Genomic DNA, 72,089 nt, shown 5'->3' on the forward strand with positions numbered 1-72,089 from the left:
CATTGCCAGCTTGTCCATTTCCGAGAAAAGGCAACTACTCTAGCAAAACAAAAGGTCACTCCATCGTAGCTAAATGTCCTGTTTGTTGTATAATCGTTGTAAAATTTTTATATTCGTAGTTCATACCATGTATCACTAATTTCCAGAATTTGTAAAGATATATATGATACATGTAATGAATGGTAAACAACTTTGTACATATAATATATGTTTTCTTTTTTTTTAAGAAATCGTACATATTAGGGAAGCAACCTAGAAGGAAAGTGTGCACATGTGTAAAAATAATGTACAACTATGTGTAAAAACACATAGCCGGAGAACTAATTCGAAATAGTTCTCGCAAATTGTATTGATAAATTTTAAAGAAAAATTAATTTTTATTTGATTAAGTTTTAGAATTGATAATTATTTATTTATTGTCAGCATTACGTACACAACTTTATTAGCACTATTTAAAATTCATACCTTTGATTTTTCACACAAAATATCACTGAAAAAACAATATTACCGAAACGTATGTTTTTATTTCTACCTTACGCAGGTTAATGGGAAAATTCTGCCGTAAAATAGACCAATGTTATGGCAAGGCTATGTTACGCTCGTTTTTCATATAAAATTGTACTGAAAACTCTCAAAGTGCTATGTTGCTGTGCAGCCAGGCGTTTCATATGTAAAACATAATCTAGAAAACGCACAAACTTCAAAAAAGTCTTTTTATAAGTGCATTTTGCATCTGATGTCATAATAACATATGAGGAAAGTTATATTTTATGTGTAGAACGCTCATAATACAGCAAATTTATAGAATTTTGAAAGTTTTTAGTATCATTTTATATGAAAAACGCAGTGTAAAATAGCCTTTCCATAACAGTGGTCTATTTTACAGCAGAATTGGCCCCCAAATAAGTGTAGTATATTTACGCTATTTTTTTTAAGTATTGTCATTACAAAGTTTTTTGTCCAATTAATAAGTCATAGCTGATTTGTATTATCCAAAAATTAATCAGAGCATTAGAACGCGGAAGTGAAAAAAATAAACTGAAGTTATATGGTGGGAAATAAAACATTCATATACATTATTTAAATAATGTGATATGTATGTTTATGATTTTATACAACAGTGCTGATACTGAAATGCTTGTTTTCACGGATCTTTATTTCGGTATCAGGTATCCTTAAAATAAGATAATGCTTATATATATATATATATATATATATATATATATATATATATATATATATAAAGCCATTTGCGATTGAAATTACGTGATAAACATTTTGCAGTGATTGCAATTTATAAGAATGACGATTTTATGTTGATCTTTCGCGTATAAAACAAAAAAAAAATACTACCGTGTTATAAGACATACGTTTCTGTAGTCAAATATAAAATTAACACGAAAATATTTCGGATTTGACTATTTGCTATCGTTAGTTAAAAATACTATATGCCGGATAATATTTTATAACGATTACGACCAATAATCATCAATGCAATTGATAATATTGAAAATTAAGTTTAGTCTAATGATATACAAAAATATTATTAAACAATTTTGTTATATTTCTATTTCATCATCCGGGTAGCAATATAATTCAACAAACATTTAATTATTAATTAAATTCATTATTTTGAAGTGTAGCAATATTAATTTACAAAAAATATAGTATAAATTTTACAAAATTTATATAATAATATTTTTTATTTATTACGCTTTTTTACATTATTTACAATCTTTTATACTGCACAATTTTCCTTTTTGACTGACTTTCTTCATTCTCTTCTTCTGATCGTTCTTTTTTATCTTCGATCTTCGAAGTTTAGTTTGTTCTTCATTTTTCTTTCCATCTTTATCGTGTTCTAACATTTTCTTATTACTACCAACAATTCAACTCAATTATTTGAATTCTGTAGTTTTTTATTTCGACACGAAATTTTTACGCCAATGGTGGGGCTTGAACCAAGTACCCCTAGCGTTTGGGGCGAACATGCTACCCATTGAGCCACGTCCGCCCCGTTAAAAAACAAATATTTTGTAAAATATATACTACATGTGTAATTCAATATGATTGTTTTTTTTGTCAAAATATATTATTTGAAGCTGATTTGACGTAAATATGTCTATAAAACGGGCCGATTTGACATAAATACTCTGTTAGAATTTATCTGTCAAAATTAGCAGATTCGCTAATAGAATCATGTTTATTTATTGTTATACAAACGGCACGAATAAAGGTAGAGCTCAGTAAAACAAGTTAAACTATATAAACTTTTTAAAAATGCTTAAAAGACAAGGGTGTGTATTTTAATACTTGGATTGATTATTATATGCATTTGAATTTAAATATGTCTAATTTGCTCATGACTATTATTGAAGGCATGTTGCTGTGCAATTGCGAAATGCAGAGAAGATCAACAATATTTATGCTATTTTGCCCACAACAGACCTTTTTCTTAAATAAATAAATGAAAATAAATAAATAATAATGCTTATGAAACGCTGGGTTCAATGAATAAAAAAAAATCGAGCCAATAAAAAAATAGAAGCATTGGGATAAACGTAAGATACTTCTAATAGTGATTTTGCGATAGTACAGATAGATCTTTGGGCGAAATGGATATTTACTGATATTATATATAATTAAAATTTATATATACATATATATATATATATATATATATATAAATTTGAATTAAAGATACCATTTCATAAATGGTCATTAATTCAAAGCCTTAATAATTTTCTTCTGCGCCCACCGCTTTTAATGAATAGTTCGCATCCGATTTGCGGTAGTGCGCTTTCTACGTAGTCGGATTAATGTTAATTATAAATCAAATTGTAAATCTAATCACAATTGACACAATTAACGATAATCTTATTTTCTAGTGTCTGTAACCCGATTCTTCGGCCATGGTGAAAGGACAGACCGCCCACTCGCTCACGGAAGCAGTTGCCGCCGCAAGAAGACGTAAAGGTTTCTCGTTTATCACATTCGAATTGATGACAGGACTGGCAAATAAATTACATCTTCCTGATATTTGCAGTTAATATACGTCAATGTTATTGATGTCGAAATAAAGGATTGATGGGCGTAAGTATTTTTTAAGTTTCCCACCATCCCATATATTTCTAGCGGGCATCGCGTTCATATATGCTTGAAGTTGAAGATATACATTTGAAATAAACGTTTCTTTATTTTATTGAAAATGCAAAATTAAGTTTTTATTTGGTGTTCTTTAAATTTTAAATATACTAACCAAATAGCTAGAAACTTAGGTTGCATCATAAATGTTTATAACCACAGTTTTCCAATGGAAAAGGTCCACAGCTGTTCAGAATTTTAAAGTAAAGTCAAAAGTTGAACAAGTATCGAAAGAATCGATTGAGAAAGCCACAAATTGAAAAATTGTAAACTTCGGCTCTTGTCAATATTTCTCTAAAGAAACCTTATACATATTTAAATCTATAAAAGCATTCACTTTATAAATTAAATTGATTTAAAAATCATCTATTTTGACTTTGAAGCCATAAGAAATTTTCACTTATCACAAAAATTTCTTCAAAGAAAAACATGATTTATGATGATAATTTTCAAATTATTTATATTCTGCACTTTTAATTTTTAATTTATATTGCAATTATCTAATGCCAATGATTTATAAATATCAATATTCATACTATAATTTAATACGGACCGGCTGGAATGTTATTTTTTAAATATACGAAAAACATTAAAGAGTTGAAAAAATAAACACCACTAGTTAAATGATGTGTATTATAGTTTTATTTATTTGGGAATGAGTCATGAAATAGTAAAATTTATGTAAACATTCGATTAATAAAGGAGTGTCTAGCAAGATTTAAATGTCGCGATTAAACGAGTTTATATATTGGCCTTGATAATATTAAATCAAAATGAAAATGTTAAATATTTATTAGTTAACTTGATTATTCATAGCAAATATAGATTTATATCAAGAAATGAAATAATGGCAAATTAAGAATCTAATAGCACGCTAATCTTTTCACATGCTTTTCACATTAATAAATTGTTAAAACTGAAGAGATTTTTAATATATTTTCGCTTTTGCTTCAAGATTTACTATTCTGAGTTTAATGACTGAAAAATCGACTTTGTTATCTTGGTTTTAATTAGAAGTGAATTTTTTTCATTTCAAATATATTTTTAAAATCGTAAAATATTTTGTGTGGGAAATACATGAGCGGTTTCTTTTTTCGTATAGTAGTGTTATTTCTGCTGAAAACATAGGGGCCAGAGGGTTAAAACTGTGTGTGGAACGTCAAAGATATATAAAACAATAGGACAAACAATCTACCAATTATTTTTCATCTGGGTTATCAGCTCGTACAGCAGTGTCGTTTTTGCAGAAAACATTGGGGAGAAAGGGTTAAAAATTTGTGCGGAACGTCAATTATTTTCCAAGTGGTTTACCAGCATTATATATGACTGGTAAATTTTAAATACCGTTATGAATTGTATATTTGTATAAAAATAGCACGATCACATCGAAAAGATTATTTCGCATCTCAAGTCGTTTACATCCACGTATATTGCATTTATTCATAAACATTCCCTCGTATCGTCCGTTAAATGGTTGGCGGCACACGAACAAGATTTATTCATTACCTTAACACGATAAGAAGTATAAAGTGTTGTTTTAAAGCTTCGTAATTAAGTGTTTATGAATTCAAAAGTGCCGGCGAACGGAATGGGCCCTTCGCGGCCGTTTTCTGCTCGGCCGAGCGCATCATTATCGGCGAGCGTGCGTGAACAACGGGTTGAGCCCTTAGTCATCAAATCAATTTGAATATATATACATAATTACTTATAATTAGATGATAAATCCTATATCATCACATTCGAAAATTTTATATTAACACTTTCCACCTGTCTGTCACCCTGAGGTGACAAGGTAGTCTGTCTAGCATACCGCTCGGTCGTCTCCTCTTATTATTAGGCACATGACATTTTGTATACACAATGATTCAGTCCATATTGCGTCGAATACAATAGATCAATGATGAGAAACCCTCGGCCCTTAGGCTTCTTGGGGACCTTTAAATATTTTTATTTTTTTTATTTTTTTCACCACCTTTCTTTCATCGGAAAATTAATTATAATGTATTCGTTTCTTGTTGCAATCACTTACAAAATATTCACTTTTTTCAATATTGTATTTTTATATTATAATGATTGCTAGTATATATCCAGCGTTGTAAATTAGGACTCGCCACAATATTTAAAAATTTAAATACTGCCTGTGAACAAATACGTTGCTCATTATTAGATTCGATTTATGCAGTGATGAGGCAGTGTATTTTTTACTCTTTATTATATAATTTCTTTCTAAATATGGCAAAACGATCAAACAATTCGTAAGTTCATAAAAAAATCGAGGAAAATATAAAAATTGGAATTACATTTTAGTGGGACGTAAAAAAGAACTGTTATGCAGCTAATTGTAAGTAATTATATAAGTGACTGTGGAATCAGCCCTCTATTACTTATAAACCTACGGGATCGAATTTTGTATTGTAATATTATTAGAAATTATATAACCTAAATCAAATTGATAACATCATGGATAAATTAGAGGTTGATAAAAAAAAATCTATAAACTACGTTTGATATAATTAGATTCTTAAAAACACAAAAAAAAATATTTTATTTTTTAAATTTCAGAATATGATTTCGCATGAATAATATTCAAATGATTTTGTATGCGTATTTTATAATCATTATTAAGTCCACAACATTGCAAGTCGCATTTAAGTTAGATTTTAATTTGAAAAAATGTAAATTAAATTGCTTGTCTAAAAAAATGTATTTTTAGAATCAACAAAACAAGAACGATCGCTTTAATTAAAACACAATTATCAGAATTTGCTAGAATAATGTAAAAATTAAGTAAAATTTGGAATAAACTTACATAATTCCTCTACTACGTAAACCGAAACATCAAGTACTATGCACTCAACACAAACACAACACTTACTGAATTTTCAGCCCAAATCGAACTGAAACATTAGAAAAAACTAACGGTATTTAATATTATATAACTTTTTACTAACAACTGAAGATGTCGACACGTTTTTGTCAAAGTTATGTACATATTAGAAATTAAATATTCTATAATTTTAATGTTAATTAGAATTATAAAACTTAAGTTAATTTTCAATATAATCTGGAGGCTTTGTTAATTATAAGTTATATCAATTATGCGAAACAGACAAACTTAAATAATATTACCTTAATCTTATGCGACTAAATGTGTCAGATTTCACCCTTTGAGGTGTGATTTTCGAAATTACTATTTTTGTTTATTTCTTGTTCTTCTTCAAAGAATATATATATATATATATATATATATATATATATTATTTCATAGTATAAATTATATAAAATTAAAATAAATTCGCAGGTCCTGCTTCGAAGAGAAAACTTCCGAAGAAGAAAGTGACGTCTAAAGTGAAGTGAAGTCTAAAGATGTTGTAAAGAGAATGTATGTGGTTTTCTTTGGTTATCTAGCTGTATGAGTTTTATTAACGTCATAAAGCTAGTTTACCGGAGTTAATAACAACATTAATTCATCGCAATTCTAAAATTTATGCTTCCACAGCAGACCACAATTGTACTGTTCGAGAAGTGAATAGTTTAATAATTAAATAAACAATACTCATATTTTTAACTACATCTTTTCAGAAGACGCCCAATGGTTGACCTGTCAATATGATGTATTTGTATATTAAGAAATCACTGGTTTTGTAATTGTAAACAAATTAATTTCACTTAAAAACATAATATTATTTATATATTATTAGTTTTAGTTTTATTAAAAAAAATGGTTTGTTGCAATGTAATACCATTTAATTTATTTAGTATTAATAATGATAGTCTCAGCATGAAAAATTATATAATAAATATTCTTGTGTTAAAATGATGATTTAAAAATAAATTGTATACGATTTCAAATTAAATTAACAAAAAGTTATTAAATTTTTAAACATACTTAAAAAAAGTTTTTGGTTTTGTTTTGTTTGTCAAATAATACAACTTGTACAAGAAATATAATTCAATATAATTAAAATATTGTATTAGCTCAATGTAGTATCAAATTATTTTTTTCGATAATATAAAGAACCTTCTGTCAATAAAATATATTACGGGCCAATTCTCAAATGGCAGCAAAACTGTCAAAATGCTATGCTTTTCACTTCATTATCTCAAAAAGAAACAAATAGAATTTTTTAATTACACTATTTTAGAGTAGAATGCAAAAGATGTGTAACCAGCTATCACCTGAACTCTTACCACGTTACTATCAGAAAATGAAGCAACTTGTATCAATATTCATACCAAAAGTATTTTCTTTCGTTTGTGGCTTTTTGGTCTTAAGCTCTTGAATTTAGTTTATGATATCTGAATATTTGTAAGATGCATTGTTATTTTAGGTTAGATTCAAGAATTTTTTTATATAACCTCTATAAAATTTTACATATGGGTGGAATAAAAAGGGCCAATTAAATCTTCATATTGACAAAGATGTAATCAATAAAAAATAGTAGATTAAAAAAGCAATTTCACAAGTGATAAATAAAATTAATAGTTTTTTGACTTCAGCTGATGGATATTTATTTCGAAGTCAAGATCAAGGTTATATACCATGGAATCTTTGTGAAAAAAATTCTCATAAAATTTGTATTTTACGTTGGTTAAATAATATAGCTATGGGGCAAGAAGAAACATATTTCTATAAGTTGAAGTTAACTGGGAATTTTACTGAACATAGTTCGATAGTTGTTTGTTTGATACATGCTATGTGTTATCATGAAGTACAATCAGTTTACTATAAGTGTTTACTATTACTAATTACTGAAATTCAAATTGAAATATTGTGCCCAGCCGTACACTATTATAAAAGAATAAGAAGTGATTATTAACAAAACTAACTGATTTACTGAATAAAATATTTATTATGCACAAATTAACTTTATTGATTTAGTTTTTTTACACAGACAGTTCAAATACCATAAATATTGGAAATATTGAAACCACAGTGCAACCATTAACTAAACTTAAACAAATATTTCAAACAAAACTGTACAATAATCATATTTCATTCTGTTATGAATATAATCAAATGTTTATCTTTTTTTTATAAGACCGTATGAATTTGTTTATTTAAAACTCTCAATTATAATGTATATTATTCTTATTTATCAACAAATGAAAAATTTCATCTAAGTTATATAAAACATTAAACAAATTTGGGATTGCATGTCTCTTTGTAAGGGTTTTTGATTGTTTATTTTAATTACAATTTTATTACTCAGACTTATCGTATTCTTTATTTATATTAAAATCTATAAATTATAGTATATTCGTTTCAACAAGTATGTTATATCAAAACTAATACTACTACTAATTTCACTATTTCCTATAGATTTTCAACCGTAGAATAGTAATTTCACTTCGGTGGTTTACATATGCAAATTTCACTAATCAGACACTCAAATCAACTTTTTGCACTTTTTAGAAAACAATCTGCTAATTGATTTCATAACATTATAATGCGACTCACAGTTATACAAATTGTACATTCAATAGCTTTATACTTTGTAAAGCCATTGATTCAAAATATATAAATTGTAAAGGCTGATATGTGGAATTCATTTATTCCGAATATAATAACAGAGAAACTAGTCAATTTGCAAAAAAATGTCCAAAACTAAAATAATTTTATATTCTACCTATGGAAGAGGGCCAAATAAATAAATCATTACATAGATATCCTAATTAATTAATAAATTATTAAATAAATAACAGAAAAGATGAATAATATTTTTAATTTCCTACGACGATTAATATAAATGTTGTGTAGGTTATATCAACTGAAGAAAGAATCACGCGTCAAGATTAAATTTTAATGTTCAATAATAATTTAGAAAAAAACATACTAAGTTGTAATAAGATTTCATATTAATCATAATCAAATATATATATATATATATATATATATATATATATATTATAATGTATAATATCATATACATAATATTATCAAATGATTTAGGATCTTAAAAATAAATGCATTGTGAATTTGTATATCCAAATGCTGTTTTGAACTATAACAAAATATTGCAGGTTATTGTAAAGCTATAAAATTATTCAATTGCGTATAAATTTTCAAATACTTCATATATTTCTCTCCTTGACTGAACACTTACAATTAGATATTATTTCCTGTAACACAATTGTCCGCGTCAACAACAATGTTGCCAGCGGTTTTCTTACATTAACAGGATAATAAAAATTAATTACATGGCGTTTATTTACGACTAGCTTCTCTGTAATAACTTAATTAAATCGCATTATTCTCCAAATAGTATCCATTATAATGTAAATGTATAAAATTCTATGAATCGTCGGCGATCTAAAAAGAATAATCGTCAATGGCTACAATTTATTAATAATTTTTCTCAACAGTTTAATAATCTGTTGGAAGAAACTGAATGGTTTTGCGAGATGCAATTATTGCCAAGTCGATTTCTTTTCCTTAATTTATTTTTCTTGGAAACGAAATGTGCGCACAAATGACATTATTTGTATTCCGAAGAAACTGTACATTTAACGGCCTCTTCTTTGCGACACGGAAGTCACCGGCGTTCGAGAAGAATTCTGGAACGGAATTAAAAATATGTTTTAACATCAAATAATAATGTATTTTTACGCATAATATTATTCTTTCAATTTTTGCTATAAATTAAGAATTTCTAAATAGGAAATACTAGGTACGATAGTGACAATCGTTATAACAGCTAAACTATACTGATTTTGAGAAAAAAATCCAAGGGGAGAAAGATCAAGTATGTTTGAACAAGTTCTCAGCTTTAAAAGAGTCAAAAGTAAGTTTTTCTGTTTGATTTTATTTGATAATAACTGTTACTTGTATACTTATAGATTACTTTGTTATTTTGCTATAAGTTGAACGTTAGTAGTTAATTGCCAGCAATTAGTTTTTATGTGACTAATTTAGCTCAATCATAACGATGAATGGTCTCCAAAAGTGTGCGTTGGGTACGATTGTGACAAATTTTGTGTCTAAGATTATGACACGTATTTTTTATCCTTTTCGGGTAATTAAACAGATAAAAAAATTTACTTACTTAAAACAAAATGCAAAAGAGAAAGGTAAAGAAAAATTCAATATAAGAAAAAAAAGATATTACAAAGATTTCTTATTAAATTTGAATAATTCAAAAAACATTTTATTTGTATTGACTAAATGAAGAACTGTTTAAATTTTTGGAAAGAAAGGTGCAACGACTTCGCAGATATGGAGGAAAAAGTAAAAAAATGAGCCATTTGGCGGTTAAAAATGAACATTAGACATATGCACATCAAATTATCAGATATTTTATAGAGATTTTAACAATAAGTATAAATTTTGTTTACATTCCTATGGGTTCCGTACCAATGTTTATCCGTTAAACGGCGACGCGGCGCTTACGCGCTTCGATATTTTGTCTCTATGCAGTTAAAGCAGTACGATTGCTTTGAAAAAAAGTTCAGAATTTCCAAAATATTTCAAAATAAATTTTTCTTCAAAAAGATTTTTTTCTCAAAAAAAGTAAATTTTTGTCAAAAATTTATGTTTTCTCAAAAATCTATTTTTTTTTCAGAGTAAATTTATTTCAAAAATGTAAATCTTTTTTTTTAAAAAAAAAAAAATGGTACGGGAAGTTCAAGCAATTTGCCTTAAGGCACGATGCCGTGCGCCCCACTAGTTTAAATGATTATGTTGTGTTGTGTTACATATTTCTGGCACTAAAAATCGTTTCTGATAAAAATTGTTAATTTAGTGTTTATATCTATTGTTTCTTAACCTATTTTTATGCCTGTCACAATGATGGCTGGGGGTGTTGACGGTTGTGAAACCTGCCCTTTTATTGTGTGATTTAATATTATGACTAATTCATCGTATTTAAAAACAATATTTTAGTAATTCCATGTAGACAAATACTGTGTTAATTGGTTAAAATCATATGATAAATAAATGAATCAATAAAATCATCATTAGCTACAAGTTGGCATTTGTACTCATTGATGAAATTGAATTTTATTTATATTTATTATTTATTAAGTATTAATATTCTCTTACCGTAGTGGAAATTTGTGGATTCGTCCCAGGCGTATTATTAAGTGCACCGTTGCTAGAGTTGCGGGTGAGGGGCCTCTGGGTGGAGTCGTGGCGGTCCGGTTGGGGCGTCGGTGCCTTCGCCGGCCGCTCTTTACTCGTGCTCCGAGCGCGCTCCTTGCTCGCGCTGCGGGATGAAGACTTCTCTTTTTTGTGGAACATTCCTGTAAGACGATTCTTCAGGTCGCGCTTGCTCGACCGATGGTCACCACCGACGCTCATATCAGAATCCGAGCCCTGATGCTGAAAATGGTAGAATGTAATTATAATTTGATACGATTTTTTTAAATAAACTTTGCCAATACATTTTTCATTAGTTTTGCCGTATACATATCCCCATATCGAAACTTGTTCCTCTACTTAAATAGACATATATGTTTATTGTATCATTTAGTATATTTAACTATGCGTTGGGATTAGTAGAGGATTCCATACTATGGACCGATATGACAAAGCTATGCAACGTTCCAGTTTTTATACAAAATATTTCTAAATACTGTCAAAATGGTATGTATTTGCTGTGCGATCAGGCGTTTTACGCATAAAATGCAACTTAACTCATATGTTATCAAGCCATATTTCAAAGATGCAGTTATGAAAACATTATTTTTTGACGTTTGTGCGGTTTTTAGGGTAGGTTTTCTATTATAGGTGTGAATCAAACCCGACCCCAGCGCGGTTCCGGTTCTTGGAATTTCGGGGTACCGGCAACATCTCCATAGTTGTAAGAAGCATTTCAAAGTCAAATTTTGTTCAATAATTAATTAACTTATTCGAATTAGAAAGTTAAAGCTCATTATAAAATCATTCTGAATTGTTACAGACCAAACTTGGCGTAAGTGGCATTTTGCCTTATGTAGGACTTTAGGTACTAAAATCTGAATACTGGTATTCGATATTTCAAATTTGGAACGCCGAGATACTGGTATTAATATTTAATATTTAAGAAAAATGAAAATAAAGTTAACAACTAATGTTTTATTTATTGAAATATTCTAATGAAATAAACAATCTATTGTTTCATCATCAAGCGATGACCGAATTTCAGAACAAATATAACCAGACGCTAAAAAAGCTCTTTCTCATTCTACACTTGTCGGCATAATTGTCGTTAAGAAATAATTACTCGATATGAATTAGTAATTGGTATAGTGAATTTTGGTTATAAGCAAATCATCATTAGATATGAATAATTCCGGGGAAGGATCTAGAAATATACGCATATGAAAAATATGTTCAATTAAATCAAAAACATGTATTCATAAAAATATATAATAAAAAAAATTGATTAAGAAAGTTAGTTCTTTAAAAAGAAAAGTTTGTTAATTGCAATTGAAGATTTAGTACTTAAAAAAGCGATAAATTTCAGCACAGTACACCATCTGTTGAATGCGTGAAACACTAAAACAGAGTAAAGCGTATTCGTTTTAAGTTTACCCCATTTGAGGTAATCTCTGGGTAATAAATTATGTTTATTGATCTATGTGTAGTAGTCTATATAATGCATAAAAAAAATTATTAATTATAATTATATTAAAAATCAAAGGGTTACAAAAAAAAAATTAAGAACAAAAGCAAAACACGTAGCTTGAAACGAATGTTTGTGACTGAATAAGAAAATAATAAAATGTGGGGACATAATAAAATACTGCTGCATCATTCACTATGTAAAAGGAATCCGGTGCCGGATTTTTTCCGGAAGCTATCCGGACTTTTCCAACCACGGTTTTCCCGGAGTCGGGTCTTTTTTTGAACCTCGTCCCCAGGTCTTGAAAATGACGGTTTTTGACATTTCTACTTTCTATCTAGAACGCCTGAACCACGTAGAATTTTGACAGTTTTTAGTAGCACTTTATATGAAAACTACTGCATAACATAGACTTACTCTAGTTTCCCTTCAGAGCGAATAAATCTTTCGCATTTTACTAAAGAATTCTATGGAGGGGAGCACTCAAATGAGTATATAACTCAATTTTATATAAGTCATTTAGTTTCTGTCTCAATTACAAAGCTTGCTTGATTCCCCATATACTCCCTGCATAAGATTGGTCTATTTTACGGCAGAATGGGTCCCTCATTTGTTTAAAAACTTTACAGCCAAAATTGTAAAATTTTAATTAATAAAGACAAAGTTTATTTATCTTCATTAGTTACATAACTTAATTACGTGTCAAAATAAGTAAATATACACATAAATTCATGGTTATTTGTTAATAAATTAAACATATATGTTTTCATCATACCTGAGAATTCATTGCTGATGACATACTATAATCTGATCCACCGTGGTCATCAATACTTCTAGATTTTGTCAATTGCTTCAATTTACCCATCAGACCTTTCTTCTTCTTTTTAGTTGTGGAAAGAACTTCACTTTGTGTTGAACCTCCAGATAACCTAGAATATAAATTAATAATTACCATATTCATTGCATCATAGTATCATGCATAATTGTATAAATAATTATATTTGTTTATTATTAAAATTAATATACTTTAGAGTAATAGAATATATTCGATGTTTGATGTTTTAACATTTATTGTATGATAAAGTTATCCTACCTGCTATCTAAACTATTATCGCGTCCATATCTATCATTGTCCAAACTTTGTAAGCTGGACATACTATCGCCATCTCCTCTCCAGATCGGAGCAGCTCCGCCTCCTTGATCTAGGGATAAGGATAACGATTTTCTATGCAAGCCACCATTGTGACCTCTTGAGGAACGGCCAGATCCTGCTGTCCGACTACTTGGTGCATCACTATCATGTTCCGTCGACGCAGCTCTAAAAACCAAGAAAAGTTGAAAACAGAACAATATGCAATAACGATAGTTTAAAAACTTTTACCTTCTATTTCCTAAAGTCCGCCTAGCCCTATCTCTCTCGCGCTCTTCTTCGCTCATTTTTTGGAATCGACGAAGTTGCTCTGATGCTTCTGCCAAACGTGCGAGGATACTGGTTAATTGATCGGTATCGTTACGTGGTGGCGATTCGTCTCGAGACTAAAGAAAAAATACATTGTCAGCTCTTGTATCGTTGTACCGCATATTTCAGTTTGATAATAAGTAACAAGAGATAATTCACAAACTTATCCTGGTGGTATTTATATACTCCCTCTTACCTGGTATACTTTTGATGCAGGTGCATTGTTCACCTGCGCCGGTTGTTTTAATTTACTAGGAGCAATGCGGACTAGTTGGTCGACCTGCTCCAGAAGAGCACCAACTCTCCTTTCTCCATCTTGCTCCTGTCTTCGTCTTGAACCAGCTGCTGCGCGCAATTCCTCGCGTTCCCTTTCGTGTCGCTCTTTTTCGCGTCGTAATTTCTCGTTTGCCGTCCGCAATTTCGCATGAGCGTCCCGCAATTCCAATAGATCACATTGTAATTCAGTCACCTAAAGTAAGAATCAATATTAAAAAAATCTTAACATTTTAACTATGGATATTAACATTTGTATATACCTTTACGTTTAAAAACCATTTGAATATTTTAGCATACCTTAGAAAATATGGATGTATGTGTGTGTGTATGCAGTATGTATGTGTGTATGCAGTATGTATGTGTGTATGTTTGAATACAATTTTTTGTTCACGATTTCGAGAGCACAGATCAACCGATTCCAATGATTTGAAAAAAATCGATTACTATTGATGGGTGGACGTGATGATTAATTTTTGGCAAAGGCGGTCTATTTATTTTGAGATTACGGAGCATCCGATTTGAATGATTCAAAAAACATATCACTTCTATTGACCTAATACAAAATTGATTAAATTTTTGGAAAAACAATAATAATAATAAAATCTATATGAATTGCTTCAAACCAATTCCAGAATTATAAAAAATAATGTAACTAGTTGGTATTGGTATTTAGCCTTGAGGCAAGTTACATGAACTTCCCAATATGTGTAAATAATCGACTTAATCAATAATAAACAAATTAATTTATGAGTGATTAAAAGTATTCTGAGTGGATTTATTACACATCATTGAGAACGAACAGAAACGTTAACTAGGAGTATTTTCTGAAAGCAAATGTTCACAAATCAATAATTTTTATAATTGAACCAGTTTTCGTAGGACGGTAATGGTTTAGTATGTTCATTAAGACCAAGTAATCTATCGTTATACCAAGTAAATCATCTAATTTTAGTTTTAACAAACGTCAAAAAAACTACTCATTTTCTCAAACTTTGATGAATTTTTAAAATTAAATTACTTGTTGTAAGGTCGTAATATTTCAGTAAGTTCTATAAGACCATGATATATTTCGCCAAAAAAAAGTTCCATGAAAATCGGCTTAATTTTTTTTTCAACAGTTAATTACAAGAAAACGGTTAGGTAGATTTTCACCTAAAACTAGTCAGTATTATTCCCAACTAATATCTTTCGAACAGTTTTTGATTTTTTAAAATCGATTCGGTAGAATGAGCTTAAATGTGGACGAAAAGTTTAACATTCTTTTCTAAAATACAAAGAAACGGCTCAGGAGATCGTCTCACAAAACTGACAAATAATAGTCCTCACCGAGATACATCGAATGGCTTTTAAATTTTTGAAATCGGTCCAGCCGTTTTTGAGAAAACGTCGGTTTACGGCAAAAAATCTGTTCACATACACGCACACACATACACACATACATTTTCCAAATTTGGTCTCATTCGATTCAGAATGGCTTGAAACGTCGAGAAAACATAAAATTAGCGAATCGGATTTTTTGATGAAAACATAAACTTCTCCTTCGGGAAGTTAATAAAACAGTAATAAAAAATATAGATAGTCACATGATTTTTTGTGAAAATAATTTGCGAAATATGTCTATAAAAATATCAGAGATTATTGAAATCAATAACGTGAAAATAATATTAAAATTCAATAAAAAAAACAGATTTAAAAAAAATGAATTGATATCAAAAATAAATAATTGCTTATCATATAATAATGTTAACTATTCACATTTATTTAGTTAGAAATTACTTGTTGCCAAACTAAATATTTTTAATTAAATATTTAATAGCAATAAAGAACATTACCTTTCTCTTATTTTCTTCCTGCTCTTCTTCAGTACCACGCTGCAATTGTTCCTGACGTCTCTTAGCTTCCAAACGTTCTTTATCTCTTTCTCGTTCAACCTAAAATAATAATAATTTTAATCTTTTTTTGATAAATATATTTATAAAAGAAAATTAAGCATACTTCAAAAAGTGTTTGTCTCAAATCTCTAGCTAATTTTGAAGTTTCTTGTAATAATCGCTGTTGCTCCTCACGTTCCTTATGCCAAGCTAATTCCATACGGGTTCGAGTTCCCGTGAGTCTGGTACGGCCACTTGCCAGCAGACGTTCTTCTTCCAACTACAAAAAATATTTAAAATATAAAAAATCACATGCACATATATTTAAGTAGTTTCTTTTTATTAATTATTTAGGATGTTCAAATTTGTATAATAAAATTATACCTTACGTTCGAAAAATATAATTAGAAAATAGTATAATTAGAATCTAAGAAACCGATTCTGCCGCATAATAGAAAAATGTTTTGGCAAGACCATGTTACGCTCCAACTTCCATACACTATGCTACTGAATCATACTGAATACTGTCCAAATGTCAAGTATTTGCTGTGCATTCAGGAGTTTTGCACATAAACGTCACTCGTTTGTTATGGAGCTGTGTCAGAAACACCCTGTTATCTGAGATCGGTTTTTTGACATTTGTGCGGTTTCTATGTTAGGTTCTCTATCGGACAACCTGAGAAATACGCCTGACTGCACACCAACCACATAGCTTTGCCAATATTTAGTATGAAAAGTTCTTCACAACATGGCATTGCCATAACATTGTTCTGTTATGCGGCAGAATCGGTCTCTAAATCTTTTTTTCGTTTTAAAGTTGTACACTGTTTTGATATGGATTTCAAAATTCAATTTGTTAACTTCTATGGGCCGATTTTTTGTTTCAAATAAAAAAAAATAATGACACAAAAAATCAGTAATTATAAACCTATAAATCCAAAAAAAAGGTGTAAACGATTTTATTGTATTATATTAAGTATGTAACCTTCAAGTTACACCGACCTATAGTGTTCGCCCTGTAAAGCGCGGAACATCGCAAAACAGTTTGCAATTGACGTCAAACATAAACATACATTAAATTTAGACTTCAGAGCATTGCAATTTCAAAACATCTTTGCATCCGGGCTTTTTGCAGCGTCTTTTCGCACAACTTTTACAGGTGACGTTGTATTTAGCTATTTTCGATTATAAAATTGTTTATATACCTTACATGAACACCCTTGTTCCTTTTAATCTCTATCAATATTATTTATTTCTCTTTGGAGATATACTATTAAGGGGTTACATGGGTTTCCTCGGGCAAAAAACGGCATTTTTTCAATAATGTTTTTACATATAAAAAATGAAATATTTTAATGATTTTTTTTTTATTTAAAAGATACATATCTAATAAGCATTTTGTAAAATTTTCAAAAAAATATCAAATTGGCGGTCATCACGACGCCATTTCCGCCAAAAAAGGTGCCTCCGCGTTGTCAGCAGAACTTCTTTCAGGATCATCCGAAATAAAAATAAAAAATACGTGTTTTAGTAAAGACAATAAACTAGGCATTGGACAAAGGAAAAAACAAAATAATAATAATTGGATTTTTGGCAAACGCTTTTATAAAAAAATGCAAATTTCGATAAAAATTTCTCGACATTTCTTTTTTTAAATAGTTGCAATTAAAAAAAAGAATATCTTTCGTTCAAGACCTTGTAAATGATATCTTGAAGGCCTGTGTAATATTTCATCAAGATCGGTTGAGTAGTTCGCGAAAAATCTTGACAACCCTCTTTGAATATAATTTAAAAAAAACGCGTTTAAAGTTTTAAGAGACAATAAAAGTAGACCTCGAGCGTCCATCTTTTCAAGGCGGTATCCCCAAAACTATTAGTCAAATCAACTTCAAAATTTAGAACAATATTCTAAAGATGTTATAAAATTTAATAGGACAAAATAATTCAATCATTATTTTTTTCGATTTTTTGAAACCGTGAAAACCATGTAACGTATAAAATTGATAACAATAAAAAGCAGAAGCTTTATTGTAAATGAACAGAAATCTGCCATGATGGGCCGCTGTGACCTCCATGACTATAACATCTATAATAAAGAGAATAGTACCAAACCAGAAATTCAAATGCAAAGAAATAAGTCGATATTTATTTAGGATCCTGGAGCTATTATGTGCAATATTTTCAGTTTCTTAATTACTATCAGAAATACAAGTAGTATCACTTCGAACTGATTGATTCAATTATCTGTATCAGTTTGCGCAGCAATTACTTTGTTGTAATTTTAAGTTGAAGAGCCGAGCATATATCATAAATATTGATATTGGTCTTAACAATGTTATGAATTTAGGATTTATTCATTATCTTTCAAAAAGAATCATAATTATTTGAGAAAATATCGATAAATTGGAATGTGACCTGCAAGTTGCATGGGCCTATAAAAGGTAAATTAAGTTCTAGTAATTTATTATATGACACAATGTCGTAAACTACTAGTTAATTATACACTTATAATAATCTTACTTCATTGACTTTAGATTGCATTTCAGCAAGCTTAATCTCCCAAGTGCTGCGTTCAGACACAAGTTCAGTATTTACTCGAGAGGCTTCCAGTCGGGCTTCGCAAAGTTCATCCTCTAAGCTATTTACTTGCTGTTCTAGCATTGCCACACGCAATTTACCATCTTCCTGTAATAAAAATAAGCTAAAATGTAAATACAATTATTTCTATGCATTGTTCCGTAAATTTTTGCCATTTGGAAGGCTTTCATATATAAGCAAGCTTTTGGACCAAGCACTAACAAATCTACTATGTCATTGAATTTGATTCCACACTTGACTACTAGTAGAGTTTCAATTCTATTATTCTGCAAATGTAATTGGGTTTTGCTTATTTCAGCACTCACATCATCACTGGTAGCAGAGTTTCGACTTTGTCTGCCGCTTTGTCCTCCACTTTTTAGTTCAGCAATAGTTCCTTGGGCAGTGTCCAACATTTGTTTGTAAGTATCGCGTTCTCTTCTAAAACGAGCAACTTGCTGCTGAACAGATTGCATTTCTTCATTTAGTGTTGTGATTTGACCATCATATCGAAGCTTGCAAGCTGCTACATCGGTTTTCCGAGCACGCTCTGCTTGATCCAATCTAAGTAAAAGATGGTTAATACTTGGTATAGAATACTGTTATATTTTATTATATTTTACTATTTTTCGTAAATGAAACTAGTAAATAAAAATATATATGCTCACTTTAATCTTAGAGATTTCAATTCCAGTTCCATGGCTGATGAATCGGCGTTCATGTTCCTCTGAATTTTGTTTACTTTTTCATAATCTTCCATTTTTGTCTTAAGATCATCATTCTGTATTAAAGTAAATATTTTATTATCGAAGTTATAATGATCACAGTAAAATTGGGTATTAATGCATTAACTACAGATGATGCAACGTTGAATTTCAAACTACATATAGACATATATTTTGTCTGCATGTTGTTATGTACCATATTTCAAGATTGATATAAAGAAAAACAGATGTAATGAAATCAATGCACTTGAATATCAAAATATACACCATCATTCCGAATACAGTATATTTTATTTTAATCTTATTATAATGCATATTCATATTAAAACATTAAAATGTAGTTCTACAACTTTTAAGGATCGAGCGTATTTTCTGAAACAAAAAATAATAGAGCGATCTAAATAGTAGAGCAACGGATTTTAGAAAATTATGATTGAACTGGAATAAAAAGTTCCATCATATTAATTTTAAGATACCGTTCTCATACTAAAATTTATAAAATGTGTCAAAACGTTTTTTAATATTTTTTCATTCATTTGTGCAAATTGTCTACTTTGTCCATTTTTGTCCACTAGCTTGTCTAGTTTACATAATATTTAGCTTTTTTATCATAATATAAACTAAGTTGTCTACAAAATGTAGCTAAGATATAAATTTATTTAATATTTAGTGTCCCAGCAACTTTTGGCAATATTTTGCAGCATTTATAAGTAAGTTATATATTATGCAGATTATAATTAATATAAAATATTTATATTAGTCTATAGTAGTTAAATTAAAATGATTACCTCTTTTCTCATATATTCCAGTTGGTCCCGTTGCATATCGCATTCTTTGCGAGCCTGCACTAATTCTTCTGTCTTATCTTGTAACGATGCCTTTAAACGCGCCCTCTCAAGTTCTATAGAGGTTCCTTTAGCTAATTTTTCAGTTTGATCCTTAACTCGTGCTGTCAATTCTGCAATATTTTTTTCCAGGGATTGTTTTTCCCTATTCCACGATGCTTGCTTATCACGTAACGATGACAATTCTGCAAATGACGAGGAATTGCTGTTCTTTTGACTGAAAAAAGATAGATCATAATTTTTTTCTGATAATACACTTATGTTGCATTGTTCAATTTTTTTGGTAAATAAATAATAGCTAATAAAAATATAAGTTATTACAGTCTACCTTTTTAATGCTTCTTTCTCCATGGTCAACTCAGCTTTAGTTACTACATGTTCTTCTTCCAAGACTTCATATTTAGCAGTTAAATTTTCATATTCTTTCATTTTCTCATTGAGTTCTGCTTGTAGTTCTATAAATATAAAAAAAATTATTAAATTTTGTCAATATAAGTTTTGAACATATGATTAATTAAAGCGTTTAACATACTGTTAGCTTTCTCTTCAAGTTCTTGAACTTTTCTGGACGTTCCAGCAGTGCTTGCTTTAGCGGCTGCTGCCGCTACTTCCTTTTCGTGACTTATTTTTAACTGGTCCATTTGCTTCTTCGCGGCCTAAAAATAGGATAGATATACATAAAAATGTATAATTTAAAGCACGAATATATTTGTAAATGGTAATTGTAACCCACCTGTAATTCACTTTCTAAGGAACTGACTTTACTTTCTAATTTTTCTTTATCTTTACGCGTTTGAATAAGCTCCGACGACGGTGTAGTTGTCGCTTTAGTAGCTTTCTCTTTTTCTTGTTTGAGGTTCATTTCCAAAGTTTTAATTTTAGACTCCAACAATGATTTCTGACTGGTTATGTCTTTTTCGGATGCCTGCAACTTTTTATTTTGTTCCGTTTGTTCCGCTAGTTTTCGTTCCAATTTTGCCAAAGATTCTGCATTCGTAGTGAGCAATTTTTCTTTAAGATGCAATGTCTCTTCCACGGACTTAATTTTCTTTTCTAAATCTTGTATTTTTGAGTTTTGTTTAGTAGATTGCGTTGATGCTTCATCACGTTTACGTTCTGTTTGTTCTAAAAAAACAATAGAGATAAAATAATTATTATTAAAATGTCATGATTAGTTTCTGTTTGTTCTAAATAAATATAATCTTTATTATAAAATTTTAAATGTTTATTATGTAAAATTGTAAAATAACTTATAAAAAAATATTGTGCATGCACCTAGGGATGTTTGAGCTTTTTTCAGTTCTTCCTTAAGATTTTTCACTTCCGCAGCTAATTTACTTTTATCAGATTCTAAAGAAGTAACTTTACTAGCTCCACTGTTTTTCAGCTTCACCATCAACTCGGCAATTTCTGACTCGAGTTCATCGACCATTTTGCGCATTTGTAGTTTTGTAGTTGTGTCCGTTGGCCTTTTAGGAGTTCTTTTGGGAAATGCTTTGACAGCTTCATCTTTCAACTCAGTCAGCTTGGCTTCAAGAGAATCTCTCTCTGTTTCTACTTTAGACAACGTTTGCTTCAATTTTAGTAGTTCTTCTTCTTTTTGCTTCACTAGCTCCCGCTCAGCTTTTAACTTATCATCATTCTAAAAAATGTCGCATTATATAATTGATTTATAAGAATGGTAATTTAAAATCAAAATAAGCGTTAAATATTATTATAAAATTGCAATTAAAATTACCTTATCGGAAGCAAGAGATGAATTCGACGAATTTGATTCACGTCGGGCATTTCTTAATGCTTGCATTTCTAATTTCTTATTTTCTGCTCCAATTCGCTCGTTTTCAGCTTCCAAAGCCTGAGTGCGTTGTCGGAGTACTGTGGCTTCCTGCTCCACTACTTGAAGTTGTCTTCGTAGATCCAACGCTTGCTGCTCTGATCCACTATCAACCGACCTAATAAATTAATTTTTTTTATTATTTTCAAAAAATAATAATAGAAATAAATCTATTTTACAATTATAAAAAAAATAATCAATTCACTCACTTTGCTTTTGACAATGGTCCTTTAGGTTTTCGCTGTGCTAGAGTTAACTCTGCATGGAGTCGCTCATAGTCCCGCTCTTTTTCAATTAATTTTTTCCTAAGTTCTTTTGCTTCATCTTCTAGAACCTAAATAAAATAATTCTTATAATCTGAGCTCTAAATATTTAATATATTTTTGTGTGGAATTAAAATAGAAATATATGAGCCAAAAATATTTTAAATGTAAATTGTTTGTAAAAAGTGAAAAAAAAAAATCTCTACTGAGCATAATTTGAAAAAAAAAAACAAAATTAAACTACTGTATGAAGAAGATTGAATGAATCTACTGAAGGAAACAAGCATATTGCGCATAGTAGGTGGGTTGGTAAAAAAAATATGAATAAAAGAAGTGTTTGAAAAGTGAATTTTGCAAATACACCATTAATCAATATGCTTGTCTCAATAAAATGATTTATTCAAAAATAAAATAAGTACCTTAATTTTTTGTTCCGATAGCGTCGTAGCCTTTCCGGTGCTCGGTAATATTTTTTTGGGTGCACTTTTCAATGCCAACCTTTCTGTTAACTCCTTAACTTGTCTTTTAGCAGTTTCACTTTCAGTCATTAATTCTTCAACTTTTCTTCTTAAAACAGAAGCTTCCTAAAAATCAACAACAATTAGAATAATACCAGATATAAAATAAATCATTTTATTACCTGTTCATTTAGTTCTAACTGTAAGCGCAATTCCGCAGGATCTTCTTCCTCAGAAATCCCTTCATCTTTTTCAAGAGGTGGCTCGGGTGTCAATCGAGACGGTGGAGTTGGACTTAACTTTCTACCTGTAATACAAAAAAAAATATTTTTCAATATAAAATATTTATTTAGTGCTAACTATTTAAAAAACATTTCAATTGTTAGTAATTTTTAACTAACCAAACAAAAATAAAAATGCTTGCATAGATCTAATGCTAATATATTAACATATCGTTAAAGCCAAATCACATGAAATCCAAACTTGCAAACCTAGCCATAAGTATATCAAACTGTTATATACACATGTTAGTAAAAAACACTATCAACGTATGAAGGCATCAAGCACACAAAACACAGTCGAAACGGTAGAAAATGGCACAAGACCAGCTGTTAAAAAAAACAAATTAATCAAGAATATCAAATCGATGATGAGACAATCACTTCATCGATAATCATAATTATTAACACCCAATAAGTAAGATAAATATTTTTGGACGTACTCCTGGCCTTTGTAGCCATTTTCTTCAACTGCATGACCAATGATTCGTTGTCGTCTTCTACCCGTGATGCCTTCTTACGCAAACTCTGTGCCTGAAAATATAATTACTTGGTTCCTTAATAGTTATTTTGGTGAAACATGTATTTGAAGCTTTCAACAACGAACATATTAAAATTATGTTAATCTACATCATGTTATCGCATTTGTGTTTCAAAAAGAGTAATTGTGAATGCCAAAGTATGGCCAAAATACTTAGGTTCTTGTCGGGTTATTTTATTCTCATAATGTATAATGCGTGTTCCATTATACCTAAAATATTAAATTATTCGGCTAAATATAATAAATTGTTTGATAAAATAACTGTTTGTGAAACAAAATTGTTCACTGTCGAAGCACCTTAATACTTTGTCAGTGGAATATTGAAACCAGGATTAATTACATATATAAATTTTAATTTTGTACAACAAATGCGATCACACGATTTTCACATCAACATCACGAGAAACTCTGATACAGTGTAGCACATTCCTGTGGCAATCTATCACCTGATTGAATAAGAAAGTCACTAGTTGACGATAACAAACTGCTTGTCACAAATATCGTGGATAATACAAATTGATCTATTCTGAAAAACGGAAACAAGGAAAGGAAAAGTGTTAAAAAATAATTTTTCAATGAACTACCAAATAAATCTATTATGATTAATATTTAAAATCTCATCTCGTAGTGCAGTTCATACTCATATGTGGCGAATTGATCGATCAATTTGGGTTTCGAAATTTATCAAAATTCGAAATATTATCAGTTTGGAGTTCGACTTCGGTCATTTCGTTGCATATTTATATACCATTTTAAAAAAATTTATATTATAATTTTAATGTACAAACAACTTGTAAATAAGACTGATTAGAATAATTATAAATTAAAAAGATTATACCTCTTCTTCGGCAAATCTAAGCTGTTCTCGTAAGTCAGCTTCGCGTTCTAAAGAATCCTGTAAGTCTCGAAGTAATTGAACTGGATCTTCTTGTGAACCACCACGTGTCAACGATTCTCTGGACACTTTCTAAAAATTTTATAAAAATTTGAGTTAAAATAAATTATTCAACAAAGTAAAAAAATATGGATTAGGATAAATAAAATATTTGACTTCAAGTACAATATATCTGCTAATAAATTATTAGCAAAAATTCTTAACTTAATGATACATGAGTAATATTAAATTTATAATATATATTTATCCTAAGTAAACTTACACCTTCAGCTGATGCTGACTTTCCAATATTGCCAAGCATAGGTGGTTTCTTTTTAGTTTTACCCACATCTGCTTCTTCTTGCAACCGCCTTGCAACTTCGTTTGCAACATTTAATTCTTGTTCCAGTTGTCGAACTCTTTGAGCAAGATCCACACCTTAATTGACAATAGTTTTATTGCATTTTATTTGTTTTATATTGTTATTAATTAAATTACAAATATTTATAAATTTCATGTGATAAAATAATTTTACCATCCGTCGTGTTTCCTTGTCTTTCGGCCTCCAGCTGCTCTGTTCTACGTTCTGCTTTTCTAAGTTTGAAGGAAAGTATGCGGCAATTTTTTGTGGTCTGCTCAAGCTCCTTTTTAAGAGATGTGTATTCATCTGCTTGCTCTTCTCTAAACAATTCATAAAAAAATATTGTTAAAAATTGTATTTTCATAAATCCAAAAAGAATAAAAGAAATTTAAATGCTCCCAAATGGTTTTCCTGGACTATATGGATATACTAAGTGTATTTAAAAATCTAAATACCTGAAGTTATCTTGCAGTTCTTCAATCTCATCCTCCAGACTTCTTAATTCGCGTTTCATCTCCTCATTTTCATCCATTAGCTCTTCGCAAAGATTTTCGGCCGCCGTCAATTTGTCCTGCAGCTCCTGCTCCGTTCGAGCCGTCGGCCTCGACTCGATTTCTCTTTCCAAATCTTTGATACGTTGCTCTTGTTTCTTCTGCGTTTTAATCAAATCTTCATTTTTCTCGCACAACTCGTTGGCTTTTTGTTGCAGGGACAAAAGCTAAAATTAAATTGGAATGATATTTATGATTAATAGATAATTAAATGGTTTCTTTAAGAATATCTAGTTTTTATATGGAAGATTAACCTCGGTTCGCATTCTGCTAAATTTTTCATTGCTGTTTTTGTTTTTAGAAATTATTTATTTTCAGAACAAATTTTCAGTAATTTATTAAAAAAATTTATGATAACAATATTTTAAGCATATAATAAGTTTACAATTACACCATTTAACTACCCTTGAAATAAAGTTGGCAATAAATCAATTTTGCAACAAGAAGAATTTAAAAACAATGCTTACAAAAATTATCGTTGTTCAGTATTTAGTAATATCGAAGTTATATTAGTAACTAGCAAACCCGATGGTTTCGTGAAAAAGATGAAGAAATTTTTTGTTTGTTTTATATTTGAAAAGGAAAAATTTGATCAGGAAGGAAACCCCGACTTATTTATATATATATATATATATATATATATATATATATAGAAGATAATCTATTTGCAATTATTTAAAACAATTATTGATTATTTTTATTACTCAAATTTTTAATTACGGTGCGTGAAGTTCCAGCAATTTGCATTAGGGCATGATGCCATGCAGAGCCCGAGACCTTTCCAAAGAATGCAAAATTGTCGAAATCGGTTCGTGCGTTCTGGAGTTATTTCGTCAGGAAGGAAAACCCGACTTATTTTTATATATGTATATAGAAGAATACTGAAAATATTATTTGCAATAATTATTCAATGTTTACACAGATCCACAAAAATAAAAAAATGTTTGTATCAGGTGTGAGAGATATGTCTCTCAATGCAGTTTTTAACGCTTCACACGAATTTAAAGTCAAAATTGGGGATCAAATTATAAAATATAGAAAAAAATTAAAAAAATCGACAAAAACCGGTGTAGTAATTCTTCTGCATCATAATTAAAATCTTAGATTGTCTCCTGTTTCCTGGTCGTATATAAATTGAATGACTATTAAGTTTCATTTAAATGATCTATTAAGTTTTTTTGGATTATTCATAAGTAATTTGCAAACATGTTTAATCTCCATTGCCCCTGGGTAATCTGCAAACATGTTTGCAATTGAATATCCGGAAATATGTTTGCAAATTACTGCTGTATTTAAAAAAACAATTAATAAATGCATTATAACTTAATAATAACGCAATATAGTCATTTATGCCCATAAATTATTTGCCGGAACAACGTTCCGGTTCGACAACACTACTGGTTCCGGTGTGATTATATTGTTTATATTAATATAGATAACTATTTAAGGGGGTATTCTACTGTGGAAGCATGAATTTTGCCCGGTTTTTGAAGCCCTGTATAAAGGAAACAAATAATATTTTTACTATCGATTTTTTTATCATTTGTTTATTGATATTTTATTATTACATAAAAAAATTATTAAAGAAAAAAAATTAGAATTCACAAAGTTATGAGCAGTCAAAGTGGGGACTCAAAAAAAAAGAGGGTGTCCTGGCGTGCATGATTCCAACCCTCCTGGTGATCCGAAACATAAAAAATAGATGGATTCTTAATTATTATAGATGCCGCTATCGTATGAACCTTGGATAAGTTAAAAAAAATTTTTGTTTGAATGGCGGCAGTTTGAAAAAAATTTTTTTTTCATGTTTTTTTTTAACAATTCCGAATTTTTTAAAAATACTAAATGAAAAGTTTTAGTTTTTGGAAAGGTCCATGCGATAAAACGATGTATAGAGAAGATCCTCTTCAAATTTGAAGTAAATCGGTTCACTAAAACGGATATAACTACGCGTCACTAAAACGGATATAACTCAGGAAATAATAGTAATTTTGAAAAATCCTTTTAATGACATATTTTTGAATAACTATACTTTGAAAATATGAAAAAAAAAATTTTTCGATTTTTTCAAAATTCTACAGTAGAATACCCCCTTAAACAATTTAGTAATCACAAAAATTGTTACTCTTTATCAAATATTGATAAATCGTAGAAGAAATAAAAATTTATAATATTTGAAATTAGTCGATAAAAATAACTCAACCCAAAATTGTATGATAAATCAATATTATATCACCCGTCAAAAATGACGCTCATGCACATTGCTGCTTTCTGCAAAAACCTGCGAAACATTATAATTATGTTAAGATTATGCAGGACGGTTTACATCTCTAATCGAGACAAAAAATATTTTAATATCGTACAAAAAAGTATTAAACAGGGCCTGTTAATAATTACCCATGTTACAGATAGATCCTAGTTCCCCTACTTCTACCATTAAATCAAATAGTAAAGATACTTAAATTCATGAAATATCACTAAAAAAATTATTTGTCGTATACATAAGGTAATTTATCTTATATTCATTTATACGTTCTTTTTGTCATATTTTACTTGGTGTTAAAAAATACTTGAAACATGTATTATATTTTTCTGGAGCTTTTAAAAGCTATGTAATAAAATAAATGAATTGTAATAGCCAAGTAATAGCTTACTTATTAACTAGTTAAAGTACTGATGCAGATTTATATTATTATTGTGATATCGAGCTATGAAAGATTAAAATAGACAAAATGGTTTACCTCAGAAGCGGACGTCCGGCTAGGTGTTGTGTCGAGGGCCGCGACTCTTCGGAGCAACGCGTCACTTTTGAAGCGTTCGGCACGGTCGCAGCGCTTTCTCAAATGCTCGATCTGCTCCTGGGCAACTTTCAATTCCTGTCTTAATTCACTCTCAACAGACGAAGAACTATTTGTTTCCGAGTTCTTTTTGCTATCGCTGGTCGGTTTGACCTACAAAGAATAATAAATCGCACAGTAACTTCTATCCATCCATAAATCCTAGTAAATTTTAAGTACGGTAAAACAGAGCTCAACGATCCGCGAGTAAAAATGTGGACCTCAATATTTCAAAGAGCAAAGTTAGGAATTTTTTAACAACAATATTTGAAAGCAGAAAAAAAAGATGTGTAATCAGCCATCGTCTCAAATCAAACAACATCGCTGTTAAGAGATACATTTATTTATTTGATTATTTATTTATTTATTTATAAATATTAATTTATAATAAATATTATTTCAGACTTGTAAACGACCATGTTTTAAGTTTTTCAACTTCCCGAAGGAGAAGTTTATGTTTTCATCAAAAAATCCGATTTGCTAATTTTATGTTTTCTCGACGTTTCAAGCCATTCTGAATCAAATGAGACTAAATTTGGAAAAAGTATGTGTGTGTGCATGTGAACAGATTTTTTTTCCGTAAATCGACGTTTTCTCAAAAACGGCTGGATCGATTTCAACAATTTAAAAGCCATTTGAGGTATTTCGATGAGGACTAGCGTTTATCAATTTTGCGCGACGATCAGCCAAGCCGTTTCTTTGTAAATAGCAAAAAAGTAAAAAATTTTTCGCCCACGTTTTAGCCCTCAATTCTGAATCGATTTTGGAAATTCAAAAACTGTTCGAAAGATATTGGTTGGGAAACGTACTGATTAGTTTTTGCTAAAGATAGTCCGGGCCGTTTTCTTGTAATAAAGTGTTAAAAAAATGTTTTTCGACGATTTTCATGATTTTTTTTTGACGATAGATAGCATAGCCTTATAAATCATACTAAAATATAAAGGCCCTATGACAAGTCGTTTAATTCTAAAAATTCGTCGAAGTTTGCAAAAATTAGTATCGTTTTTTTTTTGTTTATCAAAATTAGTACTTTCATCGACTTTGCTTAAAAAAGGCCTGAACCGATTTTGAAAATTTCAAAACTTCGATATTTTTCGATGTGGATTATCTTTTATCAGTTTTGTGCAATCATCGGCTGAGGCGTTTCTTTGTAAATAGCAGAAAATTGAAAAATTTTTCGTCAACATTTTAGCTCTCAATTTTGAATCTATTTTAAAAAATAAACTTTTCGAAAGATATTAATTGAGAATGATACTGATTAGTTTTAGGTAAAAATCTACCGAGCCGTTTTCTTAAAATTAACCGATGAAAAAAAAATTTTGGCAATTTTTATGAAGCTTTTTTGGCAATAGATATCATGGTCTTATAAAACATACTAAAATGTTACGGCCCTACGACAAATTATTGTTAAAAATTCATCAAAGTTTGAGAAAATATTATGGTCAAAATTTGTGTCAAAAGTTGCTTTCGTGATGTGATGAGTCAAACATTATCAATTCATTAAAATTTAAAATAATAAGCTGCAATTTTAGATTTCAGTATAATTAATAAAATGTGGGGATCAAAGAAGCCATGGTTTTTGGATAAAAACAATTATTCATGTCATGACATTTTTATAGTTTTGAAATCATAATTTTTATTTCAATATTTATAAAACATAAAAATCTTTAAACTTCAGTGTGTTTATTGACTTTAACAACAGACTTGGACAAAAGATTATCCTTTTTGACAACAAGTTTATGATCATCAGCAATTTTGGATTCTTGGATCTTGGAAACTTCATTAATTTTATTTTCTCTAACGCCAGAGTTGAAATACTTCAAGATATCATCCGGTTTACTGTTGCTGACCACTTTATTCACATCAGATTTTAGACGAGCCCAATTATTGTATACATCAAGTTTGTGATCATCGGTAATCTTGTTGCTGAAAAATCTATTGTTATCATTGTCTCCTATGTGAGTCTCACTGGAAGGCTTTAATAAAAGTTCATCCATTTTGCTGCTATTTGTTGGTTGAAGAGCCAAATCATTGTCATTAAGTTTGCTATAATCAATTGTTTTGGTTTCATCGTTGTTAAACAATTCACTATTTTTGTTGTCAATTGGATTGTCATTATCAAGTTTACCATCATCAGTAACCTTGGCCAAGTCATCCTCAACATTAAAAAATTCACTATTGACATTATCTTTTACTTGAGCATCACTATCGTCAGTGTTGGATGATTTAAGCCATCTAGAATCTGTTTTGTTGGAATCGAATTCTTTATACATGTCCGATGGCAAAAGTGATTGGTATTCTTTGGAGAGCAATTTGGCGCTGATTTTGAGTTTTATCTCACTTTCAAGATCCAGACTTCTTTTGGACACATTTTTGGGATCATCTTCACCATAATCTCTCTTCTTTCTGGTGTTGGCATCGAAGCCAAAGGGATGAGCGTAATCAAACCTGGCAATCTGTTCCGATGTTAAATCCTGGTCTTCAACATGCACATGATGGTGATGAATTAAATTGTAAAGATCTCTTTCATACTTAGTTTGATCGTACCCAATAGGATCCTCTTTTGGGAATATGCTACCATGCTTTTTCGGGTACGGTCTAGGGATTCTGCCAGTCCGAGAGAGTATTATCTGCCCTATACCTTCGCCTGACAAGTTTTCCCTCGAATGATAGTCCTCTGATTCTGGCATCGATTTTATAAGCTGTAGTCTTCGTTTCACGTGCATTTCTTCAAACGCTTCACGTTTCTTTCGAAGGGTCTCCATATATTCCTCCTTTGTTTGGAATTGAAAAGGGATTCTGATGGGAGTGGCGACCAATTCGGGATCCATGGTTTTTGCAGCATCTCGAATCCACTTGAAAACTACACTTGCCTGTTTAACATGGTTGATGAAAGTTTGTAACCTTCGACTTGGTTGCTCATCCTCGACCTCAAAAACTCGATGGTTCAAAGTGAGCACGAAGAAACTGATTAATAAAAATACTAATGCAATTTTAGCCAGTTTGCAAATTTTGTTGATTTAAATTATTTGAAAGTAACTGTTATATAAAAATACTAAAAACTTAAATAAATGGAAATGAAAAATACGGTCTGAAAATATTTATCTAAAAAAATATGACATGAATAATTATTTTTATCCAAAAACCAAGGCCTCTTTGATCCCCACAATAATAACAGATTTTAATGTGTTTGAGAAAATTCTATTTGAAATTGCAATGTTTTAAGATTTAACGATAACTTTATTTTCGAAATAAATAGTTAAAAGCTTTATCTGAATATCTAAATTACAATTTTGGAAGATTGAGTCAATTATTACACATTTTGGGAAGTTCGCGCAACTTGCCTCAAGGCTAAATGCCACTTTCAACTAGTTTTTTTGTTGTAAACACTATTGTTTTGATAACGAGGGCATAGAATATTTTTTTAGTATATGTTATTTAATTATTCTAATAGGCGTATTGTTAATTTTAAGTTAGATTCAACAGATGTTTTTAATAACTTCTATGTGCTCTATAATAGCTTAAAGGTAGCGTAAAAGAGACCAACTAAACCTTTACCCTGGCAACGGCGTAAACAATAAAAGGTAGCAAATAGAAAGTAAATTAAGTTAAATAAAGCAATTTTCCAAAAGATAAATTAAATAAATTGCAATTCCAACTATGTTGGTGAATATTTCTCACAAAATACCAGATCAAGGTTATTTACGCATACAAAGTAAAAAGAACCAGGTTCTAAATTTTTGAAAAACAGCAAAATAAACATATATCTACTATGATAAATTTACTGGGATTTTTGCTGAACATAGTCAGATTAGTTGTTTGTTTGATGTGTGTTATTCGTTGTGATATAATCGTTTGGTTTCCACAATATAATTGCTCAAAGTCAAATTGAACATTTGTGCCATTTATATTCAGTATCTACTTATTTTTATTATTTTATTTTATTTCAAGATTCAATTATGCTTTTCATCTCTTCCGAACAATTTTAGTGTTGCAGGCAGTTTATTACAAAAATATGAGTTTATAATGAATCCGAACAATATATGTATAATATAATGTTTTACCTGTATCACATATTGTACATCATTCGTCGGCTCCTCAACCGCGGCTTTAACCTCCTTAACGCGAATCCTTTTCACTACGTTGTTTGTGGTTTCCGAATCCTTTTTATTTTGCTCCTTATCTTTAATTGTACTTGGTGGTTTTTCTTTTTCCTTAGCAGGCGGAGGTTTATCTTTTTCTTTGCTACTTTCTCGTTCTAAACTACCTTGTCTTTTAATTGCTTGCATTTTCTTTACCCTTTCAGCTAAACTATCATTCTTGTTAATCGTTATTGTGGCACTGTCAGACGTCTTTGACCTGAAGATAAATTTTAATAGATAAATGAGTAATAATTATAATTGTATTTAATACTAATAATTTTTTAATATAAAATTTATTTTATTATAATAAAAATCATAATAAAAAACATATACAAAGGAAACAAGAGTAATTACGATAAATAGATATCACTAATAATACTATGAAACAGCAAACAACAATGTACTAAGTCAATAAAATAATATGTTAAAACTTTGATCTTTGGACCCTTATCAAACACTTGTAACAAAATATACTTAAAAGCCAAATGAATTCAATATCAATAAAAACATGAGTAAATATTATCTATTTGCAATATATTAAAAATGCTAAACCTACTAGCTCGAACATATTGATATTAAAGATAACAGCAGACTATCAAAATATAATATTAAAGACAATTAAGTTAATTGTTATTAATGTTATGAACAATATATAGGACAAAAAATATGGCGTTTGGTTTTTTAATGATATTAAATTATTTAATAAATTTATAATAAGTCTCTATTACAAAATAAATCCTATTACAAAATCCACTTTGTCCATGTAGTACGGACAAAATGACATATAAAGTAAGCATATACTGAGATTCTAATTTTTAACTTCCCGAAGGAGAAGTTCATGTTTTCGGAACAAAATCCGATTTGCTAATTTTATGCTTTCTTGACGTTTCAAGTCATTCTGAATGTAATGAGACCAAATTTGTAAAAAGTGTATGTGTGTATGTATAGCTGTGTGTGTATATGTATGGATGTGTGTGTGTGTGTATGTGAGCCGATTATTTATCTTTTGTCAACTTTTTCTCAAAAACGGCTAAACCGATTTTACAAATTTAAAATCGATTGGAATAAATTTGATAAGAAGGATTTTTTTTGAATTAGCAAAAATTGCTTTTTTGTAACAATTTTGGCAAAAATCTTGCTGTCTTACGTTTATGAATTTGTGGTTTGTTCACAAAAAATAATTGATAATTATCTAAATAGATTCTTTATATCTATGTCACCAATTTGAGTGAAACATGTTACCATTAATTCAAACGATTAGATATTTTATATTATCGAGAACTACGTACACGATGCAAATGATCAATATCTCACAAAATAATTTAATAAGTTTCTTAAAAACAAATTTTGGTATTTTTGCACTAAAAAGTCCTCCGGAAATTGATTGAATTATTCAAATTTATTCGAATTTGGATTGGAAGCACGTATTTATACACTATAATTAACGTAAACTAGTGGGGTGGGTGGCATCGTGCCTTAAGGCAAATTGCTGGAACTTCCCGTACCGTAACGAAATGTTCGAGGAATATTGAATGTTTTCAAATAGATTATTATAAATATTGTAACATTGTCTAATATTTATAAGAATTATATAAACTGAATTGCAGAGTTGAAATTATTTGTTTAAAGTATATTAGAACTATAGTCAGAATTAAAAATAAAATCTGAATTATTTTAGATATACAAAAAATTAAAAAAAAAAAAAAAAAAAAAAATGAAACAATTTTTTTTTCCAAAATCAATTATTTTGTTAAGACAAGCAGAAAGTTCTTTGAATCAATTGAATCGGACGCTTAGTTCTCTCAAAAACTGCCATTTTTTGTACATTTAGCTCTGTATCTCCATTTCGGCTGGGCCTGCCTTTGCGAAAAACTAATAACCCCTTCTCCCAATCATTACTAATTGAATGTTTTTTAGACCATTCAAATCGGATGCTCCGTTCTCTCAAAAACTCGATTTCTATTTTCTGCACTCTTTGCTCCTTATCTCCGTAACTGCTGGACCTGCCTTTGCCAAAAACTAATCAGCACATCTCCTTATCAATAGAAATCGAATGTTTTTTAAAATTCAAATCGGTTGATCCGTACGCCCGAAAACGTGGGCGAAAATTTGTATCCATACATACATACACACACACACACATCCATTTTTTCTGAAGTATGCCAAAATGTTCAGAAACCTTCAAAACGTCGAGAAATGTAAAAATTTTCAATTCCGATTTTCGGCCCATTACAATAACTTACCCTACGGGAAGTTAATACAGATATTGTAAATGTGTTTGAGAGATATCAATTGGAAATCTCAATATTTAGATTTAAGTGTATATTTTTTTAAATAAACAGTTGAAACTTTCATTTTAATATCTAAATCTCAATTTCGGTTGATCAAGTCAATTATTACACATATCGACAAGTTTTTGTTACTTGCCTCAAGGCTAAATACCACTTTCACCTAGTATATTTTTATTTTTTCCCGAAGGAGAAGTTTATGTTTTCACCAAAAAATTCGATTCGCTAATTTTATGTTTTCTCGACGTTTCAAGCCATTCTGAATCGAATGAGACCAACTTTGGAAAAAGTATGTGTGTGTGTGTATGTAAACATATTTTTTGACGTAAATCGACGTTTTCTCGAAAACGCCTGGACCGATTTCAAAAATTTAATAGCCATTCAATGTATCTCGATTTTGCGCTACGATCGGCCGAGCCGTTTCTTTGTAAATAGCAGAAAAGTGAAAAATTTTTCGTCTACGTTTTAGCCCGCAATCCTGAATCGATTATGAAAATTCAAAAACCGTTCGGAAGATATTGGTTGGGAATCGTGCTGATTAGATTTTGGTAGAGATCAGCTGGGCCGTTTTCTTGTAATAAAGTGTTAAAAAAAAATTTCGACGATTTTTATTATTATTTTTTTGACGATAGATACCATAGTCTTCAGGATCATACTAAAATATTACGGCCCTACGACAACTCGTTTAACTTTAAAAATTCGCCAAAGATTGCAAAAATTGGTTTCGTTTTTTGGCATTTGTCGAAATTAGACCTTTAATCGACGTTTTCTCAAAAGCGCCTGAACCGATTTCAGAAATTTAAAAGCCATTTGATGTATCTCGATGAAGACTATCGTTTGTCAGTTTTGTGCGACAATCTGCCAAGTCGTTTCTTTGACATTTGGGAAAAAGTGTTTAACGTTTCGTCCATATTCGGCGATATACATCATGGTCTTACAGAACTTACTGAAATATTACGGCCTTACAACATGTAGTTTAGAAAATGAGTAGTTTTTTTGACGTTTGTTCAATTTAAAATTAGACGATTTACTTGGTATAACGATAGAGTACTTGGTCTTAATGAACTAACTAAAGCGTTAAAGTCCTACGGGAACGGGTTCAATTATAAAAATCGTAGATTTTTGAAAATTTGCTCTTAGAAAATATTTCGAGTTAACGTGTTCGTTCGTTTTCATACTTTAATCACTCATAAATTAATTTATTTTTTATTGATTAAGTCTATTATTTACACATATCGGGAAGTTCATGTAACTTGCCTCAAGGCAAAATATCAACACCAATTAGTTTTATTTGCTTTTATAAAACAATATATTGTTTTACTGATTTTGTCATTTTGCATTGGAATACATATAGCATAAGTTTCAAAAATTATTTAAGAAATAGTATGAACTTTAAATATTATTAAGAAAAATTATTCAATATAAGTTATGAAGGGCAATGAGTCTTGACTAGACTCCACAAATATATTAATGAATAACTTAGCAAAAACCAAACCAGCATACAATTTTTATAGTAAAAACGCGTATATTTTGATATTATTTTTATCTCGCGCAAGTTTTTCAAGTATGTTCTTCTTTAATTTGAAAGATTTTTCTCAAACTCTAAAACCTATTTGTTTGTACGTAATTAATGAGAATATTAAAAACAAAGCCCACCTGCTTTCCGAATTCGGCCTATGAAGGGTGAACGAGGGCGCGGAATCACTATCCGTGTTCTCCACCGTTTTCCTTGGGGCGGGCGGAGGCAGTCGCACGTTGACGGTCACCTCCGTGTTCCGTTCGCCCTGGAGCCGCTGCAGGTCCGGGCTGGACGTCCAGGATGACGGGCGCGGCGCCGGAAGAGTAAGCGCATAATCAGCGTGCAGGTTCGAAGCGGCTTCGGGCAAATTCTGCACGGAAGCCCAACTTCTACCCCGACCGGAGTCAGAAGAATCACTGAACCCGTTATCATTGCTTCTGAAAAAAAAACATATTTGTTTAGCCAAAAGCAACACGTTCTTAATAACAATATGTATCACATGTGTTGTTTAGTATCTGGTTATAAAATAAACAGATAATACTATTAATAATTCAAAATAAAAAATATTTTATTTTTTAATTGGATATGCATTATAAAAAAATATCAATTAACTACCCGTAGTAAATTTCTTGTAAACATACACATAACTTGTTTGTAGAATACGCTCGTCGTCCAATTTAATAAAATAATCTATTTGAAAATATTTAAAATAATTGTTATTAATTATTGAATAATTTTTATTAATTATTGTTTATTTTCATTCCTCAAATATTTAGTTACGGAACGAAAAGTTCCAGCAATTTGCTTCAATCTAATGCAAGATGCATAACTAACATAAAATGTTGGTATAATCAGCCTTAACGCTATTACAATGCATAGTATAACAAATAGGCTCTTAAAAACGTGAAGTGCAACCTGCTTGTTTATATAAAATATTATATTTTAATACTCGACAATTCATAATAAAACGTTAGTACGTAAAACAAGTGCTACAATTTGAATTAACACTGTATTTATTAACAATAGTTTAAAAATAAAATAATAAGTTGAACTCCAACTGAAACATAAAACAAAAGTGTAATTTTTTTTTCTATTTCCTTGTAGCGCTTACATGTCGAATGAATTATTACATGCGAAGTAATCGAAAAGCATTTTTTGATGACAATTAAAATATAGGTAGATTTCTACTTTATAAATTTTTTGATAAGTAACAAAATGTTTGGTGTTGCAAATACACTTTAAGAACACCTTTAATAAAAATGAGGAAGAAATGTGATAAAAATTAATTGCGTAAAATGATGTGTTCAATCAATAACTCGAAAATGTTATAAAATAAAGTACTGTGAATAATACTGTCCGCTATCCATCTCACATAATTTTACAGTAAAATTAGAAAGCCACCAAGACCTTATGCGAAACAAAAACATTTGAGTGCGTTAGCAATTATGGGACTATTTTTCGTTTTTTATTTGTTAACTCTTTTTTTTTATTAAAAAATTATCAAGTATTTTACTATTTCACAATCCTGATTAAATGTCTCAACTTTTGATGAAACTTTCCAACACACTTTAGTACATATTTTCAAAGAATGGCCTACCAGAGTCGTCCGATTTAAAAAAATATAAATTTATAGTTCAACCAAAAGTCTTAATTGTTGAACACTTGGGGAAATTATCTTATTATTTTTTACTGTGGTCCTAGAAATTTTATTTATGGTCACGGTTCCAAAATTTAAATGAACCAAAGTTATAAAATTTAATCACAATTACCATGAGAGAAAAATGGTCACAGTTTTACCAAAACTCTAGGTTGAACTTAAAAGCTTATAATTTTCCCAATAACTTTTGTAAAATATAATAATAACGATTGATTTAGATGAACTTTATTTAAAGGACTTTTCGAATATTGTTTTATTTGTTTCTACTAAATTTTTATTTATTCATATACAGTTTAAATTGCAGTAAATCTGTAATTTTATATGTGTGTTTAATATTTTAAAATTAGGTCAAAACCAGCTGTAAGTGGAATTTTCTTACAACTAAGGCATCGTGCCTTAAGGCAAATTGCTGGAACTTTCCGTACCAAAAATTATTATTTTTTTAAAAACAATTAACATTTTTGAAAAAATTTTACTTCGAAAAAATTAGATTTTTGAGAAAATATAAATTTGACAAAAAATTACTTTTTTTTTGAAAACAAAATTTTTTTGAAAAGAAAAATGTTTTCTTTATTTTGACATATTTTGGAAATTCTGAACTTTTTTTCAAAGCAATCGTAACCGCCGAATGGCATTTTTTTTACTTCTCCCATTGGATCTCCGAAACCGCTAGACCTGCCTTCATTAATTTAATCAATTCTTTATCTTGTCAATACAAGTAAAATGTTTTTTGAATTATTCAAATCGGACGCTCCGTTCTCTTAAAAACTGAGTTACCGTTTTCGGCACTTTTTGCCCCGTATCTTTGGAACGGCTAGACCTGCCTTCGCCAAAAACTAATCAGCACGTCTTCTTATCAATACAAATCGAATGTTTTTTGAATTATTCAAATCGGTTGATCCGTGTTCCTGAAATCGTCGACGAAAATTTGTATCCGCACATATATGCATACACGCACACACATACACACACATACATCCATTTTTCTAAGGTATGCCAAAATGTTCAGAAACCTTTAAAATGTAAAGATATATAAAAATTTTCATTTTCGATTTTTTTGCGATTACTATAACTTGCCCTACGGGAAGTCAATTAAGTAGTGAAATTGATTTCATTTGTTTAGATTAAAAAATCCATATATATTGGTGCGTTTAGTAAATTCAAAGAATAGTTCAGAGAATAATGTTATGCTTAATACTAAAATTCTTATACAAAATGCTCAATTGTGATTTTAAAATTTAGCAGTTGATCCTCTGTGTATTCCGAACTACCGAGACTGCCTGTTTTAAAAACTAATAGGCTCTGTATAATACAAATCGAGCTGATTTCAAACCTTCACAATGTTTTTAGGCAATTTTTGGATATGGTAACAAATGATAATATATAAATATATTCATTCAAACATATTAAACACATGCATACGAAGACTTTCATAATTTAACGAAAAATGTTTTTGATATTTTTACAAGAATACTAAGAGAAGTTAATGAATATAAAAATAGATATTTTTAAACTACAATAACCACAAATAGTCACATCATAAGTCAAAACATGTATATTATTAACGGCCTGCCAAACAATTATTTTACAAAGTCATCGCTAACAGTATGAGTCAGACCAGGAGTATAACTTATTATTAAATGCAGAGTAACTGGCACTTAGGCATTCAGTCATATTTCGAAGAATTTGAATTACATATCTTTCTGCATATAGAGATCGTCCGAAAGATATAGATACGAACAGCATTTTATCTTATAAACATTGAAAAACAGAACATAATTCACAAGAAACCTCAAATTAAAAATCTCATAAAATAACGTAAAATAATAGACAATATTGGGGACAACTAACAAAATCCATTACTAACATAATTTTTTTAACACTATCAATATAAAAATATTCTATCAGTACTAGAAATAAATGATAAATAAAATTGGTTTAAAATGTGTTATGGTAAAGATTCAAATACATATGTTTCAATAAAATAGAGCCTAGAAATTTAAAATGAATATCAAAATGGCTTTTTCTGGTAACATGTGTTTCATTATTCAATAAATATTTTTATGACAAAAACATACTTGTGAAAATAACATACTTGTACTATGAACAAAATGATACAGCACTATTTCGTCAGCACTACGGAAGAATTTTTATGAGAGAAAACCATTCAAAGCAAATTAGCTGATTTATAATCACTCTGCATTTCAAAAGCGAAAAAAAATGAAAAATAAGAAAATGAGAAAGAAATTCTGGTTTATGAAAAAAACATTTTCAGTATAGAAAAGATGAAAAAAGAATCTGTAACCTACATATGAAGATACATATCAACAAAATGCTAGGTGCGTTCTCAAATCAACAAAACTATTATTTTAAGTGAATTAAAATAAACATCTACTTCAAAATAGAAAGTGATTGTATGTAATATGGAGTATGATTGTATCATATATACAAGTATAAAATTTGATCTTAATGGAAGCATCTATTGATAAAATATATTTAGATTTAAATTTCATATATAAGTAAATAATGTAAACTAGCACTAAAATAAAAACTACTTTTCTCACGCTGTTTATAATAGGATAAAAGGGGGCATTTCACCACCGCATACCTCAAAAACAAGTAAAGTAAATAATTTTTTAACAATATTTAAAAGTAAAGGGAGAAAGTTTGTGTGCGGACACAAATTTTCGTCAACGATTTCGGGAACACCGATCAACCGATTTGAATAATTCAAAAAACATTCGATTCGTATTGATAAAGAGACGTGCTGGAGAAGACATGCCTAGCCGTTCCAAAGATACGGGGCAAAAAGTGCCAAAAACGGTAACTCAGTTTTTAACAGAACGCGGATCTAGCGGTTATGGTCTCTCAACAAAAAAAAGTTAAAAAAGTGTCATTTGGCGGTCAAAAATGTTAATTGGACATATGTACATAAAATTATCAAATATTTTACAGAGATTTCAATATTGTGTACACATCTTGTGTAATTTTTTTTTGAGTTCCGTACCAAGATTTTTAGTCTTGAAGTTTATTTATATGGTTCAAACAAATGTCCTCGACATTTTTGACAGTATGGAATAACCGATTTATAAAATTGAAAAATCATTCGGTTCGTACTCGATCGCGAGGCGTTTTTGAAAAAGGCAATTTTGCCGTTTCTGAGGTTTGGAGCGCAAAGGGTGTAAAAACGGCTATGCAGTTTTTGAGAGAACGGATCATCCGATTAGATTAATTCAAAAAACATTTTGCTTGAGTGGACGGTGTACAAAAAAAGAATTTACAGAAAATTTAATAAATTTGAAATTTTTTTAAAATAAAATCAAAATTTTTAAAAAAATTCAAAGTTTTAAAAAATCAAATTTTCGAAATTTCTCATCATTTCCAAAAAAAACTAAATTTTGAAAAATTAAAAGAAATGATTTCTTACAAAAATTTAAGAATATCTCGAAAATTTCGAATTAGATATTTTCGACAATTTTGAAAATATTCGAAAAAATCGAATATTTTCAAAAATTTCCAAATTCTCAAAATATTTAGAAAAAGCGTTTTTTTAAATTCCAAAAAATTTCTAAGTTATCAGAAAATTTCTAAATTTTCAAAATAATCAAATTTTTAAAAAATGGACTCTCTCACATCTTCATAAAATACGCTCGTCGCCCAATTTAAAAAGCACTTATAATTACAGTATGTAATAAATAATCTATTTAAAATTATTAAAAACAATTATTGATTATTTTCATTCCTTGAATGTTTAATTACGGTCAAATGGATTTTTATTCATATTCATATTATAGTTTTGTTATATATTAGACAAAATTATTCCAGGGAAGTTCCAGCAATTTGCCTTAAGGCACGATGCCATGCGCCCCACTTGTTTAACCCATTTTTATGCATGTCACAACAGTTCGGGGGGTGTGGACGGTTGTGACACTATTCAATGGTAAGATTTGATTATATGACTACCCAATCGTTTTTAAGGTCTATTTAAGTCTATATAAGTAAGTCTATATATGTAAGGTCTATATAAAGGTATTTAACTATTGCGTAGACAAATGTTTAAATTACCACTTAATTTACTTTTTTCCTAGCTAACTGATATAATTGACGAAATTATCGCTCAAAGAGCAAGCGGCAACAACCGTACCCAACCTCCTCTACATATACTAGTATTATATTGCATTAGATATGAACAAGACACAAAGACAAAAATGTCATACAATATTATCATTAATATCATAATAATGATAATAATAATAATTATTATTATTGCTATTTACTATTATTATTATTAATAATAATATACTTACTTGTTCGACGCCGAATTGAGAGAAAGGCTCGGAGAAGAAGCGGTAACGTCATCACGTCTAAGAGGAATGTCATCGTCCCTTTTTCGTCCTCCAGGACCACCATGTTCTTTGTAATCTCTGGAAAATATTATAATTTATTAATTAAACTATATTTAAAGAATAAAAATACAAAATATGCTAAAACCTATATACCTACCACTATAATATATTAAATATCTAAGTATACATTTCTAAATATACAACTTTTAGATTAGCTATTTCATTATTTTTTTATGAAAAGCAAATACATACTAAAATAAGCATATGAATTAATTTCAGAATTACCTCAGTACAACCTTCTTAAATTGTTTTAATAATAAATTTAGCAACAAATTATAATCATGTAAAAATAATGCATTGTGAATATATCAATTTTACATAATAATTACCATTTTAATATTAATATAGGGTAGAGCAGGGCTTAAAGGTCCGCGGATAAATCTCATTACCAATATCTCTAAAACCAGTAAAGTTAAGAATTTTTTAACAACAATATTTGAAAGTAGAAAAGTAGTCAGCGTGATTCTTACGAAGTTACTGTCGGAAGATTAACAGAAATGTTTGAAAATCCATAACAAAAGTATTTCCTTTTGTTGTTAGTTTTTTGGTTCAAGCACTGTTTTTTAGTTTACGAAATCTTAACATTGTTTTTTATCATTTAATTGTATCATAAGGTGTATTGTTCCTTTTAATTCATATTCAACAGTTTTTTACATAACCTCAATAAAATATTGCACGTGAGAGGAAAGCACCAATTGAACCTTTACGCTGGCAAAAGTTTAACAACAAAAAATAATAATTAAAAAAGTAAATCCAGTTAACAAAAACAATTTCACATGAGTAAAATTTAATAAATAGTTATTCCAACTCTGATGAAAAATGACTACATTCCAACTCTGCTAATAAATGACAAAATACTAGATCAAGGTTATATACAGTGTTATATTTGCAAAAAGTGTACCAATAAAATGTATATTTTGCATTGGTTGCATAATGTAGCTATTATTTCGTCCTTTCGTTAAAATTTGGAATTAAAAATAACACATTGGACTTGTTTGCAGCCTAGCCTTCCCATTTTACTTCGCCAATGGGTAAAAAAACTAGGTGACAAATTTTTGCAAAAAAACAAAAAATACATTTCTACAATGATAAATTAGCTGCGTTTTATTGAACATGGTCAGATAGTTGTTTGTTTGATATGGATTATTCGTTATAATATAATTGGTTTTGTTTTCACAATATAATAGCTCAAAATCAAATTGGATTTTTGGGCCCAGTGCCCTATTAATTAACTTCCCGTAGGGTAAGTTATTGTAATGGGCCGAAAATCGGAATTGAAAATTTTTACATTTCTCGACGTTTTGAAGGTTTCTGAACATTTTGGCATACCTCAGAAAAAATGGATGTGTGTGTGTGTGTGTGTGTATGTGTGTGTGTGTGTGTGTGTATGTATGTGTGGATACAAATTTCCAGCCACGTTTTAGGGCGCACGGATCAACCGATTTGAATGGTTCAAAAAACATTCGATTCCTATTGATAGGGAAAAGAGCTGATTAGTTTTTGGCAAAGGCAGGTCCAGCCGTTTCGGAGATACGGAGCAAAGAGTGCGGAAAATAGAAATCGAATTTTTGAGAGAACGGAGTATCCGATTTGAATGATCTAAAAACATTCAATTAGTAATGATTGGGAGAAGTGTTTATTAGTTTTTGGCAAAAGCAGGCCCAGCCATTTCGAAGATACGGAGCTAAATATGTAAAAAATGGCAGTTTTTGAGAGAACTAAGCGTCCGATTTGAATGATTCAAAAAACTTTCTGCTTGTCTTAACAAAATAATTGATTTTGGAAAAAAAATTTTTGTTCCATTTTTTTTTTTCTTTTTAGTTTTTTGTTGAAACAAATAATTTCAACTTTGCAATTCAGTTTATATAATTCTTATAAATATTAGACAATGTTACAATATTTATAATAATCTATTTGAAAACATTCAGTATTCCTCGAACATTTCGTTACGGTACGGGAAGTTCCAGCAATTTGCCTTAAGGCACGATGCCACCCACCTCACTAGTTTTTATTTAATAATCAATCAAAATGAAAAATTTATTTTAATAGCATTTTTAAAATTTCGAAATAAAAATAAAAATTAAAAAATATAGTATTCAAATACATACTTATTATTGTTGTTCCATCTGCTTTCAATAATTAATTGTAGATTGAGTTTTCATTATTTTGAACCTGAGATAAGTTGAAATAACTGTGATAGTGTTGAAGGTTAATTTTTTATCTAATTAATGCTTAATTAATTTTGTCTAATATATAACAAAACTATTATATGAATAGCTAAGCAATTATAAAAATCCGTTTGAAATCGGTTTACATTTTTGAGTTCAATATTTGAATTGTCTTGCCTTATTATTAAAGTATGTTTAATCTAATAATATCAACTCATCCGCTTTCTATAAGTAAAAATAAAAATTTTAAAAATAGACGCAAAAATATAAAATATTTTTGAAAAGTGATATATTTCGATACTTAGAGTTTTTTTCAAAAAGTTTACTTGTACATTGGTCAAGATGTTACTCAAAAAATACTTTTTTGTCATTCTGAATTTTTAAGAAAATCTCATTTCTGTCAATTGAAATTCGAATTTGATTCCAGCCTTGTAATAATGTTAATTATCATATGTTGTTTGTTTTCGTTAAAAAAATATTAAAAGTCGTTCTACATTCAAACCATGTTAAAATTTAACAAATTCAAAATGTTAAGATACATGCAGTATCTTCAGCATCTATCAATTAAGTTCAGAAATAACGTTGCAATAATAAACTCGATAAGTAAACACAAAATGTAATAACGTCAAAGAAATCTTTATAATGTACGATGTTTGTTTTATTTTCGCTATTTAGATGCGTCCGTTTTTCCACATGGCTTCAATGAAAATATGCGCAATAAAAACAATATATTACCAGAGCACAGTTGACGATGTGAAATATTTAAAATACGATATGTTTTAATAAATAGCTCACGGGCAATAATGTCAGAAATGAAAACTATTATTTAACTTCTCAGAATTGCTTGTAAGAATATTTATATATACTTCATGCCAGCTTAATATATGCGAGCATACACATGTAAATATACGCATCTTATTAAATTTAAAATCTGGTTCAACAATAATTTCTTTGATGTAGCATATGAATAAAATTCTAAAATAATTTATTGCCATTAAAAAGTTTGTGTAATTAAGAAAACATTTAATGCTTTTGATAAAGAAATAATAAACGACAGAATTAATTTTGAGTATGACTCTGAGAAAAAAAATTGTTTGAATAATATAGAGAACAATCGAATGAACTTCAAAGTAACAACTGCAAACCAGAAAAAAAAGAAACTGAATTGGATCCATATTGCAAAAGTAGCTATTGCAAGCCAACATCAAAGAATAAATACATAGCCAAAAACAAGGACCAACTATAGAGATCGATGGCTTGCGCGAGAACAGAAAATGAGGAAATTGAAAGTTGTAGCTCAGATTACGAAAGCATGGAAATTAAAGTTTGACAAGTTTATTGTCATAGCAGCATTTCAACAAAGTTTTCAAATATTTAGTCAACTTTTGCAATAAATATTGTTCATGCATTTTCTTTTCACATAATTATTAAGTTTTTATCAGAAATTCCGATTTTCATGTTGCGATGAATTAGAAATAAAATTGCATTGTATAAATGACATATATAATTCAATTATTCTTAGGATGTTTATTTCTCAAATCGTGTATCTTCACCTGAAGCATCTCTTGCACCTCGTAGGCCAGCGCACCTGTGGATGGAAGCCTAAAGGGCACAGTGGGTCGCCTTTGGCCGTCGGATAAAGATGATGCATGCCGGTTTATCTTTGGAAACTCGAATACGCCGGTACAGTACTACGTGCGCTCGAATTTGTAATATTTATAGACACAGCACATACTAGCAACATCGACACAACAGCTGACATCCGCGATCATATTCACTTCAGCACCTCAGAAGAAATTATCAATACACTCGCTTTTCACTCAAGCGTACGTTTATAGATTACCAAAGCGGGGATTGGATGGATAATAAAACTAAACTTCAAATCACACACAATTTTATAATCAAATGTAGTTATTTCACAACTGTCACCATTTTCACAGAATAGAATTTAAGTTAACTTTCACATTTTCAGGTCCGTTGTGTTCAGTATCCAGAATGAGCACAAAATGGCGGAAAGTATTTAACACCGAAAAAATCACTAAGATAAATCACAAAGAGAAAAATAGCTAGTCCTTTGTCTCCCGACATAATGTGTTGCAAAACTGCAGATTGAAAAGTCAGCCGTTTGACCCACTTTGTTGGCGAAGGTTATTATTGCACATGCCGCGCGGCGCTAAATCATGTCAGCAGAATGACAAGAACTACTCTGATCGTGAAGACTTGAACGACTGCGTTTGCCTAATACGAAAAACTTTACTTAATACTGTCCAGATTAACTTAAAACCGTCAACCATCAACCGTTAGGCCAATCATTTGAAAAAATCTGCCAAAGGTCGAGTATTCGGCACGTGCGATCTCGTATGGATCGTCGAACGTCAGGAGCGCGCGTGTCTCCTGCGCGGATTCACATGGACGGTAACGCTTCGTCGAATATTTCGTGCCAGACTGAGGAGTGAATATTTCAAAACGCGTTGGGATCAATCGGCCTAAAGCGAAGAGTGTTGCGTTGCACGGCTTAAAATTAAAGATAGTCTGCAACCGACCGCCTGGCGTCTGGCCAAAAGATCAGATGCGGAATTAGAAGTCACTCAACGATACTGATGATATGGAAATGTTGCGTACGGCGCGCGCATTTCCAAATAGAGCTGACAGAGTTAAAGCAAACGAACGATGTTAAAGTTCGAAGTTCGATCATGTGATAGGTGAAGCAGATCCTTAGATTATCCCACACAGTGTTAACACAAACAAACGATGTTAAAGTTCGATCATGTGATGGTGAAGCAGATCCAAAGGTAACTACAGCATTCTAGCAACTTACATTAAAATTTAGAATCTTGTTCTCCGTGATGCATGAGATTTCTTCTGAACAATCGTAAAGAAAAAACTCATAATGACATGACTCACAATAACAAAAATCAATGTTATCGTCAATCATTCCTTGGATATCACCTTTTTTATGATAAATACAAACGAATAATATTGAAGTTACTTTTAAAGAAAACATCAACATTCTTGGAGATTATTAATACTAAATATTAAAACTTCGATCTTCATGATTGTGTAAGTATAAGTATCACAAAGCAGTTAGGAGGTCCACCACCATTGTCACAAAAACAAATAAAAGAAGGAATGTTTTAACAATTACATTTGAAAATAAAGGAAAAACTACCATCAGCTAACACCGGGCGACCACGAGATAAACGGCAATATTGTCAATATGGTAATGAAAAGGTATTTTGTTTTTGGGCACGAATGTTGAGCTTATAATATTTAAATATAATTTATAAGTATGCGTTATTTAATGGTTTTATAAGACGTATTGTTATTTTTAAGTTAGATTCAACATATTTTTACTGGTGAAGTAACAATAAGAATCTAGTGAATAAAAAGGTAAAATAAATTAGAAAACGCAATTTTACAAGAGATAAATTAAATTGAAAGTTATTTCAACTAGGATAATACATATTTCTAGCAAAGTTACATACAAAGGTTGCATCCAGTGCGATCTGAAACCTACCAAAGCAAGATTTACGATAGTAGTAAGATTTTTTGTATATTTTACTTTAAAATACATATTTAGATTAAGATATTTAATTTTTGTTCATCATAATAATCAAACTCCATCCCATTAAACAAATAATAAAGCTATTATTTTATGAAACGTTTTCAAAATTAAAAATTAAAAGAAAGATCTTTTTGCGCCCTGTATAAAATATAAATAAACGTAGTTTTACCATATAATAAGGAATTACCTGGATTTTTTACTAAATCTAGTTAAACAGTTGCTCGTTTGATATGATGTAGTTGGTTTGATGTTGTTTGTTTTGATGTAGTTCGTATGGATTTTACAGTATAATTGCTCAAAGTCAAATTGGACTTTTGAGGCCGTACCCTAACGTTTATGACGGTATTAATCCCGGAGTTCTATTTTCGGTATTTGAATATTGAAATAAATTTCGGTATTTGAATATTGAATATTGAAAAAAAATATTTTACTTATTGTACTTCTATCAATTACTAGTTTCTATTAATTTCTGAAATCATTAATGCAATTTCATTAATTAAATTAGCAATCGAAATAATGATTGATGCATTGCATTCAATATAAAATCAAAACTTGTCACGCACAACGAAATTTACTTGTACGAAGCCATTGATAAATTTTCATCATCATTAAGCCAATTTGGACATATGGTATTCGGTACGGCATTCAAACAAAATTTAAAAATGGCAAAATAATTGATTCAAAAAAATTAAATGCCTATATATAAACTATAAAATAAGAACTTTCTTAATACAGAAACCGCCTCAAAGATCATCCAAACTCACTAGCCCTGGCGAAGTATCTGACTAGTAAGTTTGGATGATCTTTGAGGCGGTTTTGGTACTGAGAAAGTTGAAACTAGTGGGGTGTCTGGCATCGTGTCTTAAGGCAGATTGCTGGAACTTCCCGTACCGTAACGTAATGTTCGAGGAATATTGAATGTTTTCAAATAGATTAATATAAATATTGTAACATTGTCTAATACTTATAAGAATTATATAAACTAATTTGCCAAGTTGAAATTATTTGTTTGAAGTATATTAGAACTTTTGTCAAAAATAAAAATAAAATCGGATTTATTTTCGATATACAAAAAATATTTTGGAATAATTTTTTTTCCAAAATCAATTATTTTGTTAAAACTAGCTAAAAATTTTTCAACATTTAGTTCTGTATTTTCGAAATAGCTGGGCTTACCTTTGCCAAAAACTAATAACCACTTCTCCCAATCATTACTAATTGAATGTTTTTAGATCTTGTATGCCAAAATCTTCAGAAACCTTCTAAACGTCGAGAAATGTAAAAATTTTCAATTTCGATCTTTCGACGATTACAATAACTTATCCTACGGAAAGTTAATAAAAAAAATACACATAGATTTCTTTCTCATGTTTAAAAAACTACTTTTGTTATATATTGTTATAATATATTCACAAACTTTAATTATGTTGTGTTGCGTTACATATTTTTGACAATAAAAGTCGTAATTTTCCATATATATATATATATATATATATATATATATACAAATTAGCAAACATATAATAATATTACTATTAATGTCGATGTTTTATTAATGACTATGTCTCAACTCTACGTGAGGCTTATGAAAAACCAGGTTAGGATCTTGCAAGAACGTTTAATTGTGACATAAAGGTTACTACTACACTTGGTTTTCCTGATCCGGAGATTTGTGGTAGGGAATTCCTGTGGTGCTATTATCCACAAGTTTCCAAATGTTTTATTCCAGATATAATATCTGGTAATTCAGAAACATGACAAAGATGCCGGTTTTTAACAAGATAATTAAAAAATGTATTAAACTTTTGTTTTTTAATTGCTCAGAAAATATTTGAAGACTAAATGTTCATAGGCACGGGATGCAATTTTTTAATTAGTTAAGTCGTTTTGGACAAATCTTGTAATTTATTTGCCTTACCTAGTTGTAAACCCATTTTATTATTTATAAGATCGCATTTGATTTTAATCTAATTTTCAGTTCCCATCCCGTGACTATAAAATGATTTTTGCATTTTTTTTAATAGTCAATATATAATTGTGCACAATTTCTTATAAAGATAAAGATAAATAATAACTAGTGATGTATGGCATCGTGCCTTAAAGCAAATTGCTGGAACTTTCCGTACCGTAACGAAATGTTCGAGGAATATTAAATGTTTTCAAATAAATATTGTAACATTGTCTAATATTTATAAGATTTATATAAACTGAATTGCAAAGTTGAAATTATTTGTTTAAAGTTTATTAAAACTTTAGTCAAAATTAAAATTAAAATCTGAATAATTTTCAATATACAAAAAAAAATCTGAAATAAAAAATTTTTAAAAAAAATTTAAAACATAATTTTTTTTTCCAAAAGCAATTATTTTGTTGAAACAAGCAGAAAGTTTTTGAATCATTCAAATCGGACGCTTAGTTCTCTCAAAAACTGCCATTTCTTTCACATTTAGCTCTGTATCTTTGAAATGGCTGGACTTGCCTTTACCAAAAACTAATCAGCACATTTCCCTATCAATAGGAATCGAATGTTTTTTGAACCATTCAAATCGGTTGATCCGTGCGCCCGAAAACGTGGACTGAAAAATGCGAGCATACAAAAACACACACACACATCCATTTTTTCTGAGGTATGCCTAAATGTTCAGAAACCTTCAAAACGTCGAGAAATGCAAAAAAAATCATTTTCGATTTTCGGCCCATTACTATAACTACCCCACGGGAAGTTAAAAATACTTTTATACTTACTGCCGTTTCAAAATTTTGAACATTTGAACTTTTAATATTTCCGAAGCCTTTGGATCAGTTTAAATTACTATTAATTTTAGATGAAATTATCCCTTTATTGAATAGTATGTACATTACTCATGTTTTTCGTGGATTTTAAATTTCTTTTTTGGTCTCCAAAACTGCATAAATTACATCAGATATTGCATCATTTACACATTTTGATTTTTATTCGTTTAAGATTTCATACTAATATCATTACGCATTACGATTTAATGTTTTTGGTATCTCGTTGATGTACAGTATTTGATCGCATTAATTATCGCCTAATATATATACATTTAATACAAAGAAAGTATATGTACCATATGCAAAATCTATTTCTGAATCTATCTATCGGAAAATAAATTCTCCTAGATAATATACTCTTGCAAACGCATAGATGAGTTTTGAAATATTTATAATTAACTTACGCCAAGGCGCGAAAATAAAATGTATTTCAAAATAAATTTTGTCAATCAGATTTTAATACTAATTATTTTGAGTTAAAATAATCTTATTGATAACTAGTTGGTATTGGTATTTTGCCTGAGGCAAGTTACATGAACTTTCCGATATGTGTAATTAATCGCCTTAATTAATAAAAGCTAAATTAATTTATGAGTGATTAAAAGTATTCCCAGTGGATTTATTACACTTAATTGAACACGTTGACTCGGAGTATTTTCTAAAAGCAAAAAATAGTACTCATTTTTAAAAATTTCATCAAATATCTGATAATTTGAAGTACATACGTCTAGTGTTCATTTTTGAACACCAAATATCATTTTTGTTTTACTTTTTCCTCTGTATCTCTGAAACCGCTATATCTGCCTTTCCAAAAGTTTCGTCATTACAAGTAAAATGTTTTTTGAATCATTCAAATTGAGTACTTCGTTCTCTCAAAAACTGAATTACCGTTTTTGTCACTTTTTGCCCCGTATCTCCAAAACGGCTAAACCTATCTTCACCAGAAACGAATCAGCACGTTTTCTTATCAATAGGAATCGAATGTTTTTTGGACCATTCAAATCGATTGATTTGTGCGCCCGGAATCGTGGACGAAAATTTGTATCCAAACATACATACATACTACACACACACATACATCCATTTTTTCTGAGGTATGCCAAAATGTTCAGAAACCTTTAAAAGATAAAGATATGCAAACATTTTCATTTTCGATTTTTTTGCGATTACTATAACTTACCGTACGGGAAGTTGAAAATAATATGTAAGGCAACAGAACATAAAGTTTAAACGAAGCTTAAAATAAAATATAAAAATATAAACTAAACATCATTTTTTAAACAAAGCTAACAAGAATTTTTTGTGATTATTTTTTCTCGTATTGGATTTTCCTTTTTCTTTCATTTTTGTATTTTGTCTTATAATTAGTTAAGTTTGATTTTTTTATCTGTTTAATCTTCACCCGAAATATACAAAAAATACAAGTTACAAGCGTACCCACAAAATTTGTCACAACAGTACTTTAAGCACAGTTTTGAAGACAAATTCAATTTATCTGAGCAAAAATTAATTGCTGGTAAATAACTACTAATGTTCAACTTACACCAAAATGATAAACAAAGCAATATATCTGTATACAATTGACAGTTATTATTAATAGAAAAATTAGAACATGAAAAATTACTTTTGACTGTTTAAAAGCAATGCGGTCTGCAGATTATGTTAATGCAAGGCACTCGTTAAAAATCAATAATGGAAACTTGTTCGAATAATCATACTTCATCTTTTTTTCTTTGGGCCCTATCTCAAAATGAGTATAGTTTTTTTGTTACTACCGTACCCTGGCACAACCGTACTCAGTCTCCACTATTTTATACAGTTTTTATATTCTTTTTTTAATTATATTTCTTGATCTGTATATATTTTGTTCACCATAATTTGTTTAGGCTGGTTTTAAGTCATTTTACGCATAAAATATGCGTCTTGATTATCGTATGATTTTCTATTATTGATAAGGTAACCATACGTCCCGGATTCCACTTGCATTCCGCAATGCTTGTCTTAGAATAAGTTTTTTTGTTCCTGCTTGTTTCAAACTTTTTAATGGGTCTATTCACAAGAATTTAATCTAAAAATTTTTGCATTACATAATACGCGATATAAATAGGCACACTGAAAGCGATATTACTAACAAAAGTTAATTATGAAAATAATTGTATAGAATTTGACACTATGCTTAAGAGTAAAGAAGACCATGATAGTTTAAAAAAATACACTGTAAGCACTTCTGATTAAAAAAAAAGATTCATTAATTTAAAATACATATTTATTATCCTACCTATAATTTAAAAAATAATTTAAGTTATATTATTAACATCTCAACTCACTTTTGCTACTAGTTTCCCGTATTTGAAATGAAAATTTATGATCATTTAAATTTTTATTTATATGACCATTATTTTTCATTTCAAATCCGGGAAACTAGTAGCAAAAGTGATTTGAGATGTCAAATAAATGATTTTTAACTACCCGTAGGGTAAGTTATTGTAATGGGCCGAAAATCGGAATTGAAAATTTTTACATTTCTCGACGTTTTGAAGGTTTCTGAACATTTTGGCATACCTCAGAAAAAATGGATGTGTGTGTGTTTTTTTGTATAGCGAAGGAAATGCCTTTATGCATCCCAGACCGGTCTTCTGTCTGGGTATGTCGGACTCGATACCGCCCTGGTATAATACCGACTAAATCCTCCGCTTTGCCCTTGCCTCTGGTCCACACGGCAACCGCCGTTAAGCATTACTTGTTATAATCAATGTTATAATTCATAAACATTATATTTATTTTTTAAATGGGCGAAGTCCCATTCGCCCTTTCTATCTCTATAGAACGCAGCTCCATTAATACGTCTCTCGCAAATCTGTCTATGGCGTTCCAAGCAGCATCACTTGTCAGCATCACTTCAACAACATTACCTGGGGTAATTCTGCGTCCCAATGTCTCTTCCACGTCACCCCGTAGAGCACCAAATCGCGGGCACACGAAGAACACATGCTCAGCATCTTCGATTTCGCCCAAACAATATGGGCAATCCGGCGAGCTATCGTGCTTGAATCGGTGTAGGTAGGCTCGAAAACAGCCGTGCCCAGATAGCATTTGCGTAGTATAATAATTTACTTCGCGATGCTTGCGACCATGTGTGTGTGTGTGTGTGTGTGTGTGTATGTATGTACGTATGGAAACAATTTTTCGTCCACGTTTTCGGGCGTACGGATCAACCGATTTGAATGGTTCAAAAACATTCGATTCCTATTGATAAGGAGATGTGCTGATTAGTTTTTGGCAAAGGCAGGTCCAGCAGTTACGGAGATAAAGAGTAAAGAGTGCAGGAAATAGAAATCGAGTTTTTGAGAGAACGGAGCATCCAATTTGAATGATCTAAAAAGCATTCAATTAGTAATGATTGGGAGAAGTGGTTGTTAGTTTTTCGCAAAGGCAAGCCCAGCCATTTCGAAGATACGGAGCTAAATGTACAAAAAATGGCAGTTTTTGAGAGAACTTAGCGTCCGATTTAAATGATTCAAAGAACTTTCTGCTTGTCTTAACAAAATAATTGATTTTGGAAAAAAAAATTTTGTTACATTTTTTTTTTTTTTAATTTTTTTATATCGAAAATAATTCAGATTTTATTTTTAATTCTGACTATAGTTCTAATATACTTTACAAATAATTTCAACTTTGCAATTCAGTTTATATAATTCCTATAAATATTAGACAATGTTACAATATTTATAATAATCTATTTGAAAACATTCAGTATTCCTCGAACATTTCGTTACTGTACGGGAAGTTCCAGCAATTTGCCTTAAGGCACGATGCCACCCACCCCACTAGTTTTAATTATAGGTTTGATAATAAATAATTAACAGATTTTTTATTTAATCTCTATAAAAGCTTACATGTGGTTAGGACCGAACCACATGTAAGCATTTATAGACTTAAATAAAAAAATCTGTTAAATCTAAAATTAAACTAACGGTGCATATAATAAAACAATTAAATAACGTATATTTAAAAATTATATTTAGATATTGCTCATTAAAGTGGACCCTTTTACCCGCAAAAATTAAGCCCCCTCAACCCTATATTTATATTAATTTTTATATTTATACTTACATTTTATGTGTCTAGTAAAAGAATATGAAAATGTAGAGGTGATCAACCCATAATGAAAATAAAATGTTATTAAAAAAATAAGTTTTCTTATTAACTTAATACAATTTGATTCAAAATTCATTGAAAAACATTCATAATTAATTATAATAATTTTCCAGTTAGCGATTAGGTCTAAAATGATTTACGAAATTGGGAAATATGATAGGAAGATAAATTTGAGAGTTAAATGCATGTATTTTTCTTGCATTTTAAAAAACATTTAAAAAATTTTAAACTTCGAAAGAAAATTCAAAATTTGGAAAAAAATTCTAAATTATGAAAAAAATCAAATTTAAAAAAATTGAATCTTGCAAACGTACACATAAGTTGTTTATAAAATACGCTCATCGCCCAACTTAAAAAGCACTTATAAATTTACAGTATGTATTTATAATGAATAATCTCTTTGAAAATTTTCAAAACAATTATTGATTATTTTCATTCCTCGAATGTTTAATTACGGCTCGGGAAGTTGCAGCAATTTGCCTTAAGGCACGATGCCATGCAAAAAAAAGTTATTATTATTAAATCATTAGTTTTATCAGTATCAAGTCTGTGAGCTGAGTTAAACTCCAACTCTATTCGGTGAATAGTTTGAGAGATTTCCCATTGCCTTTTCACACCGCAGTGCCTAAAATGCTTTTTTTCAATTGGAAGCATCTTTATATATATATATATATATATATATATATATATATATATATATATATTAAGTGAAAATAGACATCGGTACTGCACTTACCGGTCTGGGGCTCAAACTCACGATCCTGTCAACACGAGGCAGCTTAACCATTACACCATGGAATACCCTGGGTTAATTAGTCACAACTGGATTGGACAAATTATGGGTTGCCGTTCATTCAAAGAAAAATTCATAAATAACAAAGTCATGAATGTCATAGTATAACAGATTATAGTTAAAAAATACTTGATGTTATGACCATTAAAATTTATTTTCGAACATTGTCCAATGTTCAGGCATTTTTTAATCATACAAATGTTATGAATAATATTTTCAATGTAATCAGAGACAATTTCCTTGCAGGTACACTGTTTGTTAGTAGAGATATATTTATTAATTAAAATAAAAATACAAGATGGTGCCAGAACGTGGGGGTTGTCAGATAAGATTTAAGTTTTCCCAAAGCCTTCTATTCTCTGACCACTAGATTTGATATTATTTAAATCATTTTGACATGCAAGTTTTGTTAAGAAACAAAAAAATAGCTGGAAAACAATTGGGCAAAATAAATTCATTAAAAAATTTTCGTTTTATAAAATTTTACTTATCACCTTTAAAATGCAAGATAATATTAAAAAAAATGATACTAGTAAAGGAATTGATCCAGATGAAACAAGCATGGAAAAAGGTATTTTGAATTTTGAAGATTTAATGTTTGAAGAAAATGATAATAGTAAAGAATTTGGTCAAGATGAAACAAACATCGAAAAAGATATTTCAAATTCTAAAGAATTAATGTTTCAAAAACTCATCCATCGGTATTCAGAAGAGATAGAACATTTCAGAAAAATTCTAGGAAATTATAAAAAATTTCAACAAATATTAGAAGATGCAAAGGAAAAGGTGAACACGCAAAGAAGCAATAACTTTGAAGATCCAGATAGTAGCATTGAAAATGATGAAGTAGAGGAAGCAAGGAAAAATGTTCTTATTCATTCTGAAATGCTGACAGAACTTTCGTGCCAGTTAACGGCTCTAGCCGACGAATGTTCCGCTCTTCTCGCTGAAGATAATGAACCATCAACTGAAAATTAATTATCTTTATTTTATATGATTGGCAATAAATTTTTTTATGAGTTTTTTCCTATTCTTTGTTTTTACTTTTACATTATTTTTCAGGATATGGGTGAACTTGATTTTCAATATTTTTTCAGATATAAATAATTTCGAATTTTGATTTAGTAGTATTTCTGGCACTTGGTTCGGTAGTAAATACTGAGTTAGTGTCAATACTTTTTATTTTTGATATTTAGCATCAATACTTTTTTAGTACCCTGTATCGATATTTTGCACTCGACAATGAGAACGTAATTAAACGAGTATTTAAGTTTTATAAATTGACTTTTTTAGATCCAGCTTTTTAGATATTAATTATCATTTATTAATGTTTAGGCCGATTCAAAACTCTGATTAGTAAATTGAATCCTAAAATAAAATTGAATTTTCTTTATTATTCTCACATTATATTCAGGGTTTTCTGGGGTATTTCCAATTACCGAAGATAACATACTGAGAAGAACTAGACAAATAAGTTTTAAAAGATGATGATCAACTTATGCTTCTAGGCCTTAAGATATTTTCAGATGTTTTCTACCGTTGTCTCAACGGTAAATGATTCAAAAAATTTTTTTTGGAAGGTAGGTTCAGCGACTTCGGAGATCTAATGAACAAAATGAAGTAATGCCATTCGGCAGCCAAGAATTATCATTAGACATATGCACAACAACTTATCAGTTATTTTATTAATGAGATTTTAATAATGAGTAAATATTTTGTTTATATTTCTATAGGTTGTACCAGGATCTATAATATTCAATCGAGACTGGAATGCGGCGCTCACGCGCTTCGATATTTCGTCTTTAAAACTATTTAAACTATTTTTCTCAAAGTTTTCAAAAAAGTGTAAAGCTTTTAAGAGAATTAAATCACGGTACGGAAAGTTTCAGCAATTTTTCTTAAGGCATGATGCCGTCCACCACAGTTATCTCTTCATTTTAATCCAACCATTTATTTTATTTGTATAATCATATAGTGGACGAAGAACTCAATCTTTCAGAGTAAATAAGTAATTTTATTTAGATCGGCCGATATCGCTAACGATGTGCGAAAAATAATCGTTGCGTCAAGTCATCCCTACATGTAGTCGGTGGCAGTCGCGGTCTATTATCATTTGCCTACGTCTCCGTTTGGCAATCAGCTCTCGTAACATTACATAACGAACAGAAAGTGTTCTATGGCGTGTTACCACTAGTGTTTAACAAAAGTATCGAGTACTGACTGAGTATCCATACTTTGCCAACGATGATGAGTATTTTTGATTTCGATGCTTCGGCGCGGGGCTTCTAGCGGGAGCGATACTACTCATAATAATCTGTAGTGGTATTCACCCATTCATAATAATTATAAATAATATTATAAATTACTATATAACGCTCAGAATACAACGCAGTATGCTTGTTGAGTCATAGCTCTTACATTGTATGCAGAGATAAGAACAACACGTCCATGTTCAGAATAACGGTCTTTTGCAAGGCTTTCTAACTGCAAAACCACAAATTGCGTCTCAAATAAATAAGAAGTGCGTAGTTTCTGACTCACATATAACGAATCCGAACAAGTTCGAACACACATTATAGGAAAGGATTGCGTCTTGATAAGGGTATAAAAGCTGCAAGATGTCGAAATCGTTGTTCATTCTTAGTTCATTTTTCACTCATTTCGTATCAGTCTTCATTAAGTTCAGTCAATATGAGTTAGTAATATTATGTAATCGATGGAATTATATTTAAGTTCAGTGTTCAAGTTATATGAAAAGTGTACAAGAATCATGGAATAAACATAAACATCAAAAGTCTTCATCTGTTTTACTGATTCGCTTTCACAGTTTGGTACCAGCTTGACACTTAGCAGCGGGAACAACCAACATTTTGTTGGCTCCGTCGCTGGATGGGGCACAACAAATTATACTACTCTTTTGTTCTGGTTAATATTCATAAATGATCAGTTTGAATTCTCTAAATTATATCAAAGATATAGTTTTTTTCGACAATCAGATTACAACTTAATAATCTATAAGTTCTAATTGGGGATATTAAACAAAATATATAAAAACAGTTCAAAACTAGTAGGGTCATGGCGTCGTGCCTTAAGGCAAATTGCTGAAACTTCCCGTACCGCAATAATTCTTTTGAATATTTTAAAATAGATTATTTATTATAAATACATACTGTAAATTTATAAGCACTAGTGCTTATTAATATGTTTATTAATGTGCATGCTTACAAGAAATTTGTTCATTTTTTTAATTTGATTTTTTTGATAATTAATTTCCTATCCTATTAAAATCTCTATAAAATATCTGATAATTTGATGTGTATACGTCCAATAAACATTTTTGACTCCCAAATGACGATTTTTTAACTTTTTTTTATTGAGAGTCCATAACCGCTATACCTGCCTTCCCAAAAATTTAATTAGTTCTTCATCTTGTCAATACAAGTGAAATATTTTTTGAACTATTAAAATCGGACGCTCCGTTCTCTTAAAAACTGAGTTACCATTTTTGGCACTTTTTTCCCCGTATCGTCGAAACGGCTAGACCTGCCTTTGCCAAAAACTAATCAGCACGTGCCCTTATTAATACGAATCGAATGTTTTTTGAATTATTCGAATCGGTTGATCGATGTTCTCGATGTTTTTGTCGACGAAAATTTGTATCCGCACACACACACATACATACATACACACACACATACATCCATTTCTTCTAAGGTATGCTAAAATATTCAGAAACCTTGAAACGTGAAGATATATAAAAATTTTCATTTTCGATTTTTTTGCGATCACTATAACTTGTCCTACGGGAAGTTAAAAATATGTTTTTTTTTTTGCAGTTTTTAAATTTATCACCTGGCCCTTTCTACACCATAGCTGGTGTGAAAGGGACATCCTTATTTCTAAAAGATTTTCACGGAATAATGGCTGCATTATTCAACCAATGCAAAATAATTTTTTATGGGTATAATTTTCACAAAAATAACGTAAATGTTTATCAGCAGAGTTGGAATATCCATTTCTCCTGTAAAAATGCATTTTAAACCTATTTTACCTTTTTATTTACTATTTTTAATAGTTTACACCTTTGCCAGGGTAAAGGTTAAGTTGACTGTTCTATTACTGAAGTTCTAAGTAAATATGTGGCTATAATGTGAAATATTACTCTAAAATAACAAAACCAAAAATATTATTTGTTACTATATCGATTTTGATATAAGAAATTTATAATTTTCACGTATGAAACCTGAAATAAAAAAGTAAGCAAATGATAATATGATAAATATAACTTTGTTATATATTTATTTCATTAAATTCAAGTATATAATATATGTTCATATAACATTATTTATTGCTTAAGATATATTTCAACGTACTAACAATAATATACAGTCTGATGTATATTACAGATTATCACAACAGCATCTCGTTTCATATTCATAGCGTTTTTAAAAATAATAATATACGCAAATTTTGCTTAAAACACATGAATAAATATTGTTGAGAATTTTTTTCGATTATCAACGCAAATATATTAATTCTCTTTGATAAGAAATTAAATAAACATCGACACGCATCAAAACCAAACGAAAAATATAATCACGAATTCGATCTATTTTGTAATAACAAAAAACAATTTGCTATCATTTTTTCAATATCTAATTTTTCGTAGAGTCAATCTCTAATAATAAAATCTGCTTTGTGTTTGGTTTAAATGATGACTCTAATATCAATCAACATCATACTTTTGATTGTATTCAAATAGTAAAATTCTTAGCATTGCCCATTCCATATATTGTCGAAATATTTGTAAAAATATATTTTTAAACCTTTGCGAATCAAATCTCATTTTTATCATATTGTACCGTACAGTCTAATATTACCTTATTATGAGACTTAGACAACCAGAGTGGATCAACCATTCACAGAACAAAATTCTAAAAATCTTTCTAATTTTGATTCCAAAAATAAATTGTCAAACCTTAATTAATCATAAATTAGAATAAACATTCATGATTATAAATATTAGTAAAACTACTACTAATAACAATATAATAATATCAGTATACTTGTAATAATAATCATACCGATATGTGTGTAATGATATCAATCCATTGACAATTAAATTTCTATCTTTTATCGATTTGATTTGATTATTATTAGATAAATATATATATATATATATATATATATATATGTATATATATATATATATATATATCATTTACATGTTTTTATAGGTAGGGTGGGCCATGCAAAGTGAAAACATTTATTTGGGTGGGCCATGTAAAGTGAAAACATTTGTTTCTGAAAAAAATATAATGTCATTATTTTTTATTTATTTATTTAAAACAGCTGTTTTATCTTGTATTTTCTTGAACAGCAATAAACTATAATCTTAATAAAAATAAATAACGTTTTTTTATATATTAATTTCAAAAACAAATGTTTCCACTTTAAAATAGCCCACCCTATATAATAAGAATATCACCTATATATTCGTAGTAAATATTAATATCGATAGAATTTGCATAAGATTTGCTGTAAGTAGATGTGATGTCTCGCGCAACGAATTTTTATTCGGACGCAAACGCTTCACACAACGAACTGCACCTAAATAGAAAACGAATAAGTTTCCCGTTTAGTGAAAGTCCAAAAAGTGTACATGGGCACTTTTGCTCCCAATGAAAAAATTAACTCGTTGAAGAAAAAGCTCTCATTTTATGATGCAAGCCTTGTCATACTAAAGATCGTCAGGAAATTTTGGAAGAAGATTATCAGAAAACAAAGTTGAAAATCTAATTTGCCCTTTTTAGGCCACTATAATAGAGTTCTTGGTTGAATAGAAAAATGTGTAGAAATTCACTAATGTTTACTTTTCAAATATGCCTGGTGCTGATAAGATAAACAGTAAATGTTAGGTATAATGATGAGCTTGCTCATGATTTTTAGAAGGTCCTGAAGAAGAAAGAAAAACAGAAGACTATTGACAGTTACTTGAAGAGTTCAGGAGCCAAATGGGCACGGAAGGGAGCATAATTATTCTTTTGAATATGATTAATTTTGAATAACTGATGATTAATTTATGCCGCAAATAATTAATAAAAATTTTCATCGAATGTCTTAATTACATTCTTATTATATCTAATAGCCATTTTTAGTTTAAGTTTTAAACTACAGAACAATATAGGGCAGACTGGGTACAGTTGTGCCACTTTTTATCACTAATATTTTTGTTAATTTACTAGATACCTCGGAGAAAAGAAAATTAAATGGTATTTTGAACATTTGTCAACAAAAATAAGTTATGATCTAAATAAATAAAAAATAAATATTTTTTCACATATTATATTCAGAAACAAATGTTTTCGCTTTAAAAGGCCAACCCTGTATAATATATCTAAAATAAATATCAGCTATATAATCGCAATACTATTTATATCGATAGAATTGCCGTAAGATTTGCTGTAATTTATCTACGTGAAAATACTAAAATACTGTCATTAAATACGATGTCATTATATTAGAAGAGTGAGTATCATACAACCGTTCACGGCCTAGCGACAATTGTGACAGACATAAAAATAGGTTAAAAAACAATAGCTATAATCACTAAAAGGGTTTATATGTACTTTTATTGTCGTTAATACAATAATAAGCAAACATTTAAACAAAGCTCATGAATAAAATGTAACAATTTATATCAAAACATGATTTTTTAAACAAAGTTAACAAGAATTCTTTATGAAATCTTTTTTTTTTCTTGTATTGAATCCTCCTTTTTCTTTCTTTTTCTGTAAGTTGCATTTGATAAGTTAGATTTTTTTATCTGTTTAATCTTCACCCGATAAGGACAAAAAATACATGTCACAACCGCACCCACAAAATTTGTCACAACCGTACTCAACGCTCATTTTTGAAACCAAATCAGCATTATGACTAAGCTAAATTATCTAGCAATAATCAAAAACTAGTTGCTGATAAATAACTACCAATGTTCAAAATACAGCAAAATAACGAAGTAATATATCTGAATACGTATCAGTTATTATTAATAGAAAAATTCGAACATGAAACTTACTTTTGACACTTCAAAAGAAATGCGGCCTACAGATCATGTTAATGTAGTATGCTGCCTCAATTCCATAATGGAAACTTGTTCGAACAAACATACTTCATCTCTCTCAGTTATTATTAATAGAAAAATTCAAACATGAAACTTACTTTTGACACTTCAAAAGAAATGCGGCCTACAGATCATGTTAATGTAGTGTGCTGCCTCAATTCCATAATGGAAACTTGTTCGAACAAACATACTTCATCTCTCTCCCTCTGGACTCTTAAAATCAGTATAGTTTAGCTGTTAGGTCGACTGTGACTACCGTACCCTGGCACAACCGTACTCAGTCTTTCCCTACAACTATAAGAAAGGCATTTCACATAACGACACTTACATTATGACGATCTTGCTTTCGGAAAGAATTAAGTATGAACCACACTAATTATCATTATAATACATATATGATGTTAATATAATAATCATTACTTTGCATCGACCTTACACTACAAGGTAATAATGTAGTATAAGGTCTATGACACCTTGATATATTTATATCGATATAATTGTTATAATAGGTAGTCATAGCAATATAGTCAAAATAGTATTTATATCGATCTACTTGTAATTATAATTATATCGATAAAATTGTAATAACATTTATATTATATATTTGTAAAAAAAAATATCGATAAATTAATTTTGTGCTATGTTCAAGTTTTTAACATAATTTTATATAAAATAGTCAAAACAAATCGTGGTTGGTTGCAAGCCTCGTTTTATCTATATATGCTTAAAAATATGTAACTTCAAGTATCTTTTATTATATCTAAATATATTCATATAGATAAGAAATATTTGCATATCCACATTTGCATATCATAAACATTATACAATTTCAGTAAATAATGATATAAAACTTCTTTTTTAAAAAAATATCAATTCGCAAAATTTACATACTAAAAAAATTATTTAAAAAATTAATCGGCTCAATATTAAAAAATACAAAAAATGTATAAGAAATATAAAAGCCAAACTTCATATTTAAATGATATATAAGTGTTGGCGTAACAATTAAGTGCACTGCCTTGTGCGGACAGGCTCGTGAGTTCTCTGGATGGCCGATAACATGTAGTAATATCAATTTTGACTTGAAAATATACATCAAAAATATGTTTCCAATCAAAAGTAGGGTACTGCAGTGTGAAATAGCAATGAAAAATCTCTCACACTATTCTTCCCTGAATCGAGTAAGAGTTTAACTCAGCTCACCAACCTACCCATATACGAGGTGTGTTCAAAAAGTACCCGGAATTACTAATAATTAAATTTCGCGGGTCTGGAGTGTCTGATTGTCAAAATTTTTTTTTATTGTGTTGGTATACATGCCCCTAAAGTATGATGAAATTTTCAGCTATATTCACTGTTTACTTTGTCTGTGGTAGTCGCTAAGGTTCGACGTGTTTTTCTGAGCTCGGCGATTTTTACAATGGAAGAATTGAAAAGTCAAAGAATTTGTATTAAATTTTGCGTAAAAAATGAAATAAAGTGTTGCAAAGTGCAAAAATTCACCAGATATGGCTCCGTGTGACTTTTTCCTATTCCCAAAGTTGAAGAGACCCATGAAAGGACGGCGGTTTTCCTCGATTGAAGAAAATCGCTGAGAGTGCTCAAGGACATATCAAAAAGTGAATATCAAGGGTGCTTCGAAAATTGGAAAAAACGCTGGCATAAGTGTATTATATCTGGGGGGGACTACTTTGAAGGGGACCACATTAATGTAGACGAATAAATAAATATTTTTTTGAAAAAACGAAAATTCCGGGTACTTTTTGAACAGACCTCGTATATGTCCCATCATTAAATTTTATTTTACAATTAGAATCTCGTCGAATTTGAAATTTAATAAATGGCACTAGTAAATAAATATATGATTTTATTATAAAATTTTGAATTAAAACATAACGAAATCATTCACAATAACAATTTAGATTTTAAAACTAACATGTATAAATATAAATATATAGTAAAAATACAAAAACGATCAACAATTTCACCAAGACCACAGGCGTTACTAACAATGAGTAATATAAAATTTAGTCTTGCCTCTAAAGGTGTTTTCCATTTTTTTATTATTACAACTGATTTCAAGTTTTACTAAACTTGAAGCATTAGTTTTGAAGGTTATACTTAGTTCATATTACTTGTTTAATAAAAAATAAAATTATTGTTTTAATATAAATAATCTTACATCGAATCCTAGTGTCAAACTCATCGGCTTTGGTTAAGAATGCTGGTTAAAAGTACTGAAATTGATTTTTTATAATAAATAAACCATGTTTTTTAAATATTTGTAAATAAATTTCTCATATTTTCTAGATCTAAACGAGTTTTAATTCTATAATTTAAAAATACTTTTAAATTTTAAAAGATGAGTTTAACACAAAGTCGTTTTAATTCGTTAAAATATTAAAACTTTTAATAAATAACATAGAAATTTTCAATACTACATCATACAAGGTGCGTTCCAAAAAACAAGTCTTAAAACATATATCTAATTATGGTATAGTATCAAATATCCATATATTAGAAAAATATATTCATTCCCAATGAAAAAAATATATTAATATACGGTTCAATGCTAGCAAATTCAAATTAATTTAAAATAACATTTTAAGGCTCTCTACATCTTCTAACAATTTGGTAAACCGCATTTTGTTATAAAATACGATTTTACGATTTAGAAGCAATCGTCAATTTTGAAGAAGATTCCAGTTGAACTCAAGCACTCTTTCCAAATGCTTTGGATGCAAAATATTGCAATAAATCCGGAGGAAACATCATTGAGTCGACGCACTAAAATTTTTGGAAAAAAACTCCTAGCGTTATTATTTCGGTACAGCCTCGTTTACTACTGAACGCACCTTGTAGATGAAGGTATTGCCCACATACAATAAGTTATAATATAAAACCTAAAACTGCATACTTTGCAAGTAACACATAAATAAATACAAACATAATTAGAAATTAATAAATAACTTATGAGTTAATAGAATATAATAGGAACAAATTAGATTAGATTAAAAAGTAGCCACAGCCCTGGGTCACAGATAGATAGAATCATCCAGAAGAAAGAATTGATCCCAGTTCGTTGTGACTATAGAAGACACAACGTGTGACGACAAAGCTGAAACACAATCGAAAAGATTAAAATAAATAGATTTGAGAGAAATTAAGACACAATTACTAACCCTGTATTACATTAAACAATGCCATTTATTTCATTAATTATTTTTTTAAACAAGTTTCCTAATAGGCCTCATAAAATATTACCAGAATTTAATGACATTATTTGCCTATTAGCAAATAGATAAAATTAACTGTTTAAATACATCATCAAATTTGTGACATTATTTGCCTATTGTATAATAGAATTAACTGTTTGAGTACAGCATGCAAGAGTTTTCAATAGACGTAAAAAATAGTTTTAGCCAATGATACCATTTATTAAACATTTTAAACTAGTCGTATATGTTACATGAAAAATGACAGGAATTTGCCACTTTCAAAAAAAATTAAATAATTGTCCCAAAGGTCATCGCAGTAAAAAATAATAGATTAGAGTAGGTGCAGCATTTATGAAAAGTGATATAAATTGAACTATCATAAAATTTTGGTAATAATATAATATTTTAATAAAGCAATTTTTGCAAACAGTTAATTTGAAATTGTATATCTTATTTTGTTATAAATTTATCAATGTTTGATAATGTGTAACAATTTTTGTGATTGCTAAATTGTTTAAATCGTTATCATGATTAAGATAAAAAAAACACACCTGGGGTTAGTTGAAACAAACTAGATTCAAGTGAAGAATATTGGGTGGAAAGTATAGTTTGGAACATATGGGCACATTATAATTGTGTTAAGGAGACACTATATATTTTATTTGTATTATGATAATTTTAGTTTACGTTGATTTATGATAAAAATTTATATTATAAAGGGCATTGTCCATTTATTTTTTGTTTGTATTAATTACAGTTTGCGCTGATTTATAAAAAAAAGTACTTAAAAACAAGTAATTTTAAATTTCTTAAAAATAAAAAAAAATTATCATAGACATTATTGTCGCTTTTTTGTCGTTACTACTTGACTTGGTAGACGTTATAACTATCCCCAAACACGGTGTAAGTTGTAACACCAAAATTTTTGATAGAAAATGATTAATTGTAAAATAATGAACAACAGTTGTTAATATATTTTACATGAATCGGTAAGGAAATAGTTACAGTAACTATCCATCTTTATTTCACAGATATATAGCGAGTGAATCACAAAATATATTAATAAAAAAAAAGAACTGTCACAACTAGACCCTAGGTATCCTATTCATTAAAACCAGGAATTAAGTAAAGAGCATATACCTTTCAAAGTGATTTCATATTTTTAAATTTTTTTTTTATATTTTTAAATCGGTTCAGGATTTTTTGCAAAAACGTGGAGGAAATATTTTTGCACTTTTCTGATAATTCTAAAAAAGCGGCTCGGCGAATTGTCTCGCAAAACCATCCAACACGAGTCCTGACCTAGTTTCATCGAATGGCTTTTAAAATTTTGAAATCATTTTTGTCCATTTTCAAAAAATGTCGACGAAAGATCAAAAATCAGCCTACATACACGCATAATGTCTTGAAAAGTTTAGAAATCAATAAATTAGCTGGTCGAATAAAAACTTCTTTGGTAAGTTAATAATTGCTTTTTCTTTCTGTATAAAACGTAACATTAAAATATTTTAAGAATATCCAATTATTATAAAAAGTAATTATGAATAGTTATAAAACAATTCTCTGAGTCTCTGTATTTTTGTCGTGTGTTACGAAAAATTTAAATAAAGCAATCTAAATTTAGAATCTTGAATAACAATGAGAATATTTGCAGAATCTATTCAGCTCAATTTATGTTTTGATCTTTTTTTATCCGTCGAGATGTAAATATAGAACATGAATGAAAACAACCGAATTTGGTGTTTCTCGACGAGAGATATAAAGAGTGAGAACGCTAGTAAAAGATTTAAAATAATGTTTAAATATATATATATATATATATATATATATATATATATATATTTGTGGCGTAATGCATTGTATCTTGTGGCTAATTGCAGTAATTTTCTCTTATATTCTCTAAAAAATATCTTTTAACTTGATGTGCATATGTCCATTGATTATTTTTTTACCAACAAATGGCATTTTTTTACTTTTTTTCTGGATCTACAAAATCTGCCTTTACAAAAATGTTGTCAATTTTTCATTCGGCCAATACACGTAATAATTTTTTTGAATCATTCAAATTGTATGCGCCGTTCTCTCACAAACTGAATTGACATTTTTGGCACATTTTGCCCCGTATCATTGAAACGGCTGAACCTGTCTTTGCCAAAAACAAATCAGTACGTCTCCCATCAATACAAATGGAATGTTACGTCCATTATTGTACAGTATGCCAAACTGTTCAGTTGGAAACGTAAAAATATGCAAAAATTTGCATTTTCGTTTTTGTTGCTCTTACTAGTAACATGTTAGTAACCCTATTAAAAGTTAAAATAAAAGCCATTTGGTGGCGAAAAATGATCATTGGACATATATACACATTATAATGTGAGATATTTTATAGAAATTGTAATAATGAGTAGAAATTTTGTTTCCTTTTTTGGGTCCTGTACCAAGATTTCTAATTTTCAAAATTCACTTATATAGTTCAAACAAATGTCCTCGACATTTTGGACAGTGATTCAAAAAAACGCGAGATGTACTAGTTAACTTCCCGTAGGGCAAGTTATAGTAATCGCAAAAAATCGAAATGAAAATTTTTATATATCTTTACGTTTCAAAGGTTTCTGAATATTTTGGCATACCTTAGAAAAAATGAATGTATGTGTGTGTGTGCGTGTGTGTGCGGATACAAATTTTCGTCGACGAGTTCGGGAATTCAAATTCAAAAAACATGCGATTCGTATTGATAAGGAGACGTGCTGATTAGTTTTTGGCGAAAGCAGGTCTAGCCGTTCCGAAGATATGGGGCAAAAAGTGCTAAAAATGGTAACTCAGTTTTAAGAGAACGGAGCGTCCGATTTTAATAATTCAAAAAACATTTTACTTGTATTGACAAGATGAAGAACTGATCGCGCGGGTATACAAACTCTGGTTTCTTCAATTTTTAAATGTGTTCCACAAATTTGATTTGAACAATATTCGCAGTACTAAAAGAAAAAAACAATAGGCTTTTGAATAACGCTAATAAGAAAGTAATTAAACAAAACGCACTATCCGAAAACATTAATTGAAAAATTATTTTAACCTTTTTAGCTAATAATAAAGGATTATTTAGCATATATTACTATACATTATGTGGTCTAAGCCAATATGAATAGAATCACATAATTTTTTTCGATATCTTTTATGGTTACGCCAAAAATTGAGTTTGAAAAAGAGGCCACTTTGGCATATTTTCAATGATATCTCGGCCATAAGATGAGATACAAAGTTGACGTTTGGTATATCGGATGTTTTCAAAATGACCTTTAAAATGGCGTATAAATTATTCAAATATAAGGGTATTAGTCGATTATGTATGACAATGCGCCCACACCCTTGCGCGTCGTTACTATTATGTACTCGTCTGGCAGACCTTTGCAACCGTCAGAATGGTCTGGCTTTTTACATATGCTTTCTGAACAGTTAAAAGAATACACCCTCAGAATTTGAGCCTTGTGAAAGCAAGTAATTTTTTTTTTACATTTTCAAAAACTCGAGGGATGATGACGCAATCGCGAGATGCTTGCCAGACCGGCACTTTCTTAATGTACCGATAATAAAATATCATTAAAAAATTTCTAGCTTTGAGAAAACAGGTTAGTCAAATAGTTCACTGGCTCTTAGACTATAATGTGTCTATTTCAATAACTGCACATTTCTCTGATTATATTTTACACACTTCAAATTACTATTTTTCACTAATCTTCTTTTTGAAGTAATACTCCGAAGAGCCATTTTTACTTGAAAATATATTATTAAGCCGTTAATATATTATTAATCACGTGAGTCTTAAAGGGTGAGGGTGGTGACAAAAAATCACAAAATATCACGCGGGAGAGAGGAGGGTCTAGCAAGATATACACGTGTATTTATTATCACCTCAATCGAAAAAAATCCAAAATTATTTAAAAAATCAAAGATTTTACGATGTTTTCCTAGGTACTAAAAATGCTTGGTAATTTTAAATATCATCAAGTATCACCAAGGGGGAGGGGTGGTCTAAAAATCTTCAGAAATCGCTCACTTGATTAATAGATCTATCTCCTAATCTATATATTGAAACGCAAATAGATATCACTACTGCTTGATCATAAAATTTTGTGGTTTTAATGTCAGCGGCTCTGTCGCCGTGCAACAAATACACCGCCTATTATAGTTAACAATAAATCTGTAATTCATATAATTCCTGGCTTCTATAGATAATGCCGTAATCTATTCGAAGATTCTTATCGGACTACTTATCTTTCTAGCCTGACTAACAAGTGCAAGCTGATACGGTGGAACGATATTTGCCCAAACAGTTTTTGGCGCGGGGCCAATTCAATTCAAACGTCATTCAAACACTTTCAAATGGGGAAATCAAATTTAATAGACTCGTAAAATATCTGCAACACGCGGTAATTCTATATTATTTCAAAATGCAGGTAACAAGGAACGTGCTTCAAACACTTTTTGTAATGTGAATATATTGGATTATTTATTAAATAGATTATATTGGTCTTAAATATAATTTTAGACGGTTGGTGAAATGGATTTGTCGCCATTATATGCATTTATGAAAAACTCATAACTATGTAATAGCATAGCAAATCTTCCGTGTCGTCCTATTAACTTTAGTCAATGTTGGATGATACATATAAAACGCACTATCTAAAAGACTATATTAAAAGCTGTTTTTGTTCAATTTGGAACCATTTGAGCCCTTGGGAGCAATGAAATTCGAAAATGTTCACATTAAGGACCACCCTAATATATATACTAGCTGACCCGGCAAACGTTCTGTAATAAAAAATATTTCTATTATAAAAAAATTACTAACTGATTGCAAATGTGGTAAATAAGTGGAAGAAGTAGCCCCAAACAATGCACTACAAAGCACGCCCCATATAAATTTTCCTGGGTCATATTAATAGTCTGCAAGTGCCAACCTTATCTGACAGTAATTATATTTAAATTGAATTGGCGCATTTGAAGTTTCAAGATTTTGATTTATTATTACAGTTGTTTTGCATCAATTTATTAATTTTTTAATTACAATGCAAAATTCGATAATTTATTTTTAAATTAAATTGGTATGTGGCTTGAAAAAAATGGAGAAAATAGAAAATGTTACAGCTTTGATATAAGATCTGTATGGTACCTAATTCCTAATAAAAACTGTTTTATCTTCAGATTTTAATATTCAATCCCCCTATTTTTTGCAAAAATGACGCTTTATACAATACATTTATAAACTGTTTGTGCGCATCGAGAAATATTTGTACAATAAAAAATGGACAACTCTTAATAAAAATAAATTGCTTTTTAATAAAATTCATAATTAATCATAAGGTAAGTAAAAAAACACCCACTGACTGAAAGCGTAGTCGAAAATGATTCGATTAATAAAATGCCTATTATGAAATAGAGATTTCTGGAAGGAGGGTAAAAATTTAGAGTTGTATTCAGTTGATTTGAAATTGATTCCAAAATATAAAAAATAAGTTAAAGGTGGACAACCCTTGATAAAAATAGTTTTTTTAAGTAAAAAGAGTTCTATTTATTTTTCAATTTCAATTTATAGAATATTGAAATATATAAAGTTGGCCCCAAAATTAAAAAAAAACGTTAGGGATGGACAACCCTTGATAAAAATAAATAGTATTTTAAAGAATGATGTAAGCTTTTCTTCAAGCTCAAAAATCTGAACGAAAATGATGTCAAAAATATTCAATGATGAGCAATGATTGAATTACTAAAATGACTATAGAAAAATAGGGATTGGTGATAAAAAAGTAAATTTAAGGTTGT

General features: G+C 29.6%; 2 protein-coding genes and 1 non-coding gene across 3 annotated transcripts in view; 1 reads left to right on the forward strand and 2 right to left on the reverse strand.

Annotated features, from left to right (window-relative positions):
* LOC113375603 (probable G-protein coupled receptor 27) overlaps positions 1–6,008 on the reverse strand; it is a 521,019-nt gene extending 515,011 nt beyond the window's left edge. The window contains exon 1 of the mRNA XM_026615534.1: positions 5,954–6,008. The gene's annotated coding sequence lies outside the window, so the exon portion shown is untranslated. The remainder of the gene's footprint in view (positions 1–5,953) is intronic.
* A 3,227-nt stretch (positions 6,009–9,235) lies between these two features.
* On the reverse strand, positions 9,236–46,430 carry LOC113377134 (trichohyalin). Its single transcript, XM_026617343.1, has 30 exons — positions 46,173–46,430; positions 42,353–42,469; positions 36,526–36,825; positions 32,504–32,798; positions 28,344–28,553; positions 25,507–25,769; positions 25,226–25,371; positions 24,974–25,128; positions 24,655–24,783; positions 23,719–23,809; positions 23,180–23,304; positions 22,959–23,123; positions 22,486–22,610; positions 22,181–22,394; positions 21,718–22,084; positions 21,176–21,567; positions 20,975–21,098; positions 20,771–20,897; positions 20,386–20,659; positions 19,541–19,653; positions 19,199–19,436; positions 18,816–18,980; positions 16,420–16,575; positions 16,257–16,355; positions 14,345–14,617; positions 14,071–14,225; positions 13,783–14,007; positions 13,465–13,618; positions 11,186–11,464; positions 9,236–9,702 (listed from the first exon to the last, which is right to left on the reverse strand). The coding sequence occupies exons 1-30, from the start codon at positions 46,268–46,270 to the stop codon at positions 9,652–9,654; spliced, it is 5,625 nt and encodes a 1,874-aa protein (XP_026473128.1). The 5' UTR covers positions 46,271–46,430; the 3' UTR covers positions 9,236–9,651.
* Positions 13,103–13,222, forward strand: LOC113378897. Its single transcript, XR_003367245.1, has one exon. It is a non-coding gene; the product is annotated as a U5 spliceosomal RNA (small nuclear RNA).
* Positions 46,431–72,089: the final 25,659 nt, after the last annotated feature.

Source organism: Ctenocephalides felis, unplaced genomic scaffold (genome assembly GCF_003426905.1).
Source record: "Ctenocephalides felis isolate EL2017-DRISC unplaced genomic scaffold, ASM342690v1 CF-g0.4_SCAFFOLD_01886, whole genome shotgun sequence".
Lineage (NCBI taxonomy): Eukaryota > Metazoa > Arthropoda > Insecta > Siphonaptera > Pulicidae > Ctenocephalides > Ctenocephalides felis.

What these genes read in the sequence shown, in the direction of transcription:
- LOC113377134 (XM_026617343.1), bottom strand. Translation starts at nt 46,270, where the DNA reads ATGCATCATCTTTATCCGACGGCCAAAGGCGACCCACTGTGCCCTTTA. An exon ending in ACTTGAAGAGAAAGCTAACA is followed by an intron (nt 20,898 to 20,974) that starts GTATGTTAAACG and finishes TTATATTTATAG; the next exon opens with AACTACAAGCAGAACTCAAT. An exon ending in GATAATAGTTTAGATAGCAG is followed by an intron (nt 13,619 to 13,782) that starts GTAGGATAACTT and finishes TTTATATTCTAG; the next exon opens with GTTATCTGGAGGTTCAACAC.